The 67709-nt window shown below is 58.7% G+C and overlaps 2 protein-coding genes and 1 long non-coding RNA gene across 4 annotated transcripts; all 3 read right to left on the reverse strand.

Annotated features, from left to right (window-relative positions):
- Window positions 1-19096: 19096 nt before the first annotated feature.
- On the reverse strand, window positions 19097-29208 carry ISG20 (interferon stimulated exonuclease gene 20). The gene is made up of 4 exons (XM_045824995.1): window positions 28965-29208; window positions 28419-28670; window positions 20202-20402; window positions 19097-19326 (listed from the first exon to the last, which is right to left on the reverse strand). The coding sequence occupies exons 2-4, from the start codon at window positions 28632-28634 to the stop codon at window positions 19240-19242; spliced, it is 504 nt and encodes a 167-aa protein (XP_045680951.1). The 5' UTR covers window positions 28635-28670; window positions 28965-29208; the 3' UTR covers window positions 19097-19239.
- Window positions 29209-33615: 4407 nt separating this feature from the next.
- Window positions 33616-41557, reverse strand: AEN (apoptosis enhancing nuclease). 2 transcript variants are annotated; one of them, XM_045825069.1, is made up of 5 exons: window positions 41485-41534; window positions 39469-39633; window positions 38387-38990; window positions 36056-36256; window positions 33616-35514 (listed from the first exon to the last, which is right to left on the reverse strand). In XM_045825069.1, exons 3-5 carry the CDS (start codon window positions 38924-38926, stop codon window positions 35272-35274), a joined length of 984 nt encoding a protein of 327 aa, XP_045681025.1. In that variant the 5' UTR covers window positions 38927-38990; window positions 39469-39633; window positions 41485-41534; the 3' UTR covers window positions 33616-35271. The 2 variants fall into 2 exon arrangements, with proteins under 2 accessions (XP_045681025.1, XP_045681024.1); XM_045825068.1 differs by lacking the exon at window positions 39469-39633 and having other exon boundaries at window positions 41485-41557.
- Window positions 41558-47033: 5476 nt separating this feature from the next.
- On the reverse strand, window positions 47034-51065 carry LOC123809573. The gene is made up of 3 exons (XR_006784025.1): window positions 50927-51065; window positions 48027-48365; window positions 47034-47196 (listed from the first exon to the last, which is right to left on the reverse strand). It is a non-coding gene; the product is annotated as an uncharacterized LOC123809573 (long non-coding RNA).
- Between the last annotated feature and the right edge of the window lie 16644 nt (window positions 51066-67709).

Consider the following 67709-nt stretch of genomic DNA (forward strand, 5'->3'; position numbering starts at 1 on the left):
GGAGGCCGCAGATGCTTGGTTAGTGTACGGCCCCTCTCATCTCTCCCCTCTTTGGAAAGAACCACAGAGCAAGGCTTGATACTGGCGTTTCCAGCAGAGGTGGGTGGGGGGATGAGGCCAAGGTCGGAGGGGGGGGGGGTGGGCGCTGCTCAGTTCTGAGGAGCCCTGAGCTGCCCGTCCTTAAAACAGTGTCTGATTGCAGGTCGTGGCACAAAAGAGGCCGAGACGTCCCTCTGTCTGCTCTCCAGCAAGGCCTGTCCATGAGGAGACATCTCTGTGTGGCAGGATGGCCTGGCACGTGCTCTTGGCCTTGATCTTGTATGGCAGGGAGAAAAGCAGGTGGGGGTGGCGGAGCCTCTGTGAGAGGCCAGGATCCCTCAGGCTGGCGTGGCGCCCGGTGGACACAGACAGCTGAGATGTGACGTTACCTGGGGCTCCTTGGAGGGTGACCTGGTCCCCCCAGAGTCAGCTGAGGGGCCCTGAAGGACGGGAGGACTCGTGATCACTGGGCGGGCGAATACAGTGAAACTGATCCGAGGGGGGCGTCCCTGACAACTTTCTGTAGATGATTCACTTACATACACAAGAGAGGAAAAAGTAAATTTTATCTCGGCGTTTAGGCCGGATGGAGTAACAGAATGGGGCTGGAAGCTGGGGTGGTGGGATGGGGACTGGGCGTCGGCGGGGAGGGGAGTGGGGATCGGGCGAGGACGACGCGGTCGGCAGCCTGTTGAGTCTGAAGCAACGGAGGGAGAGGCGAGCGGAACAGGGGGCCCCTGTCCAGACGGGGACGTAGATATGCTCACGTCATCCCTAGAGATGACAGTGGGGGTTCTGTGAACACGCATGTGGGGTGTTCAGGGGAGAGACGTGAAAGTCGGAGAAGAGTGAAGACCGGTCCCTGTGGATGTTCAAGGTTAAAGGGACGACGGGGAGCCGTCAGCAAGGAGCGAGGAGCGTGCGGCCTCCTGGAGCCGAGGGAGGAGGAGGAGGTTTCAGCAAAGTCAGTAACATCCGATCCTGCGGAGCTCAGAGAGAAGGGACGCAAGTTGGAGTGCTCCCTGGGGGACTCTGGGGGAGGTTGGGCAGACTCTTGGCCCGGGGAACCCGTGACGGAAGGGGCCGGCCGGCAGGGGGCGCTGTGCTCCTGGGAGACGGCGGCGGGGAGGGCTGTGCCTCCGGCTTCCGCGTGGTGCTTCCCGGAGGTGCCGCCAGATTTCCGCACCTGCGCCGGCGACAGACATCTTGCCGGCAGTGTCAGAACAGAAATCCGTCAGGACGGAGTCCCCTGACGTAGAGCCCGCACGCTGGAGTCTGCATATCTACACATCTCTTGTGTGCATTGCATTGCGCACCTACCCTCTGGTCATTCAAGGGCGAGAGCACCAGGCCTCGGGAAGAGCCCCGCGTCCGGCGTCAAGGGATCTGATTTCCGACTCCGGCTCTGAGGCCGACCAACGGCGTGACCTTGGCCAGACCGTTCAACCAGAGCTCTTTATCTGTCCACCGGCGGAGTGACTTCACGCTCCTTATTGCTGCTCACACGGGTGTCTCCCCGCAAATGTGTCCCCTTGCTCACTCTGGTGGCTCCATACGTGCATTTGCTGAGTGGACGGGTGGAGGAATGGCTAGGCGGGCAGACGACAAATTCTGCGCCTCCGTTTGCCCATCTGGGAATCCAGGGATAGGACCCCAAGCTTCCTGAGGTTCCTTCCATCCACAGTTACGTTGGAGCACGCTGTCTGGGCCGCAAGCAGAGTTCTCCCAGAGTTGCTGAGAGCCGCACACCCGGGCCGGTTGGGTTTTGGCAGATTTGTTCGATTGACTCTCCTTGAGGGTAAAGGCTGGGTCATTTATTGTCTCAGTTCCATAGCCTTTTTCTTCCCCTATGATCAGTGATAAGATCTCAGAAGATGAATCCTGAGTGTTTGTTGAGTGAAAAATGAACCCCTTCCAACCATCGTCTGGTTCTCTAGAGACACATTTCAGCATACGTAGCAAGTGACTCTCATGACAGACAAACGTGCCAGCGGCTCAGAGAACATCCTCAGTGACAGGACAGGGTGTGTCCCTGTGGCCGGTGTTACGTGCGACATCAGCCCGTCAACACAGAAGCAGGACGCATCACGTCCAGACCCCAGCCGAGGTGTAAACGGGGGGGCTGACAACATGGGAAGTGCCCTGAGGTGAGCGGCCAGGATGGTATAAAGTCTGGAGATGACCTTGAACGAGGAGTGGTTGAAAAGGGCTGCCCTGACTGGTGTGGCTCAGTGGGTTCGGCATTGTCCCATGTACTGAAAGGTCACTGGTTCGATTCCCGGTTCGATTCCCAGGGCGTGTGCCTGGGTTATAGGCCAGGTCCCCAGTTGGGGGTGGGCAAGAGACAACAGATTGATGTTTCTCCTGCACATGGATGTTTCTCTCCCTCTCTTTCTCCGTCCCTTCTGCTCCCTTTAAAAATGAATAAATACAAGCTTTTTTTAAAAAATGGGGGAAAAAATGGTGCGATTCCTAGTCAGGGCATGTGCCTGGGTTGTGGGCCAAGTCCCCAGTAGGGGGCGCATGAGAGGCAACCGCACATTGATGTTTCCTTCCCTCTCTTTCTCCCATCTTTCCCCTCTCTCTAAAAATAAATAAAATCTTTAAAAAAAATAGGGAAAAAAAGAACTAGAGGCATTCACCAGAAGAAAAGGAGACATGAGTGAGTGCATGAAGGGTTGTTACAAAGAGTGTCGTCCGAGCGACCTCAGAGTCGGGTATGTGTTCTTCCCTGCGTGGGGTCCTGAGAACAGACCTGCCGCTGGCTGACGTACGTCACAGGGAGGCCTCCTCCTAAGAACTCTCAAAGATGTTTTTCAAGCAAGTTGTAAGAACACAGACTCGTGTGTCCCCTGAAGGAGAGAAGGAGTGATCCCTGCCGAGGACAAAGCACAGGCGGCCGCTGCAGGCCGGGGCCTCCCAGTGAGAAGACGCCTGGACCCCGAAGACTTGAGCACTGCAGCCGCGGGGACGCCCCTGGCTTTGTCCATTGAGAAACCGTCCGTTGGTCCTAGCTGTGGTCCTAGCTGTGGTCCCTCTCATTCCTGCCTGGTCTCCGCTAAACACATTTTTTAGTCAGTGGTTTTGGCCCACTAACCGAAATGACTACACAACGTCTCCTCTCTGTCTTAAAAGAGAGAGAGAGAAAGAAAAGAGAGGAAAAAGAAAAGAGAAAAGAAAAAAGAAAAGAAATCTTCCCCCCCCCAAATAAAGAGCTTAGCATAGATGTTAACCAAACTTACTGGAGTAATCATTTCATAATCTATAAGTGAAATCATTCTGCTGAACACCTTTAACTAACAGTGTTCCGTGTCAATTATGTCTCAATACAGCTAGGGGAAAATATAAAAAATAAAAAAATATATAGTCAGGAAGACTGTACCCAAATGGAGAAATTCCATGAGACCTAATTCAACGAACGAACAATCTAGCAAAGAAACAATTAGCCCTCCACGCCAAAAGGATCTGGCGGCCAAGGCCAGCGCCCCCAGCCCAGTCTGCTGGGCTGCCCAGGGAGCAGAGGTTTTGTCCGACCGTCTTCACGATCTCTTCGGGGAGGATGGATCTGCTCCACCCGAGGTTGGACCCGCCACGTTCAGACCTGGGGACGGGCAGGGGCAAAGCCCTCCGAAGCTCCAACCCCCTGAAGGTGGATGGAGAGGGAGAAAGTTGGTCTCCATGGCAACGAGGGGGCCGGCCCCCAACAACCTCTTTTTCACCTGGAGCCAAGTCTCGGAACAGCGACTCAGGGCCTGAGGTTTGCACGCCGCCGCCCGGGGCCTCCTATCTGGGGGCTGGTGATGTCAGTGGAGCCTCTGATGGGGCGGTTTTCTCGGAATTGTGCAGAGGAAGGCCCATAAAATACGAACTCACCTATCGGCGGCGAGGCCTAAAATAAAACCTGATTCACAACCACTTGACGTGTGAACACACCACCAGCAACCAGCAGTAGCCCCCCCGCCGCCCCCGGCGTCCCCCACCCACGGCTCGTGGGGGTTTCTTTTCCTAGTAGCCCAGACTGTCAGAGCCGGCACGGCTCTCCGGGATGGTCCGGCCCCCTCGTCTGACAGATGAGGTTTCGTTGGAAGCTTCGCTCCAAGCCGGCTTGGCTTCCAACAGGAAAGCGTTAACATTTTCCAGAGGCAGCCCTGGCCTCCCGGCTGAAGGCTCCTTGAACGTGAATGCCCGCGGCTTGTTTCAATTAGCGCTGGCGCTCTGGGCACGGAGACTGGAAAATGAGCGCGCGCACGAGGGGGAGGAAGTGACGTCACTAGAGACCCCAGGTAAAAAGCCCGGTGCCGTGACGACAGTGGCCAGCAGAGAGCCCTCCTCGCGTGTTCGGTCGGTGATGGAGGGAGAAACAGCGCTGCTGCTTCTGGAGCAGCTGGCTGTAGGTGGCAGCTACTGGTCGTCGGGGGCGGAGGGGGGGCGCTAAGGGAGGAGCACTTCCGTCACGTGGCTCAGGTAGAGGTGGGCCGCTTCTGATCCCACCAAGCTGGGTCCCAGACACAGGGGCGCCACCTACTGGCTGCGGAGACCAAGGGGCTCCCGGTTTGCAGCCACAGTGGACAAAGACACTGCACAAACTGTGGACAAATTCGGCTGCGTTCGCTGGGCCGCTTCCCCAGGGGTTCGAGCCGTTTGAAGGAGAGCCTTTTCTCCAGCCCTGTCCCCAACACTGTCCCCTCTCCACCAGCCTTGGCTCTTCCACTTGCTGCCTCTCGCACGGAAACCGGGCTCAACCACACGCAGTCCCGTGTCTCCTGGGGTCCTGGGCTCTCTGCGACGCCATGAAAGACCCTGCCTGCATGGACTTCTCTTCTGTGTGTGTGTGTGTGTGTGTGTGTGTGTGTGTGTGTGTGGTGTTTGGGGGGCAGGGAGGGTGGAGCCAGGGAGGTTGTGCTGACAATTGCAAGTCTGTTCTGAAGCCCAGAGGAAAAAATTAGTGCAGGCGAAGAGAAAGAAAATTTCAGGGTTTCCAAGAATACTTAAATAATTGCTCCTAGGCTGGCCCTCAGATGGGTGGTTGGTGTGAGTAATAGCTCTGGCACGAGTCCTTGACACCACACTTTGTCCTGGAGGCCAGGCCGGCTCTGTCATGTCTGCAGGGATGTCCCGCGGGAGTGCGGGGGTCTGGGGGCACAGCCCCGCAACGCCGGGCTGTCGGGCGCGGTGGCGAAGGCGGCACCTCCCTGTCGAGGGGCGTGTCCGCCGGCACACAGCTCTCTGGGGTGTGAATCCTCTCCTGCGCAAATGCCTGCCTGCCCTGTCGTATTACCCGCTGGAAGCCCAGTGCCTGTAAGCAGGCCGCACGTGTCCGTCTCACTTGGGGGCACTCTCATCTTGCATCCAAGGCGCCGGGCTGCCCCGGGTGCTGCGTGCTTGTAGGATCCTCGGTCGTCGACGCGGCCCGTTGTGTCTGCAGAGCGGTGGAGTGGGCTTTTCCCTTTGCCTGTTGTGGTCGGGCTGGGGCTGCATTTTTAGCCGCAGGTCGGCTGGGATATCAGCTCCCTGAGAGCAGCGAGGGTCTTTTCCGGGGTTCCCAGAGGTGCGAACGGAGGAGGAGCCCAAGGCTGGATGCTGGAGGCCCGGGTTCTGGTCCCGACGCTGCCACTAGGAGCTGTGTGTGCTCGGGCAAGTCCCCCATTCCCGTAGGCAGCACTCGGCTTTGTCTTCCCACGCCGCAGGTTGTGACCCGTCCGCCAGGGGTCGTGAAATCAACGCAGCAAGAGTATCTCCGAGGCACGCTTCTCCAGCGGCCCGACTGAGCGCTGCGGGGATCCAGGGCTCCGCCCCCTTTTCCTTGGGACTCTCCAAGCACAGCGTTTCCAGGGCAGGAGGGCTCTGGGGCCACAGTCCGAACCTGGCTGTTCCCAGGGGACCCTGCGTGCCTCCTCCATCCACTACTGTATCACCGTGCTCTCCCGAGAGTGGCCAGGGCGACTTCCTCTGGTGCTAGAAAGTGCTCGTGCGCGGTCACACACGCTCGGCCTCCCTCGGGCGCCCTCCTCGCTGCCTCTGCGCGGCTGTGAAGTTGGAGCGGAGGTTCTGCGCTGGCTCCCAGGTTGTACCTGCTGACAGCTGTACCACCTGGGGCCAGCAGATGTGCATTGGGGCTCAGCGTCCCTGCCTCGCTGTGCGGAACCCTCCTCATCGGCTGGCTGTCACTTTCCTGTCCTGGGGGGCGGGGGTGGGGGGCAGGGATCCCAGGGGCTTCTCTGGACGTGAATGTCACCGTCGTGATTCTCACTCAGCAGTGGCTTCCCACGAAGCCCCCTGGTCCTTCTGGCTGTGCACAGGGCAGTGGGTGGCCTGTCCCTGCAGACCCTCCTGCATCTTGATCATCTCTGTCTCTGTCTCTCTCTCTCTCTCTCACACACACACACACACACACTGCTCAGTTCTCTCTGCCCTTTGCTTCTGCCGCTTGTTGTGACAGGTGACCCCCAGCAGAGCCTTGGTTCAGAGGAGGGGCCCCTCATTTCCTCCGAGTGCATACTCCAGCCCACAACCAAGTCTCTGAGAACGATTTAAATCCAAATATGGAGGAAACAACAGCCATTTATCTTCCCCGGAGGTTTCGATCGCCACCTCCTCTAGGGTCATACGATGGGCCCCCCCCCACAAAGTACCCGAGCCGCATAAGGAAAAGAAGGCCCTGATGCTGAATGTGGGGTGTCATGGTCAGGACTCGGTGCCACGGCCATGCTTCAGGGGGGCTCTCTGGCCTAGTTGGAGGCCTCTGGCACGACATGTGGGGGGTACCACAAGGGGGAGCCCTGAGAACAGGCCCAGGGCTGTTTACTACCCCCCCCTCCACGGGGTTGGGGGGGGGAGCACAGGAACCAGCTGACATTCCTCCAAGGCTTTCGTGAAACCAGGACCTCGTGGTCTGCTGGTTCAGAGCGAGGGCTGATGAGGAGAAACCGTGTCTCTCAGCCGGAGAAAGTGACAAGCATGTGTATCGGTCTCCATATGAGTTTCCGGGGTTTTTTTTAAGCCTCCACAGGAGAAATCAAATTCTCAGGTGTTCCCTTCTTGTTGGTTTGGGCCCAAATGCACATGATCTCTGGGGTCCAGCTCCCAATCTTGAACATGAGCAAAATCAGCGCCCAGCAGGCGACGGGCCTGGCGCCCCTGCAGCAGAGAGCAAGCACGGTTATTCTGGATGCACGCTCCGAACGCCCAGGCGGCGAGGAGAGGACCTCCCACTGGAGAGCGGAGTTCCGCTCCAGCGCGCTCACAGTAGGGCGAACCACAGAACGTTCGAGGACACAGTCAGGATCCGACCATGAGAACAGAGCAGAGCACCAGCCGGAGAGAGAGGGCAAACAACACCTTCCTGGCTTTGAGGCCGGACCACACCCAGCCGTGAGGTCTGAGCGGAGACTCCAGACTTGAGACCTGGCCCAGGGTGAGGGGTGGGCGGGTGCCTCTGGAGGGCCGTGTTGTTGGCCAAGGAGCCTTCGGTTCATAGTCATAGACCCTTGATCGCCCCAGATTTGCTTCGAGCTCAGAAGCGGCCGGGCAGGTGGTGGGCTCGTCCATCCTCCCCCACACTCCCGTCTCCGAGAGCCCCGCCCCTCCCTCAGCCTTGGGGACGGCGCATCCCGGGGACACAGAAGTGGGGCCCCACCCTGATGCCCCATCCCGGTCTCTCAGCTCCTAACGGGGCTCTACCAGCGCCTGAACGTCTCTCCGTAAAAGTGTGTGCCAGCACGCATGTGCGGGGGGTGTGTGTGTGTGTGTGTGTGTGTGTGTCCTTCCGTTCACGCACCTGTGCATCGACACCAGACGCCGTTTACAGTAACTAGAGAAGCAACTGCCTACCCGGAAGGCACCGCAAGCCTTCTTCCTCTCTCTGCGCCCAGCCACAAAGCCTCAGGGCACGGCATCCCTTCCTGCGCCAGCCCAGAGCGGTGGGGGGTGGGGGAGGGGCCGCTGGAAGGAAGGGGAGACTCTCAGGAGGTAGTCCCCTCCTCCTGCAAATCTTAAGCAAGGGTGAGTTGGGTTCCACCAGCCTAAGTGCAGGGAAGCTCATATTCTTATCTTTCCCTAAATCCAATGGAATGAAACCCTGGGACCTCGCCTCACAGGATGGTGAGAAATTCTGGTCTCAGACCCTCTGCTGTGGTTTAGGAAAAGGACCGCCCCGGAGTGGGCTCCCCTGGACTGCTCACCGCCCAGGCCCTCGAGGCCCACGAGGGCGGCGGCCACTCCATCCTTCCCTGTCGGATGGGGGACTCAGGGTCACTTCTTGAAGGCGAGCTCCAGTCCCCTCACTTTGGAGCTCAAAAGAAAAAGTTGAACAGCCCCCTGCTGCGTGGAGCCCGCTCCCATTGAGAAAGCGCAGCTGGGCCCCAGGGCGGTGGGCGGCGTGTCCGGAGTGGCCCTGTGCGTGGCCGTCTCCTGGCTCCCGGGCCGACTGAGTCAGCTTCCTCACCTAGGCCCTGTGCGTGGCCGTCTCCTGGCTCCCGGGCCGACTGAGTCAGCTTCCTCACCTACTAGATGCGGGGAGGTGATGACGGGGACCCCTGGCTCCCCCAAACCTTGCCTTTTCCCTGCGCCCCTGGACAATGCCAGCCTTGGCAGGTCAGCGCTTCAGATGTCCCCCCGCCCCTGCTTGTTTTCCTCTTGGCCGGCCGGGATCCTGTTTATGGGTGAAATCCTTCCTGATCAGACAGACCCTCCCTCCCCTTGACCTTTGCTTGGCGGTAAACATATTTCTCTTTCACAAAACGTGTTTCCCCAGTCACTCACTGGCTGTAAAACTCTCCGGTGATTCTTTACAAAAACACAGCTTGCTCACACGTGCCCCCGGAGGCTGAGGGCTCCCAGACTGCCTCGCTCCTGTGCCTTCTTGATTCGCCGCTCCTTAACGGTCCGGCTCCGCCGCCCGAATCCTCTCTGCGTGGGCAGCTCGCCGCAGCTTCCGTGGACTCAAAGCCCTTTCTCCAGGAGCGCGCAGGGGCTGACCCTGAGCAGCGGAGGGGGAAAGGGGAGCCCAGAGGGAGAGAGAGGCAAACCCGAGGTCCGAGGCGTGGTTCACAGGAACCTCTGGTTCCTGGGGTCCCCGTCCAGGGGCCCCAGAGCCTTAGTCAGGCTCCCCTGGGGGCGCAGAGTTCAAGAGCTCTGCTGACCAGTTCCAGTTCTGCCGTAGGATAGCTCGTGACCACCGCCCGGTCCCGTCCCTGCTCTGAGTCTCAATTTCCCTTAAAAAAAAAAAGACTTTATTTACTTATATTTAGAGAAGGGAAGGGAGGGAGAAAGAGAGGGAGAGAAACATCAATGTGTGGTTGCCTCAGAAGCGCCCCCTACTGGGGACCTGGCCTGCAGCCCAGGCATGTGCCCTGACTGGGAATCGAACCAGCGACCCTTTGATTCACAGCCGGCACTTGGTCCAATGAGCCTCACTAGCCAGAGCCTCAGTTTCCCATCTTTAAAATAAGTAGATTTGGCTTAAAACCGTGGTTTTGAAGCTGTGTTTCCTGGATTCTGAGGGTTCTAGAGACGTTTTGCCAATGCCTGGCAGAGGTGGTGGAGGGTACGAGTAGGACGTCAGCCTCCCCCACCACTGGTCTGATCAGGGCAGCCTGGCGTGAATCCAGCTCATGCACGAGACCCCGCTTGAACGTGACACTGAAGCCCTGGCTGGCGTAGCTCAGTGGATTGAGCTCGGGCTGCGAACCGAAGTGTCACAGGTTCGATTCCCAGTCAGGGCACATGCCTGGGTTGCAGGCCATGGTCCCCAGCAACTGCACATTGATGTTTCTCTCTCTCTTTCTCCCTCCCTTCCCTCTCTAAAAATAAATAAATAAAATCTTTTTTTTTTTAAGTTAAAAAAAAGGCGCTGGAAAGGCACGCGACACCTGGTAGGGTGGTTAGCCTGCTCCTGGGGAGGGTGGGGGAGGGTGGGAGAGGGGAGCAGCGAGGGCCATGGGGAGAAATGGGATTTCTCCATGGTCAGCTTTCTACAGAATCTTGACTCCGAGCCACGTAAATGCATTCCCTTTTCAAGAAAATAAACTTTAGATTTAGAATATATGCCGAGTCGGGGGCAAAGGGTCAGGGGAAGGATGACTCGGCCGGATGGCGTCTCCGTTCCCTCGCAGGCCCGGGGGGCAGGCTGGTGGGGGAACTGAGGGATGCCCGCAAGTGCCGGTGTTGAAAGGCAGAGGGGGAAGGGCGGTGCTTCGGGTCCAGGGGCCTGAGGACAGGGAGACCGGCCCCGGGGCCCACCCACTGGGCAGGCCAGGGCCGTGTCCAGCTCTTCAGCACAAACGGTCGATGGAGGAGACCACCGGCCCCCAAGCCTCAGGCCTTTCCTCGCTCCCCTCCCTGGCCTGGGCTCCCTGTCTCCGGGGAGGAGGCCAGCGGCTGCCCTCTGCCGCCGGCCAGCCGTAGGGCCCCACGGGCGGGCCGGCAGGCCAGAGCCCCCTCCGTGCAGGGCTGTCTCCGGCTGACGCCAGCCCCAGACTGTGGCCTGAGCTGCGTCCAGCACGGAGCCCGCGGCACAGATGTTGCCATTCTCTGGCTCCAGACGAGCTTCTTGGAAAAAGTGCGGAGCCGGCCTCCCTCAATCCACCTTTGAGCGCAGAGAAGAGGGGCCCTTCTCTCCTGCGGCCGCGGGCACCTGGCCGCCGGTCTATGCGGCCCTTGTCTGTGCCGCTGGCTCCTGTCCTGGGACCCTGTAGGGAGGTGGGTGGGCCGCGGGGAAAGGCGGGGGGAGGCTCCAGCCGGCCCCCGTCTGAGGTCTCCACGCTCTCTCTGGCTTTGTCTGGCTGGCCCGCCGGCAGTAAGTGGGTCGAGGTGGGGGCACGGCAGCCGGACCAGGGCGGGCCCGAGTAGGGGAGATGCCCCCTGAACGCAGAGAAGGGGGCGGGGGAGGCGTTCAGCACGGGTGGGGCTGCTGTTAGGTGCGGAGCTTTGCGGGGAGGCTGTCGTGTGTTCAAATCCAGCCCCTCGAGGAGGAACTCTGTGGCTGTGAGCAAGCTGCAGAGCGGCCTGTCTGGGCCTCACCTTCATCATCTGTAAAATGGGGATGATGATAATAACACCCCTGAAGGTAAAATGAAAGTAATAAATAACCTGGTCAGGCAGTGCTGAAAAAAATATTGGCTGCCCTCTCCCTCCTGGATATAAGGTCAATGCCGGGCAAGGGTTTAAGATCCCAAACCCCAAGGGCCTGGGTTCCAATCCCAGCTCTGCTGTTTACTGTCTGTGTGAGCTTGGGCCAGTTACTTAACCTCTCTGTGCCTGAGAAAATGGGGGCAACGAGGACCGAGTCTGCAGGACTGAGGGGGCCGCACGAGTTTGGAGCAGCGCCTCCAGCACTCGGAGTGTTAGCTCTTAGCATCGTTACGTCCACCGCCGCCCCCCTGCCTCCAAAGTCCTCATGGACCCTGTTTTCACTCCTAAAACGTGTGTGCTGTGACCTCAGGGCCTCTTCCGCAGCCGGGCTGGGTCTGCTTCTGACCGGGGCTGGGAAGCCGGGCAGAGAGCTCATGTCAACCCCGTCCCCTCGCCCGACTCCAACCAGCATCTGTTTTTCATAAACCACCCAGTGGTTTGTCCGGGAAGGCGAGTGCGTGTCCTTAGGCAACTCACCCGTCCGGGCGTCCGGGCTGCTCACGGGGGTGGGCGGGTCTCTCCGGGCCCCCTTCCCACCCTACCTCTGGCCCTGACACACCTCAGGGCCACGTCACCCTCTAGGCAACACCGCCAGGGACGCCACTCCCCTGTCCCAGCGGCGGCCCACCTGCCCCTTGGTTCTCGGCTGTCCACTGCCGCCAGCAGCATGCCGAGCCTGGGGCCGCCTGGTGACTGCAGTCATCCAAGCCCACGCGGAGCCAGGGACCAGCTGCCCCTCAGCCCGGAGCTGCCGCCCCCTAGTCATGCCCTCATTGCCAGGCTGCAACCGCTCTTTGCCCTTAAAAGAAAGAGCATAAGCCCTGGCTGGCGTAGCTCAGTGGATTGAGCGCGGGCTGCAAACCAAAGCGTCACAAGTTTGATTCCCAGTCAGGGTACATGCCTGGGTTGCAAGCCATGACCCCCAGCAACCGCACATTGATGTTTCTCTCTCTCTCTAGCCCCCTCCCTTCCCTCTCTAAAAATAAATAAATAAAATATATATTAAAAAAAAAAAAGAAAGAGCGTGTGGTGCTTCCTTCTGGTGCTGCAGGCAGAAGGCAGGACTTCCAGAATATTCCGTTTCTGGACCCTGGCGAGAGGCTGGCAGGGCCCTGGACCCCTCCATTGCCTCTCTCACCGTCTGCCTCACTCACTCCCACGGGCCCGGCTGCCCTGCTCTCTCGTCTCCTCTCCTCCCGCAAACGGAGTCGGAGCTCTGCTCTCGGTGTCAGCTAACACTGGCTCCCGTGCGGGCGGGTCAGGACGGTTTTCTGTCTCTTCAAGCCAGCAGGGCAGGGAGTCACCGCTTCTGCATCACAACGAGCCCTGGGATGTGGTGGGCGTTCTCTGACGCCCCGTGAGAAAGTAGCGTGCAAACGTCGTGCTCAGTTCCTCGTCATCCGCGAGGCTTCGAGGACAACCACGAGAAGACAGGTCCACCCAGCCTTGGGTTTCTGTCCTGGGGTCACTAGTGAGGAGAGGGCCTGGCCCCCTGCAGGTGCTTGCTTCTTGAGTGACCGTAGTAGGAGCTTGCACCAGACCACCTGGCCGCAGGAGGTTCCGTCCCTCTGCCTTTAAGGGAGTGTTCGAGAACCACTGGGTCACGCATGAGGTCACTCGGTCACCCTGACACCGCGGTGACGTGGCGGGACAGGCATCTTTAAGGGGCAGAACCCCCGCTGAGCCCCTGCACCCCTCCCCGCCCCCCGTGTTGTTGTGGCTGGGGACGCTGAGGCTGAGGGTGTGAGCGCGGGCCTCCTGGGTGGGCCTCAAGGGAGGGCCGTGTCCGTGGAACGTGGGAGAGGGGTGGACCAGGGCCCACGGAAGGGGGCGGAGGGGGAGGCTTCCCAGAAGAAGCGGTGCAAGTGGAGATGAAAGAAGGAGGGACTTTCTGGGGGTGGGGGGTGTCTCGGTGGGCCGTGCCGGGGGCTGGTGTGAATTGTGCAGGGCGGCACCGGAGGAGGAGCTGGGGGCCCCTTCCTGAGGGGCCTGGCCTGCCTCCTGCAGGCGTTTGGATTGGGGGTGGGGGGCAGCCTTCCTGGTTGTAAGCGACAGAAACCCGCTTGGGCTGACTTCATCAGAAAAGGGATTTCTTTGAAGAGTAAATCGCAGACCAGGGAGACAAAAAAAAAAAAAAAAAAGACCCATGAGTTAGGCTTGGAAAAGTGCAGGGAACCGGGAAACTGCCTGGCATCTAGGTAGTGAGAACTTGCGATTCGTTAGCGTGCTCTCGCTGCTGGCATCAGTGAGCCATACATTTGTGGCCTTGACTCATTTCACATCAAGTTCGAAGCCCTTGGATACAGAGGCCAGTGGGCCCAGCGTGGGAAGGGCGGGCACTCCTGGCGGATGATCCCGCCAGTTCTTCACACGTTAGGGAAGGGGTAGATCTCAAAGAAACCCGGAAGTCTTCCTCCTGAGGAAGGACAGAAATCCTCGAGGAAGGGACATCGGAATGACGGCGCTGGGTAGAGTTTTGGGAGGTGCAGGGTCTGAAGTGCCCCCGGGGTGGTCCCGCGGCACAGGGTTCGAGTTTGAGGGAGGCTAGTGAGTCGTCACGTCCAGGGGTCGTTGAGGTCGTGGATGCAGATGTTATTGGATGCACACACACGTTTGCGTGTGTTACGTCTTTCTTCATTGTTGTTCCTTTGATCAGCTCATACACGCTCTCTTCGTCTCCTAGGATCTCCGTGGCCTCAAATACTGTTCATCAGAAGTTAAATTGGTACTCAGGTTGTACCCAAATATATGTTTCTTTATATCATTTTATTCCCTGCCACACCTAAAGTCTATGCAGTCTGTGCCAATGTTTCCTTTTTCTTTTTGGTAATCAAAGTGATAGGGGACCCTGGCTGGTGTGGCTCAGTGGATTGACGGCAGGCCTGCGAACCAAAGGGTCACCAGTTCGATTCCCAGTCAGGGCACATGCCTGGGTTGCGGGCCAGGTCCCCAGTAGGGGGCGTGAGAGAGGCAACCACACATTAATGTTTCTTTCCCTCTCTCTCTCCTCCCTTCCCCTGTCTCTAAAAATAAATAAATAGAGTCTTTTAAAAAAAGTGATAAAGGAATCACAGAAAATAGCATTTGTGCCACCAAATCAAGCCTATCAGCTTTGTTGAGAAATCCACACAAAAAATTTTACGCTGGTTGATGAGTGTCAGTCCCGTTTTGTTGCTCAGCAGCCCTTTTTCTGCTCTTGCTGGTCCCTTTCCGAAGTCCCCCTGGGGAACAGCCCCCAAATTCCTATCTCCTTACATCTGTACCTCCCACCCCTGAAACACGCGAATGTGAAATCCCCAGCTCCTGTGGGTGGGTGTTCCCTGTCCCAGGGAGGAGACCTCTTCAGCTGTGGTCGAGTTAAAGACCCCGAGAGAAGGGGCTAATCCTGGGTTATCTGGGTGTCCCCGAATGCCACCGAGTGTCCTTATGAACGAGAGGCCAAGGGAGACCCCAGAGCGCCCCCCGGGAAGGAGGAGGCTGCGTGCGGCTGGAGGCAGAGACCGCAGTGACGCGGGCACGGGCCGTGCGCTCAGCGCCCTCCGAGGGAACGCGGGGGACGCGGTGGGAGGCAGGGAACATTGGTTTCTGCTATTTGAAGCCGCTGAGGTGGTGGGCCCTACGCACCCCCGGGGCTGGGACAGGAGAATGAAGGCGGAAGGACACCCAGCCTCGAGCGAGGGAGCAGCGCAGCGCCCCCAGCGGCGTCCCCGGGGCTCCCCTCGCCCCCGGGCGCAGAGGCCAGCGGCGCTGCCGCCAGTCCCACGGCCCCTCGCTGGGGACCGGGGTGCTGGGGCCCGGCCAGTGCTGGCCTTGTCCTCCGCGTCTCGGCAAAGCTCCTCGAGACTCTCTCTTCCCCCGGCAGGAAAAGCATATGTTCTTTCCATATAGAGGAGAAATTGTTCCGCAAGTGAGTAAGCCTCTTGGCCGCGGAGCCTGGCCCAGCCCGAAACACTCCGGGCAGGAAGTGGGCAGCGCTCGTTACCACTCTGGGAACCGGCCTGCACTGGCTCCTGGCCCTGGGGCCAGCGGCCCGCCTTCGGGTGGGGTGGGGCGGGGGGCGGGGGGGAGCAGGGGCCGGCTTGGGCGGCGCAGGGCAGGGAGTCCTGGCCCTGAAGAGAAGCACGTTTCTCCGTGCGGGCTGGGCTGGCGGCTGAGGGGCTTGCGCAGAGCCTCCGGCCTTCCCCCCTCCCCGCCCCCACTCCGCGGGCGGCAGACTGGTCGGAGTCAGGGGCTGACTCGGGTGTGTTCTGCGGGGCTGGGCCGTTTGTATTTTTAGACGGTCATTTCCAGCCCCCTCCCGCTGCCCCCCCCAACCATGCTCCTTGATGCCTTCAGAGTTAGGGGGCAGCCATGGCCCCGTCCTCGTGCCTTAGTCCTTCTGCCACGGCCACGTGACCGTACAGGTCTTCCCAAAGCCAGTCCTGGGCTGGGGATGCTGCTCTTCCCTAGTCTCAGTGGAGCCCCGGTGTTCATCCTCCTCATCTTTGTCTGTTAAGAATCCACTGAGGCCTCGGCTGGTGTGTGGCTCAGTGGACTGAGCACCGGCCTGCAAACCAAGGGTCATGGGGTTCAATTCCCACTCAGGGCACATGCCTGGGTTGCAGGCCAGGTCCCCAGTAGGGGGCGTGTGAGAGGCAACCACACATTGGCGTTTCTCTCCCTCTCTTTCTCCCTCCCTTCCCCTCTCTCTTAAAAATCTTAATAAAAAAAAAAAAGAATCCACGGAGGGTGGGCCTTGGGGAAGTGGGCAGGAAGGGGTGGAGAGACAAGGACGTGGGGAGAGTTGTTGGTGTGGCCGAGGGAAAATGGGGGGCCGGCATGGGGGGGAGATGTGGAGTGAATTGGGGATATTTAACGTGTGGGGTAGAGATGAGAGTCGTGACAACGACCGGATGACGGGTGACAACGGGTCACCATGTCCACCAGGGCGTGGACGCGTCCTGGACGGGAGCGTCAGTGGGGCAAGCTCTGTGTGTGTACACCAGGGACCCCGACCCTCTGAGGACCGCTTTTGGGGCAGCGAGTTAACTCCCGGCCGTTGGACTCATGCAGGCCGAGGGTGATGCCGCGGCCCCGGCCGGAAGGGGCCAGGCGCCAGGTGGGAGGTGGACTGGAGCTTCGGTCTCACACTGGTGGCCCGTGGGTCAGACACAGCCCTGACAATGTCCCCACAGCCAGCATCTCTGCCGGCCACAGTCGGCTGGGGCTCGTGCTCACTCCCCGTCCTGACGGCCCCTCGGGCATCCACTGCCGTGAGCCCTGGAGCAGAGGCCTTGGCCACACTCACCTTTCTGGCCTCCCTAGATGCAGCCTGCAGGGAAGGAGAAGGCGGTGCCTTCCCACGCACGGGCCCAGACGAGACCACCCGGCAGGACCCTCGGTCAGACAGAGCTCCCACCCGGCTGGAGACCAACCCCTGCACATGCCTGCTCCCCCCGTCGTGCAGGACGACATGGCCACTCGCCTGGGAAGGGCAGCGGGGCGGGCGCACTGAGAACCGAGACACCCCGGCCCAGGAGGGGCGGCCCTCGGAAGGGTCCGCAGCTGGGGGTCCGAGGGAAGACAGGGTGGGGTGGAGGCACAGAGGGCTGGAGACTGGCCTCGGGGAGCACAGCGGGGCAGATGAAGGGTGTGGGGAGAGGAGACGGGAGGCCAGGCGGTGCTCAGAGGCCCGGCTCTGCCTTCTCCCTGGGTGTCTGGGGTGGGCCCTGCCCGGCCCTTTTCAGCACTGAGGGTGTCGGAACAGGCCACGAAGCGGCCACTCACAAACACCGCCTCCCCTTGCTCCCTTCTTCATGAAGGGTGCACCTCCTCGAAGGAACCCCACACGTGCAGGCGTTGACCTGGTTTCTGGGAGGGCCCCACTGGGTCGGGGCCTGGAGGGGCAGCCCAGGGGCAGCTGTGTGTTTATTATGGTCCGTGGTGGTGGGTGCCGATTCTGGGTCTCCACCGGGCACCCGGTGTCTGAGGCCTCTGTTCTCTCCCCGGCCCACTGGGTGGGTGGGAGCACTGAGCCCCTCGGTGGCTGTGCTGACCCTAAAGCTGATGCTCTCTCCAGGGCACTCCTGAACTTCTGTGTTTTCCATGTGAGTGCGGTTTTTTTTTTTAACACCACCGTGTGGGAGGCAGGGAGCCCATGCTGCCCACCGGGTCTGGGCGCCCTCCTGGGACTTGGGGTGCATGCCGGTAGAGGCAGGAAGTCAGGTTCGATTTCCTTTGGGAATCCTGGTTCATCTCTCCTTTCAAGGAAGCCTGAGGCCGTGCAAGGAAACTTTCTGGGAGTTGGAGAGCCTGGGGGTACCCTACGGGCCAGGCTGCAGTACTGCTGGGACCCCTCCTGAGCCTCTGCTCAGACGAAGGGCAGCTGAGAGGATCCCTGGAGGAGCAGCCGCCCCCATACCCAGTCTTACAGACACAACTCTCTGATCTCACACCAGTGCTCCTCACGCTGGTTCTGCTGCGCAAGCAGCCTGGCCGATACACAGTCCAAGAGCACCACCTGGTGGCCAGTCCCGGCCAGACAAGGCGGCCGCTCCTGGCAGCTTTGAGGGTTCAGAAAAAACGGTGCAACCGCAGAGGGCCCTGAGAGCTCAGGCTGCACCTCCGCACCCTCCCAGACGCCGGGGCCGGGGATGGGGGGGGGGCCCTCGAGGCTCCCAGAGGTTAGGGCGCAAACACTGTAAAGCAGAGGGAAAAGCACTCGGGCTCTGGGGTCTGACAGGCCTTGGTGTGAATCCCCGCATCCTCGATCTTACCCCCGAGCCCCTCACCTGCGCAGTGGGGCTGTTTCACACGGGGCTGTGACCCTCTCTCCGCCTGACAGGCAGCCCTTAAAGGGGGTGGGGGTGGGGCGAAGCTGGACCAGGGACAGGAGCCGGCCTGGTGGCCCTCGCCCTAGGTCGGTGGCGCCGAACTGTGGCTGCACATCCCCACCGCCCGACGCCGAGGCAGTGCCTCCGGAAGCCCGGACCTGGGCTGGCAGCATCGGCACCAACCGGGCACACGCTAGGAGTTCCGCGTCGGGGCTCCGGCCAGACCTGCCGAGTCAGACACGCTGGGGGTGAGCCCAGCACCCCCAGGCGATGCCGGTGCACGGCCAGGGGTGAGAACCCTGTGCTTTGAAAGAACCCATGGGGGTTCGGACGTCCTAAGAGAAAAACAGCGATTCTGTTGGTAGCGGACCTACAGCAGGACCCAGTCACAGGTTAAAATAACAGCTCGGTCCCTGGCTGGCGTAGCTCAGTGGATTGAGCGCCAGCTGCGAACCAAAGTGTTGCAGGTTCGATTCCCAGTCAGGGTACATGCCTGGGTTGCAGGCCATGGCCCCCAACAACCACACACTGATGTTTCTCTCTCTCTCTCTTTCTCCCTCCCTTCCCTCCCTCTCTAAAAATAAATAAAATCTTTTAAAAAAATAACAACTCGGTAGCTGATTCTAATGAACAGTCAGCGCCCTGGGTTGGGTGGTCCACCCCAACCCCCGCACACTGCATTTCCCTTCCTTCGGGGGCCCGGGCCTCCCAGCAGGGAGCAGCCGCTGTCCCTGGGGTCCCCTGGACCCTCAGGTGCTCCGGAGATAGACCACCAGTTACTGACATTCAGAGAGTGCTGGAGCTCTGACAGGTGCCATCCGTCTTGCCGGTGGGGCAGCGGAGGCCCGGAGGAGGTGGAGTAACTCTCCCTGCCCCACACAGCTACCCGATGGCAGAACCAGGGCTCCCACCGCATCCTCTGGGGACCCCAGGCTCTGTTGGCTCTGCCTTCAGTCTTTACACACACGAGGAAGGACTTGTGGAAGGTGGCCAGGGGTCGCCCCCCAACCTTGCCCCCCACACCCCGACCCAAGGACTCGTTGCAGGGTCCTGTTCACCGTTCCCTCAGCTTGGAGAGAAGACGGGAGGAGACAGGGAGAGGGCCGACGCTGGTGTAGAGAAAATAGAAAAGCATTTTATTGCTGCAGTTTCCAAAAGCAAGAGGGCTGCTGTCCTGACCAGACAGAGACCTCTGGCCCCCGCAGAAGCGGCTGCCTGGAGCTGAGCGGGCACCGCCAGCCAGCCAGCCGGGCAGCCCTCAGTGGCGCCGGAGTCGCCGGGACATTTGATAGAGCTCCATGGTGGCCCTGGCGTCTTCCACCGAGCTGTGTCCGGACAGGCTGTTCTGCAGACACACGAGGAGAGTGGGGACTTGGGGCGGGGGCGTGCTGGATGCAGAGCCCTCGGGTGATCGCCCTTCCCTGCTCACACCCCGACGTCCAGGGCCCCGGGGTGGGTCCATGGCTGGGTCTGCCCAGGGCTCGGACAGCTCAGGCTCAGCCGGTGGCTGCGGCAGGCCCAGCTTCCCCCGTTAGCCGCCGAGGCCCAGACGTGCTGGGCCCTCAAGGCCGACAGGGACGCCGTGCACTTGCCGTCAGACACAGAGGGGCCGGACTGCCCTGCAGGGCGCTCCTGGGCACCGAGGAATATGTTTAAAAGACGCTTCTAAACGGTCACTTGCTCAGCAAGCCGAGAAGGGGTTTGCTGTTTGATGAGTTGGTGGGCTGGCCTCTCTGTCCTTCATGCTGTGTCCCTCCAGACTAGCAGAGGGGCCCACACCCTGCTTCCTGCGTGATGCCGGCTCCCCAGCCCAGCAGGCTGGAGCTCGTCGGTCCCCTCCCGTCCCTGTCTCCTCCCCCCTCCGCTGACAGCCGTGGTTCAGACTCCGCCCAGGTCTGGTCTCCCCTCCAGCCACCCACCTGTTGTCCCTGCTCCCAGGACACCGGCCCTGCCCTCCAGGGGACACTCTCCAAAGTGTGTGCTCATTATCTGGTTAGGGGCCACCCTGCGTGACCCAAGGGCTCCTCACGGACAGGGTCCCCAGCGCCTCATTCAGGGCAGCCCAGAGTAGGTGCCTAATACACGTGTGCTGACCTCTCTCAAGTGCACAGCCCCTCGGGACTAGCAGGAGACAGAGCGTCTCTGGGGACGCTCTGTCTGCCCTGTTGCCACTGGTGGGGTTTGGAGTCTTGCAGGGACGGGCAGGGGGGCCCCCCTCACCTGGATGCTCCTGCCCAGGAGGCGCTCGCAGAGCACGCGGAGGGAGACGCGCTGGCAGTGCAGCACGCCAGCCTTGGCCCACAGCACCATGTCCTCGGCCGTGTCGTAGATGCTGTAGCCGCTCATGTTCTCCTGCAGGGCCGCGAAGTCGTGCTTCAGGTCGTGGCCCACCACCAGCTTGCCTCTCAGGAGCTGCAGGATCTGCAGGAAGACACATGCTTCACCACACGTCACCCCGGCCCTCCGACGGCAGGGGGTGGGGTCTGGGGCAGCTGGGTGCGGTCGTGACCCCGCGGGGAGCAGCCCTTCCTGGAGTCGCTGTGTGACCTTGAGCAAAGCACTGTGCCTCTCTGGGCTTCAGATGTACCGTCTACAAAATGAGAAGACTGAACCCAGGCCCTCTTCATGCTCAACTAGTTTAGGTCTGTGCTAAAGGCCCATACGATTCCTCCGGTGGTTTCAGTGGGGAAGAGCAATGTATGGAATTCTAAAAATAAATAAGTATTGGTGTCTGTTGTCAGTTCCTGGCCCAGGGCTCCTTGAACCCTTGCTGTTTCCTGGGTGACAGGTGTGCCTTTTGTTCCAGGGAGGCACCTGTGGGTGGGCCCCCGGACGGGGCTGGTCACCAGAAAGACAAAACCATCACTGGAAGCTGGGGACTTCCCACCCCTCCTCTCATCCTCTCGAGAGGTCTTTGGAACTACAGAACTGTACGGTGGTAAATGAGCGTGGCCTTAAACCACTAGGTTTGTGGTTTTGTTACAGCAGCTATAGAAAACTGATACGGCTCGCTATGAGGAAGGCCTGTCTTTTTTTTATAAGTAAAGTTTCTTTTTTTTTAAATTTTATTCTTATTTAGAGTGAGGGGAAGGGAAGGAGAAAGAGAGGGAAGGAACCATCAATGTGTGGTTGCCTCTCGCACACCCCCAAATGGGGGCCTGGCCTGCAACCCAGGCCTATGCCCTGACTGGGAATCGAACCAGTGACCCTCTGGTTCACAGGTCCGCGCTCAATCCATCGAGCCACACCAGCCAGGGTGGAAGGCCTGTCTTGAACTGAGTTTTGCAAATGGAAAACACGGGAGCGCCGAGGAGTGAAGTCACTTGCGCAAGTTTACCCTGACGATTTCAAAAAGGAGTTTGCAGATTCCGTGACACAGCGCTCACGGTAGCGGGAGCCCAGCCTCCCCCGCCGCCTCACCGGCGTGCTGGCCCGTGTGACTTCCCCGAGGGGCCAGGACCCCTGGGTCCCTGAGCTGCCCCGAAGCCGGGTGAGACCACACAGGGATAGAAGGACAGGCCCTAGCAGCCCCGGTGCCAGACGCCCGACGGGCGAGCAGAGCTCCCCGAGGAGTCCAGCCCTCGACCTGCAAGACGCCTCCACTGACCGGCTGTCCCCGCCTGCCAAGCCCTGCCCGGGTTGCTGGTACGTGAGTGAACTACATATTGACATTATTCGAGTCACTGGGTTTTGGGGTGATTTGCTAAGCACCGTCGGAAAAGCGAGACACTCACTCATTTGCGGCAGAAGCAACCTTCAAAGCCACCACCACGTCTGCGGAAAGAGCCGGCCCGCTCCGGGCCTCCGCCAGCCTCAAGGCCCAGCTGCGAGGAGCAACCCCGAGAGCACCCCCAGTCAGGCGCCCAAGCCTCCCCTCCTGCCTTTGTTCTCGCCCCTCTCCCACGGCGGGTGGCCCCACAGAGAGCCCGCCTCTGCCCCCACAGGCCTCTGCTCACGCTCGTTTTCCAAGGCTGCCGTGAGAGAGAAAGGGCTGCCGGAGACACACCTGGGGCAGCTCGTGGCTCTCTCAGGGGGCCCCCCTCCTGTGGAAGCTCTCGGACGGCCTGCACCCCTCTCTCCCAGGACCACACTCCGTGCCCCCAGAGGGACCATGCTGGGTGGTGAACCTTGTCCCGTTTTTCCTGCTCGTGGCCTCCTCCCCGGACTCCGTGCAGGGCCTTGGCTATGCTCTCCCTTGGAGGCCAGAGGGCCGTTACAGAGAGCTGAGGCTCGGAGTGTTGAGGTGACTTGTCCGTGGCCACCGCGCCGGGGATGGGGTGTGTCCACCCACCATGAACAGACCATGTGACCAGCCTTCCCCCCTGTTCCCGAGGTTTTCTCGGGGCCTCCTCGGGACAGAGCCCGTGCTAGGGCTTGGGACTCCCCCGGGGCATCTCCCTGAAATCTGCATTTGGGCTCTGGATCCCGGATTTCCAGCAGGCAGTGCTGGTGTGGGGTCCCCTTGCGTGGGGCCGGCACACGACCCCCAGAACCCTGCGTACGGAGACGGGGCGCGAGCCAGCACTCCGAGAGAGCACACAGGGTGGGCGTGGGGGAACAGGAAGCGCGCTCGCCTGTGGGTCACGGGCCATCTCCTGCTGACACGCTTTATGTTTGCAAACAACGCGGCCTCTTCGCCCTGCTGGGAGCTGGCTCAGGCCCAGCTCACACACGGGCCGCGCGGGAACCGTCTGTCACTCGGAGATAGCGGTCACGGTCCCAGATGTCAGAGGGCCGAGTCATCCCCAGTCACCATGGGGTAGGTTTCTGGGAAATGCATCCCTTCCCGAGCCTGGGGGCCCCTGGGGGTGGGGGTGGGGGCCGCATTTAGCAACACAGGACTCATCAGGAGACGAATATAAGGGGGCGGGGGGGGGCAGACGGGCAGAGGAAGGAAGGAAGAGGAAGTGGGGAAGGTAGAGAACAGTCTGTGCCGCAGAGAGACACCAGCGGCCCTTCAGGACGAGGATGCTGGGCATGCGCGGGGAGAGACGCCGGCGCTGGCTGTGTGGTCTCGGGGAAGTTAAAGGCTGTCTCTGGGCCTCGCTCCCCCAGGGGCAAGGCCAGGGCCTGGAGAGGGGAGGCTGGTGGCCAGTGAGCAGCCCTGGCTCCCTGAGGGGCGGGCTGGCGGCCCAGGGAGGCGGGGAAGCACCCGCCAGTGCGACCGGGGTGGTGGGACCTTCCCCGGGCCAGTGCCGTGAGGCAAGAGTCTCATTTCTCCCAAGAAACTGTACAGGCAGGGGGAGACGCTCACATTCCTGGAAAGAACTGCAGAAGGGAGAGGGGGAAGGGATGTCTCCTTTCTTCATCACCCTGGCACTGCGCCAGGTACTTTCCTCGCCACCGCGTCTTGAGGTCTCTCAACCAAAACATTCGTAGTTGCATTTCTCAGAGGGCGGGGCCGGGGATCAGAGAGGTGCAGAGGCCCGCCGGGGTTGCACAGCTGGAGAGTAGTAGAGGACTGACAGGCGTGTCCCTGGTAGTTCAGTGTTGTTATTGCCGCCAACCGAGAGCCCAGGGACCCGATGCGCATCACGAATCTCAGAGCCGAGAGCACCGCGGAGCCCACGCCGGCACTCCGTGAAGGCTTCTGGAAGGCTTTCGGCGACAGAGGGCCGAACGGAGGACAGAGCCTCAGAGCCCGTGTCCCCAGGTCCCCCGCGCGGCCGGGGAGTGACAGGCCCAGGTGTCTGCCCGTGTCCTCCTTCCCCCTGGTGTCACTCTAGCTCCAGGTACTTCCTACCTCCAAAAAAAGTCACCCGGGGCCCTTGTTGAAAATCCAGAGGGCGGAACTGAACGCCAGAATGGACCGCATCGGGATCCGCCGGCAGGGGGCGCTCGCAGGGCGCCGGGGTGTGGTCTGCGTCGCACGAGCGTGGCCGCCTCCGCACCGAAGCCAGTGGAGCGGCCACAGCCGCCACTGCCACCACGCATCCATCCCTCCCTGCGGTCATTCGTGTCCCTGTCTGTTTCTCCCTGGCTGCCAGTGGCTGTGAGGGACTCTCAAGAATGTTGTCTGTGCGGCCTGGGCCTGTGCGGTTCGGTTGGTTGGAGCATTGCCCCGCAGACTGAAAGGTCGCAGGTTCAGTTCCCCGTCGAGCGAGGAACATACCTGGGCTGTGGGTTGGGTCCCTGGGCCGGGGCGTGCGAGAGGCAGCCAGCTGCTGTCTCTCTCTCTCACATGGTCGTTTCTCTCTGTCTCCCTCCCTCCCTTCCCCCTCTCTGTAAAGTCAATATGCGTGTCCTCAGGGGAGGAGTTGAGACAGACAAAAATGTTGCCCTTAGGGGGCCCAGGTCCCTTATGGTCATCTTGGGGGGGGGTCCTGGCCCCTCTGTCCTGTCCACTGCCCCCAGCGTGTGCCTTGTACCCCGGGGGAAGCTGGATGTTGAAGTCATCCTCCCCCTGGCCGGGCCCCAGAGACACCTGCCCAGTGGGGGCCCCAGCAGGGCAGCCCCCCCACCCTTCGAGGCAGGCAGGGGCTGCCTCGCTGGTTACAGATGAAACAGCTTCCTGTGCTCTAGCTCCCTCGGCCTCCTGTCTGTGTGTCCCTCCCACACCCCCCGTTTCACAGCCGCCTGTTTCCTTGTCTGCAGCCTGAAAACGCAGTCAGTCCTCCCAGCCCCCGTCGTGGGGGCAGATGCTGCCCTCCAGACTGGGCTCACGTGAAAGAGCATTAACTCACAGAAGTGGGTTACAGGCTATTCAAAGTCACTCTTGGGGAAAAAAAAAAAAGGAGAAAAAACAAAACACAACAAAAGAAAAAGATCCTTAATCTGTCTGGTGAGAGCCTGCATCTGAGCACTAAGTGGCATCCCAGATTGCTGCTGTGTGTCCTCAGGCCAGTCACTGCCCCTCTCTGGTCCTCAGTCTCCGCAGGAGTTCCTTCTTGTGCTGACGGCCCGATGTGTGGAGAGGGACACCCTAAAGGACCCCTCTGGCCTGGGCCTGCCAGAACGGCAGGATTTCTAGGGGCAGGGATGCGGGATGAGTGGAGGTTTGGCTGGCCCACAGGTGGGTGGTGGCTGAGCTGAGAGAGGACGCAGGCCAGAGGAGGCAGGTAGGTAGGTGGGGCTGGGAGGCGCTGGAAGAGGGGCGGGGAGGCTGCGAGCGGAGCCGGGCCTGGGGAGGTGTCTTGGGCTGCAGGGTGGGAGGGATGGGGGGACCAGCAAGCAGAAAAGGCGGGCCGGCGTCTAAGACCGAGGTCTCGGGGGTAGTCAGGGAGGGGACTCAGATACGACTGCTGGGTCCCTGCCCTTTTCTGTCCACGGGCACGTCAGTGACTGTCACTGCCTCCAGCCTGCATGGGACAAGGTCACAGACCAGGAAGTGGCAGAGCAGGCAGCGTGAACCTCAGATACGACCCAACACACCCGCGTGGTGTTCAGGTCCCGGCCTGGCTCCCCGGGCAGCAAAGGGTCCGCTCTGGCCAAGAACCTCCGACTGAGAAACTGGGGCACCTCTGCGCCACACGGGGACCAGCGCCGAGTGTCCCCACACCCAGGCCGGGGCCAGGGGCGTCCGCGGAGTGGCCTGACTGCCCTGGCCCGGGGTACGAGAAGCGCTTCCTGCTGGCTCCTGTGCCCCTGCCCTGGGCTCTCTGCCCTTTCTGCCACTCCGCCAGGGACCAGGGACGGAGGCTGGGGAGCAGGGGGGAGGACAGGGTCCTGCCGCCCGGCTGCCTGCTCGGTGGGGGGCTGAGTGAGCAGAGCCCCTGGCAGCGTCCCTGGGACTCCCTCTTCCTGCTGCTCTGCTGTCTCCTTCCTTCGTCCGTCTGACGGCTCCTCCTTTCCAGTTCTCCGTCTGTTTCGGCCCTGCGGGTGTCGCAGGTCTCTCCAGCTGCCCCCTCGGGGCGCTGACCCTCCTCCCCGTGGTCCTCTCCTCCTCACCCCTGTCTCCCCTTCACAGCATCCCCCCCACCCCCCGCCGCTGCAGCTCTCACGCAGCTGGCTTTGATTCTGTTGTGTTCTTGCTCGAGAACCTTCAGTGGCTTTGTGGACTCACTCAGCCGCATGCACAGACCCCTCCCGCCCCTGGCACCTGCCCCCAGCCTCATGGGGTCTTTCCAGAACCACCGTGAGGTGCTGGGTCCCCTCCCCGGGGCTCCCTGGTTCCCTCTTAGCACCTGCAGCTCAGCGCCGGCCCAGAGAAATGGGACAGGAGCCACCCAAATCCTTTCAAACCACCTCATCGCCACCAGGTCAGAAAGGTCAAACGAAATAGGTCAAATGAGTTTTAACATGTTTTATTTAACCTAGTATATCCAGAAAGGTTAGCATTTCAACCTGTCATTGCTATAAAAATGATCGCGGTATTTTACGGTTTTTTACATTTTTTCTCTTTTTTTCTCCTCACCCGAGGACACTTTTTTATTGCTTTGAGGGAGGGAGAGGAAGGGAGAGACAGAAACACTGATGCGAGAGAGAGAGAGAAGCATCGATTGGTTGCCTCCCCCACACCCCTGGACCAGGGATGGAACCTGAACCCTAAATATATGCCCTGACTGGGAATTGAACCCACGACCTTTGGTTACAGGACGACGCTCCAACCCACTGAGCCACACTGGCCGGGGCTCATGCTTTTTTAAAGAGCTATATTAGTCTTTGAAACCCAAGGGGTGTTTTACAGCCACAGCAGTCTGCGGTTCCCACCAGGGCCTTCCAGGGGCTCCCCGCCTCAGCCCTGTGGGCACACGGCTCTGGAGCTTGGGGCCTGGGTTTTCAAACCGCCCTGGCTCTAACCCCCTTCTGTTTCCTGAACTGGTGCGAGTCACGTGGCGCTATGGGCGGGACTGTGCAAGCCCCCTCCCCTCCCCATGTTCACCTGTCGAAATCCCCTAGTTCCTCAAAATGTGATTTATTTGGAATAAGGGTTGCTGCCGATGTAATTAGGGGGAGCCCCGCGTCCACAGGGCCTGTGTTTTTATAAAGAAGGGGCAGTTTGGGCCCAGAGACGCACGCAGGGAGAACCCCACGTGAATGCCAAGGCCGAGACAGAGGGGACGCGTCGACAGGCCAGGGAGCGCCCGAGACCACCAGCAAACCTCCAGAAGCCGGGGGAGAGGCCGAGAAACACACTCTGTCCCCCCCGTCCCCCCCCCCCCGTCCTGAGAAGGAGCCATCCCCGCTGACGCCTCGATCTTGAACGTGCAGCCCCCAGAACCGAGAGACAACACAGTTCTGCTGTGAGGCCACCCGTCCTCGGGACCTGGTCCCAGCGGCCCCAGCCAACCTACACGCACGCACACACGTAGCGCAGGCCAGCCCCGGGCTCCTCGTCTGGAACGCGGGGGCCACGGGGCAGACAGACCCGGCGGCTAACGCGAGTCCTTACGGAGCGAGGCCCTCCCGCCTGGCCCCTTTCCCAAGCCTCACGCGAAGCCTGTGACGTCACTACACTCATCCCCGTTCTCCTCGACGGGGGCTGGACACTGGGCACCGAGAGAGAGCGGTGGACGGGCTCTCGCCCCAGGTAAGTGAGCGGGCAAGGAGCGAGCCCAGGAGGCCAGGCTGAGTTAGTGGCTCCGGAGACCCCTCCCGGCCGGCTGTTCGCTGAGGCCTGATGAGCCGGGAGACCGGGTGCTGTGCCTGCACCCAGGGGGGGGGGGGGGGGGGGCGGGGGGGTGGTCGACAGGCGCTCCTCCTGTGGTTTTCTCTCCGGAGCCTGGAGCCCCGCCCCCGCGCGCGCGCGCACGCGCACGCGCGTGAGGCAGCCCTCAGTGCCCTGTGTTGTGCTGCTAGGCTTTCCCACGCCCACGGCGCAGAAACCAATGAGGGCGCTTGCCTTTCTCGGCCTTCTCAGAAGTGACTAACCTGGGGGCCGTCTTCCCCGCGGTCGCGTTTGCTTTCTCTTTGGTAATTCAGAGAAACGGAAAGTTAAACCTGGAGAAGCTGTCACCACCGGCTGCAGGAGGGGGCGGGGGCCTCGCGGGAGCACCCGAGGGTGATGGACGGCCCGCCGTCTGTCCGCGGGTCTGGGGTCCGGCGCTCCCCTCGGCCCAGAGGGTTCTGGCTGGGTCTCCAGAACCAGGAGGACCCCTGCCAGGGGCCCGGCCAGGAGGGTCTCTGCCCAGCACCTGCCTCTCGCCCCCTCACGGGGCTCACCTGTGGCAGCCCGGTGTCGAGGAAAGAACAGGGCATCCAGCCCCAAATCAGGGGAATGTCGGGGGGACCAGCAGCCCGGAAGCAGCTGCTCCCCGGTGGGGAGTCCGTGGCTGTCCGGTGGCAGGGACCCTTCCCACTCAGGGATGCGATGGAGACACCCACCGGTTTCTCCGCACCCTGGAACTCCCCACGCAGGGGTGGCAGGGAGTCGTATGCTGCTGGGGACACAGGTCATGGATCTGGCCCTGGGGGGGGGCACCAGGGAAGGACACATGTGTGTCGGGGGGTGTGTCCACAGCCCCCCTCGGTCTGCCCGGCCCACGGCCCCTCACTCACCTCCCGCCTGGCCACGGCGAAGGGCGTGGCGTTCTCCATGTGCTGGGGCGTGACCCCGCTGACCCGGGTCCTGTAATCGGTGATCTCCCCCTCGGGCCGGATGAACTTGTCGTAGAGCACCGAGCCGCGGGAGTCCACCAGGCTGCAGCGGGCCAGGCCGCTCTCCCGGCGGGGCCCCAGCCCCACCATCTCGCAGTCCATGGCCACCGCCTCCATACCGCCCGCCGTGCCTCGCGGGGACGCTCAGGTGCGCTGGGGGGTGGGACGGGCGGCAGGAAGGGCATCACCCGAGGGCCCACGGAGGAGGCCCCGGGCGGCCTCCGCCACCACCCCGCCAGCCTGCGCCCTCTGCCCCCGCCTTATCACCCCACCACCTGGCAGGGAGGAAGCTGGCTTCTTGCCACCCTGCTGGCTTCAGAGTCCGGCCGTCCCGGGGCCTGTGGTTTGGCTTGGCAGCCTCAGCACCGGGACACCACCTGCCCTGGCCAGCCCCCCAGCCCCCCTCCCCACACCTGGCCCCCACCCTCCCCGGTCAGCCTCCCGTACCCTGGTCTCACGCCTGTGTCTCTGGTGCCGCTTCTCAGCCACTGCAGTTGCTCTTAGCAGTGACTCATCTGTGACTTCAAGCCGAGGAAACCTGAGCCCGCTTTAGTTTCGAGTTCCTTTTCAGAGTGAAGTCATGGGCTGGGCGGGAGGCCGGCACCTGGGCTGCCGGCTCCGCCTCCTGCCGGCTGATGGGGAATCTCCGGGGCCTGAGTCCCCGACAGACGGACGAAGAGGGCGGCTCCGTGGCTGGCTGGCTCGCCTTTGCCCCCGTGGTCCACCTCATCGCTCAGATGACGCTGCTGACGTGGACGGAGTGGATTTCGACATCTTTCTTTCCTTTCTCACTCCCCACCCACAGAGCAAACATGCCCGGGGCTGGAGCTCGGGGAAGGTTCCGCGGCTTCCCGGTCACTACCAGCCTCACACTCCCGGAGGTGTTGTTGTTTTTTTTTTTTTTAAATGGAACAGGGGCAGCTGGCTCTTGGGACACTGAGGCTCTTAGTTGGGAAGGGCAGAAGGTTGAGGTGAGAGGGGGGGTAGCCCCTCACCCCAGCCCAGGGAAGACCAGGAGGCAGGGACGGAGCCCTTCCAGCCTCCGTTGGTTCAGGGCGCCTCCCTCACCGGGCTCTGCGTCCAGCTGGGTGGACACTGTCTGGGGGCAAAGAGAAGCAGGCTCGGAGGGACCCCAGGCAGCCCAGCCATCTTTCCTCTGGGAAGCTGTCTCCCCGGCTGGGACGATGACCTCTTAGAACCGTGCCGGGCACGCAGGGAGACGCACCCCGCGTTTGCTGAATTCTCGAATGAGTTACCACTAGGGCAGAAACCAATGCTGCTTTGGCAGGCTGTGGCGGGTCTCAACCACGAGCCAAGGCCCCCATCTTCCCCCCCCCCAACCCCCAGATCCGTGCGGAATAAGCCCTGAGCCGTGGGACTTGTGGCTTGGGAAGGAATTTCCCCAAGTTCGTGCTGTTTTCTCCAAGAGACTTTGTAACAGACCTCCAGGATATAGCCGGGGACTGACATGCGCGCCTGGGCCCTGAGACACTGTTTCTGCCTGATGTTCAGTTCCTTCGAACGTGAGGCATCAGCGGTTATTATGTTGGGTTCCCATCCCGAGTGAGCGAATTTTACTCGAATTCGGCTTCTCTGGGGACTTCTTGGTTTTTGGCGGTGTAAAGGACTGTTACCCCCGATGTAGGGTAAGAGTCCCAAAATTCCCAAAATTCCTCTTACTTGACGTGCTTTGGATCAGTAACCCCCTGATGCCGCAGCTGGGGGTTTCGTTCCTGCCGTCCCCGCAGGCGCCCCCTGGTGACCGGCACACGTCCACCTCCAGCTGGGTCTCCCCTCTCCGCCGCCCCGGCTCCCACCCCTCCGGAGCCGGCCCCTTGCTGGGCTCTGAGTCTGCACCTCTAAGTCTCCCCGGCTTTTCTTCTTCGCCCAGCACCCTGCACCCACCTGGCCCTCACCGGCCCCAGGCGGCTCCCCAGTTTCTCACCCCCATCTCCCCGTCCTTCAAACCCTAACAGGTCACCTCCCCCAAAATCTGATCGTTGGCACCGTGTCACAGTGATGTCCCACCGTCAAAAAAAAAAAAAAAATCAGTGGATTGAGCTCGGGCTGTGAACCAAAGGGTCGCAGATTCGATTCCCAGCCAGGGTACATGCCTGGGTTGCAGGCCATGACCCTCAGCAACCACACATTGATGTTTCTCTCTCTCTCTCTCTCTCCCCCCTTCCCTCTCTAAAAATAAATAAATAAAATCTTAAAAAAAAAAAAAGAAAAACCGAACCTCTCTCCTCGTGCAGTGTCCGAGCCCATCTTTCTCCTCTGTCCCACGGGCCTTTCCACACTCCTCCTGGGCGTGTACCCGACCTGAGACCCCCGTCTCAGACATGAACCTGAATGGGAAGCCTCTCTGAGTTCCCATGGTGACTCCTCCCTGCCCTCGTCCGTAACTCACATTCCCCGAGTGCTGGGCCCCGGGGCTGGCCGGGACGGGTCGGGTCAGGTCTCTGCCTTCGGGCGGGAGAGAAGAGTCGGGGTGCTGCAGAGGGCGGCCCCGCCCCCACACTTCTCCCGGCCTTGCCTCTCACCTCCGTCCATCCATCTGTCCGTCCATCCCTCACCACACTGGCTTTTCCCGTTCCCCAGGGCCTGGGCGTCTGCTGTCCTGTCCGAAAACCCTACCATCAGGTTATCTGCCCGGGCTGCTCCCTCTCCCTCTGGCCGCCCACCGAGTCCTTCCCGGCCTCTGTTGAAACTGCACCTCTGACCGGCTTCCCAGGCCTCCTCTGCGGGAATCAGCCCCCTTCCGAAGGCTGTGTATTTTGCGTGTTCGTTTAGCCTCCCCTCCTGCTTGCTGCGTTTGCTGTGGGGCCCCCAGCACCGAGGACCCCGCCTGAGGCCTGTTGAGCTTCTGCAAGTGCATTGGGTGCCCCGGGGATGGACGCGGGCACTGGGGGTGATTCACGGGGTCCCGGGAAGGAGCCCTACCCCGGTTTCCCAGGTCGGATGGGTGTTGTCCGTGGCCAGACCAAGGCCACAAGCCTGGTGGGTTGAGGTGACGGCTGGTGCGTCGCTCAGGGCAAACCCCTCTGCCTTGCCAGACACGAGCCCGGGCACGGCTGGCCTACCCCCTGTGACAGCAGCAGACACGGGGGCCGCCACTGTGGCCTTCTCTGAACACCCAGCACCAGGTGTCAGGGGTGGGCCAGACGCCACCAGCCCGGAAAATAGCAAGTGTTGGCGAGGATGAGAAGTCGGACCGCTCGGGGACCGCTGGTGGGAATGTGAAATGGTGCTGTGACTGTGGAGAAACAGTGTCTCAAAAACCGGAACAGAATCACTGTGATGCAACCCTTCCACTGCTGGGTGTGCCGCAGTCCCCATCATCCTGGGGCACCCGTTCCGAGACCCCCAGGGGATGTCTGAACCCAGGCTGGTCCCCAGCCTTAATCCGCTTCTTCTCCTCCGGCAGCAGCTTCTTACCCACCGGCAGACACGGCTACTCCAGCCATTTTTATAGTTTTCCCCACACGCCTGCCCCCGGATCTGTGTGACCTGCAGTGAAGGGCCCAGTGTCCCCCGTTTCAGCGGTGCCCTGGCCGGGGGGGGCCCCCCCTGCGGACTCAAAGCTCCTCGCACACGCGCTGCCCTGAATCAGGACACACTCTCCGTTCGTGTGTCCCGCCCTCACAGTTGGTGTCCTTTGCACCATGACTGGCCCTCGTCACACGCTGTGGTCGGCGCTTTCACAGCTTGAGGTGCGACAGCAAAACTAGCACGATTTTTTTTTTCCTCCTTCACAATTTCACGGCGGGGGCGGGGAGAGTTCGTTTTTACCCTAGATCTTGGGAACCTCAGTATATCATGTTTTTCCCCTGTCCTCATGAGGTGGAGGACTTCCACCTTTTCACTTAGAGGAAGCACTTTATGGCTTGTCTCTGGTGTATCCGATTGGCTAGCACCGCCACTGCTGCACTTTGGGACTACCCAGTCAAGTAAGGGTTACTTGACACAGTTGACCTAGTAGCAGAGGTGTCTACAGGGCGGGGATGGTGGACAACAGGATGAGTCACTTCCCGGGTGGGATGGGGCGGGGCGGGACAGCGCAGGGGGTTTCATCATACTACTCAGCGCAGCCCAGGATGACTCAACTCAAAACTCGTGGACAGCTTCTGAAAACTCCCTATTTTTAGACTGCAGCTGGCTGGAAGGAAACCTCGGATGCGGGCGGAGGGACTGACCCCCAGAGAGATTCCTTTGCACACCCATGTCCTATGTCCCTAGCCGTGTTGGTCACAGTGACCCCAGAGGGGGAGGCCGCCCCAGTGCTCAGTGACAGCCAGGAGTGCCCAGGAGGGAGGTTCCCGTACTGACTGCGGCAGGGATTTACTCTGAGGACGCCGTGCCGAGGGAAACACGCTGGCCACCATGGAAAGGGGAGCCCTGTAGGGGCCGCCTCCTAAGAGACACCTCGTCAGACTCACAGGAACGGAGCATGGGATGGTGGTCGCCAGGGGCTGAAGGGCGGGAGGAATGGGCAGTCCTAGTTTAGAGTGAGTTTGTTTTGCAAGATAAAAGCAGCTCCGGAGACCACTGTGAATGTACTTAAATTAACGCTGCTGAACTCTACACTTAAAGATGGCTAAGATGATAAGTTTTATGTTGTGTGTTTTACAATTAAAAGAATTTTTTTAGAGATGAAAAAAAGTGCCTGGCCAGCCTAGCTCAGTGGATTGAGCGCGGGCTGCAAACCAAAGTGTCACAGGTTCAATTCCCAGCCAGGGCACATGCCTGGGTTGCAGGCCACGGCCCCCAGCAACCACACATTGATGTTTCTCTCTCTCTTTCTCCCTCCCTTCCCTCTGTAAAAATAAATAAATAAGTCTTTAAAAAAACTGACACATAGCTTTGGGGAGAAACCAGTTAACTAAACGTATGCTCTATAATAGGGCAGGCATGAAATGTTTCAAATGTGTGCACTACATAAATCCTGTAGCTCCAACATTTTCTTGTCACCCCCCAAAGCGTCATCTTGAACGCCGCCCACCCCCAGGGCCAGGACCCGGGTCCCTGCACCCCAGTCCCTGCAGGCCCCCCTCCCGCTCTAGCGTGAGGATTCACAGAAGAGGCCGCTTCCCCCTCGCTTCCCAATAGTGCTTTATTCAGAACACTTTCCCAACAAGGCGGATTTAGAACCCAGGCCATGTCTGGGACGCCCTGAACGGTTTCCTCTTCCTTCCACCCACAGATGAAAGAGCAGAGGTTGCTGCCAGCTGTGCTTGTGGCGTCGGCTGGACTCCCAAGGAACCCGGAACAGAGCGCTGGAGCCGGGCCAGCAGCGGGCAGTGACTCAGCCAGCTCCCCGCCCGCCCTGCAGTCAGGGACGCAGCGGGCGACCCCAGGTTCACAGCAGGTGTGGCCTCCGCGGTGCCTCTCCCTCCCTGGCCCTGCTGCTGGGCTCGGACTGCTGTGAGAAACCCCGTCACCGGCTGCACGCGGCGCAGGGACACAGGGCACACAGGGGCCGCGCGCCGTGGAGCGGCAAGAACCCCGAACCTCCGTGTGGCGTCCTCACCACGGGCCCGCGCCTCACCTGCTGGGACAGCCACGCAAGCACGGGTCTGTCTGGGCCAAAGTCCCTCAACCTGGGGCGTGTTCAGGTGTTACTCTGAAGAGGCTGGAACGAATCCTCCCAAGAAGAACAGCAGCTCACATGCACCAGGGCCTACTATGTGCCGGGCACCATGCTGGGTGCTAGCATTTCATCCTCCTAACAACCCCACGAGGCAGGTTGTATCACTGTCCCCACGCTATGGATGAGGGAAGCAGCTCAAGAGAGAAGTCACACAGGTGCCTGAGGCCTCAAAGCTATTACGCGACAAGGACAAGCAAATGCGGGGCTTAAAGGCCTGCATGACCTGAGCTTTTGGTTACCCCAGTACCCCCAATCTGCCCTGGGAAAAGAGGGGTAGGGGGTGGAATCCTGACAGATAACTTGAGAAGCCCGGAGAAAACCCAGCCAGCACAGCATCCGCCACAGTGCCCGGTTGCCAAGGGCGGGCACGCAGACTCCGCTCCCCGGTGGCCTTGCTCTTAATAAATACATGAGGTCCCGTGGGTGCAGCTGTGCACGGGCGTCCCGGATCTCAAGCCATTGTCCTGGTTTCTCAGGGTTTGGCTCCAGAGAGCCTAGTGTTGAGTGGGCAGGGGAGACGCCTGATCTGGTTCAAAACAAACATGCCGATCCCCACCCAAACCTTGTCCGCCCTCCCTGCGCCTGCAACAGCGGCCCTGCTCTCGGTGCCCAGCGAGCGAGGGGTGGCGCCCCAGGAGCCTGCAGGCCCCACGGGCCCATCGGAGCCCGCCACCAGCTCCTCTGGCGCTGCTGCAGCCAGAGCTCCGTTGGAGAGAAAGGGAACCCGTCTCCATAGTCACCTCAGCTGAAAGCTTCTGGGCATGTTTACTCTGAACCTGACAGCGACTCCTCGGGAGGAAGAGGGAGGGGGAGAAGCAGGAAGAGGCTGACACTGCCTCCCCCGCCCGGGCGGGGCAGTGACAGCCTGGGACGGCAGTGCACGCAGACCCTGCTGGCGCTGACCCTGCTCCCGCGGGGCCCCGGCAGCCAGTCCACCCGGCAGGTTCACAGTGTCTGTAAAGTGCCACGAGCAAGACCATGGGGTGGGGGGGCCGAGGACAGATGACCCCAACTCCTGGGACCTGGGGGAGCTGGCTGCGCCCGCCCTGCCCACATGAGTGCCCAGTGCTCTCCTGGCCCCGCTCCCCACAAGCCCCTGCTCCCTCACAGCCTCCGGCCCCGCGTCTCCCCCTCGCCCCCGCCGGGGCCGGGGCCGGGGCCCAGGTCCTCGGGCCAGTACTGGTCCTCCATGTACTGCTCCATGTCCGTGCTGCTGTCAGGCTCCCTGTCCTCGGGGCGGGCAGGGCGGCGGCCGGCCTCCTGCTGCTCCCACTGCGCCTCCACCAGCTGGTACAGCTCCATGGCCGTCACGGCATCTTCCACCGACGAGTGCCCGTGCCGGCCCACCTGCGGGCAGGAGCCCCGGTCACTGCCAAGCCCCAGGGAGAGGCCCGTCCCACCAGGCCCCGTGTACAGGCCAGGACCACGCACCGTCCGAGCGGGGTGTCCAGCTGGGGACGGTGAGGAGGGCAGGGGCCTTCGGGACAGAGAAGCGCTGGGAGCTCAGCCGTCGCACCAGCCCCCCGCGTCTCTGGCCCGTCCCCCCAGATACAAAGCGAGATAAAAGTCACGGCTCCTCCGAAGGCTCGAGGGGCAGACGGAGCGACGACGGTGAAGGACGCAGGAGTCACGAGCCGCCCTGCCCGGAGAAGGCCCCGTACGGACTGCAAACGCGGGCACGGAGCCCGGCCCCGGGCGGGGACAGACCCGGGCGAGGACAGCCGGGGGCAGGGCTTACCCCGGGAGGAGGAGCCTGCAGAGAGACGCCCAGGCTGCGTGCGCCCGCCCGGGGGAGACCCGGGACGGGTGGGCCGGAGGGGGGACGAGGAGCTGGAGGTGCAGCCGCACCTGGCACGGAGGCCGGGCCCTGGCGCTCCCCACCACGCACCTGGATCTTCTTGTGCAGCAGCTGCAGGGCCAGGTCCTTGAGAGACACCCGGGTCCGGGGGTGCAGGCCAGGCTGGCTGAGGAGGCCCGGGACGCAGGTGGTGTCCCGGGTCAGGCTCCGCGGGTGGACGTACTTGAGGGCCCTGAAGTCGTTGTGCAGGGCGTGGCCCACCACCACCTTGCCCTTCAGGAGCTTGAGGATCTGTGCGCGGAGAAAGGAGACCGGAAGGCCCCGCCGTCAGTCGGGTGGGCCGAGACCAGCGGGGGCACAGGTAGCTGCGGACGGAGGCAGCACGGAGAGGGGAGACCAGGACCTCCCGCCAACCGTGCTGCCCACGTTTGGGTCCAGACCCCTCTACGTACTACCTGAGACACCCAGGGGAGCCCGACGCCCTCTGAACCTACAAATGGGAATCCACCGACACCATCCCACGGGCGGTTGCTGGCGTGGAAGCCGGCCGTGGACGCGAGGGATCTCCTAGGAACTCACCGCGAGCTCCCCTTTCCTGCTCACAGGCCCGTCTCTTGGCCTGAAGACGTCCCCGCCCTCCCCGCCCGCCGACTCCTCCCTGAACTCCGGTCAGGCGAGTCTCAGCTCACACGCCAGGAGGCCACCCCGTGACCCCCCGTTGACACCAGGACCCCTGCTCTGTCCTGCAGGGGATTTCCTGCCCTAAGTACACATGTAGCTCCGGCTGCTCAACAGCCCTCAGGCCCACTGTGAGCTCACTGGAAACACGCAGGGACCGCGTCTGACGTGACTGGTGACACGCCACGAACACCCCGCACACGGGAGGGGACAAGTGCACGGAGCCGTGCCTGGCACCGGAGACACACCTTTCGTGGCACCGTGCACACCGTCCCCGTCTTCAGGACCCTGTCCCTCTGCCCCTCCGCACATAGGACGCTGCTGCCTTGCCCCGCGCCGGCCGTCTGCCTGAGGTGCGCCTCTGTTCCCTGCCTCCCCGCCCCACACCCGCCAGCCCCCAGGCTCCAGAGAGGCCCCAGGCCTCCGACCCCTCCGGCCCTCTTTGCAGGCGTGGCTCTCCTTCCCGCCAGCTGCGGGCCTCCCCCAGCCTGCCTCTGCCCCTCTGGTCAGCTCTCACAGCAGGGGGACAGGGCACTCAGACTCCAGTGACATGGACATGCCACCACTCTGGCCACACCCCTCTAGTCGTGTGAATAGGGGGGACGCAAGAGGCTATATACGAGTATTTACTAAATCTACCTAGACCCAGGAAAAACCCAGAAACATTAGTAAGTTCTGCTGCAACGCTGTTTCAAGAACGCAAGCGTTCCAACATGATCGCTATGTTAGAGCATGATTTGAGAATAACGCGTGATTTCGCCCTTGAGAAACGCCAAGTGAACGCAGAAAACCACACGCAGGGGAAATGAGCCACGCGGGAACGCACAAGATGCACACCCTTCAAGCACCTCCTAGGGAGCTCCGTCCGCCTGTGCGAGCGGCCACAGCCGCCCTCACCTGCTGTCCCCACTTTCCATCTGATTGCAGGCAACTTCTCAGACCAGTGCCCTGTAACGCACGCTGCAACCCTTCCGACGTCTGCCTCCACGAGGAAGACGCCAGGTCTTTCCCAGGTGAAGTGCCATCTCACGGCTGCATCCACACATTGCCTAACCCCTTGACAAGTGCAAAGCTGCGGGACCGTTGTTATTAGGTGGCCTGTTTTTACTTCGGGGGTGTCACTGCGACGCTCCTTGAGTGTTGTGTTCCTAACCCACTTCCCCCATGAGCTCCGAGGTTCTCACTGTGCAAGTCTGCACGGCACGGTGGTTTTTAGGCGTGCGCATGCCAGAGCCCCCGCAGGTCCGGGGACCTTAGGCATCAGACCTCGGAGGGGTCTGGGGACAAGGCCCAGGTTAATAAGGCTTGAGGTGTTTCCTATGCTCAAGCATATCTGGGGATTCCTCAACCACTAACTGATCTTTCTCAAAGCCCTGCAACACTAACATAGGGAAATATACCAAAATAGTAATACCTGAAGATGGTAGCCCCGTGGGCCTTACAGATTTTGCACAGACATTATACTTTCATAACAGAAAAGACAATGTAAAACGCAAGCCATTTCACACCCGGCAGCTGGCACAGCCTTCCCACAGGCGTGACCTAGTGCGACACCCCAGCAGTCCGTATACGCAGGCAGGTCAGGCAGTACGCATCCTTCTATGGAGAAGGGACCCACTGTCTGGAGGAGTCGAGTAACCGTCCCAGGGTCCCTCGCTTCCAGTGGCTAAGTGGTGACCCAAACCCAGGGCTGCCCCTCGCACCCTGTCACACCAGCCCACCCAGGTCCCCACCCGCCCTCACCTCTCGCTGGGCCACCTGGAAGGGGATGGCCGTGCGCATGTGCTGCCGCGTGATGCCGCTCCAGCGGGTGCGATAGTCCACGACGGGCATCTCCGGCCGGATGTACTTGTCGTAGAGGACGTCGCCGTGGTAACTCACCACGGAGCAGCGGGCCAGCTCACTCACCCGCCCTCGGGGTCCCGTGCCCACCATCTCGCAGTCGATAGCTACGCACTTGCTGGGCGAGGGCCCAGCACATTCCTGGGGGGTGGGCTTTCTGCCACACGGGGCACCTCCAGATTCATCCCTCAGATGCTGCCTCCCACAGCTGGCGGCCTCAGTGCCTGGCGGTGCCTCCGACGGCACAGGAGGCGGGGAGGATGTCGGCTCTGGGGGCGCCCTCCGCAGCCCCTGCTCCTGCAGCAAGGCCTTCCGGGCCATGAACCGCTGGTGCTGTCGGCTCTTCCGCTTGTGCTTCCTCCGGAGCACATCCTTGGCACTCGGGCCGGTCAGCAAAGGGCACAGGCACTGGGCAGACTCAGGGGCCTCCCCGGGAACCATCCCAGTCTGCTCAGCACACAGGGCCAGGGAGGCCTGGGAGGCAACCTTCCGATGGGGCAGCACCCTGGAGAGAGAACACGCGGGGCTGAGGGGCTGGGTGAGGATGTCCCAGGCCCGCCCTCTCCCCCCACACCCTCATGCAGTGAGAGCTCCCCTGCCCCCACTGCCCTGCAGCCTGCACTGCGTCTCGGGCCCCTGGACTGAGTCCAGGACCTGCTTGAATAATAATTACCCTCATACAGTCAACACCACAGGCAGACTGCCGCTCTGAGTCCTTTCCACGGAGTCACCCAATACTTTGTTTGGGTCCCCAACAACCCAAACAAAGTATTATTATCCTCATGTTGCGGGAAGAGAACTGGGGCATAGAGGCTCAGTACTTGCTCAGTTTACAAGAGGCAGAAGCCAGGCTGTGGGGCCCACGGAGCTGGGGGTGACTGTGAACCCAGGGAACTCCCGGTTTGGTGGAGAGAGAGAGAGAGGCGGTCGGAAACCCGCCCAGGACAGGGGTGCACTGCACTGAGGACAGGCACCCGACTCACTGGAGCAGGTGCCGCAACGGGCGGAAACGCCTGGTGAGGGGCGGCCTGGCGGGCGAGGGGACACTCTGACGGGTTCCAGGCAGGTCTGCCAAGGGCCCAGGGAGGGAAGGGCATCCAGACAGAGAAAGCGCTGACACAGAGTCCAGGGGGCAAAACACGTCGCCACTGTGGGAGGGGAAGGAGTTGGGGGCACGGGTGGGCAGTGAGAGAGAGCCGTTCCCGGAGGGTGGCCCAAGTCTGGGCGTCACCCCCAAATTCACCGGGACCACTCCTCTCCCTAGAGACGGTGAGGGGCGACGGGGGGCAGGGTCACTGCCTCACAGGAGGCATGACCCTGAGCAGCAGCAGCAGAGATGGAGAGCGGTGGGAGGAAGAGGGCGGTGAGGAACCCTCTGGGATGCCTGGGCCAGGGCAAGGCAGCGACCCGTCCTGACTCTTCCTCCCTGAGAAGCCTTCTGCTTTTTACAAGGACTCTTCACCACAGTCCACTTCCTCGTCCCGACGAGTCACACAGTGGAGCCCATGTGGAGCCTCACTCTGCTGGCCTCGGCCCAGCAACGGGCACAAGGAGGCCTAAGGAGCCTGAGACAGAGGCTGCTGGTGACGGACCTCCGACCTCCGTGGAGGAGGAGAGGGCTGAGGGCCCTGCAGGCCAGCCTGAGGCAGGGACTAGGGTCGCTGGCCGCCCTGACCCTGTGGACCGTGTTTCAGAGAAACCAGAAACAGCCTCCCTAAGAAAAGGCCTCAGTGGCTGTGTTTCAAGAGGTGAAAGCAGCCGTGGCCGGGTGGCTCAGCCAGTAGGAGCGCCGTCTGGTACTCAGAAAGTTGTGGGACGGGTGCCCGGCTTGGGCACCTATGGGAGGCAACCGGTCAATGCCTCTCTTTTGCAACAATGTTTCTCTTCCTCTCTTGCTAAAAGCAATGACAAAAAGGTCCTCAGATGACGACTTTAAAAAAAAAAGAGGTGAATGCAGCCCTGTTCGACCTGCCTGACCTGGCTGGCGAGCCAACACCCACAGTCAATGACCATGCATGTGCCTCCCGCATCCTGGGCCCCCAGGTGAGCTCAGAGAGGCCCGGGGGACGTTTTGCTCAAATAACACATCTGTTAGGATAAAGGCAGTCACAGATCTCTCTGCAGCCCCCTGGACCCTGGGCTTTGGGGATCTGCAGCCACCTGGCCCCAGGAGCAGAGTCCCCAGAGCAGTGTCCCCATACAGTCAGAATCGTCAGTGGCAGCAGGGCCACCCATCTGCTGGCTGATCAGGCAGGCAGTGGGCTCTGTGACTAAAGACTAACTTGCTCCGCACCGGGTCGCCGTCCCCTCCCCATAAAACGAGGGTCTGTTTATTATTAACCCAAGAGATGAACTAGGTTAGGGACGCGCCCCAAGCAGTTCCTTACCAGAAACCATTAAGATGTCTGTTGAAAACGCTTAAACGGATTAAAACGGTTCCCAGACGTACCCACGCACCTTCTAAACCGTCATTTTGGGGAAGGGGAGGGGGGAACTGAGAGTCTGTATTTTAAAGAGCGCACGACCCCACCCCCAAGCCAAGATATTAATAATCTCTCGAATTTGAGAAAACCTGGTTGGATAAGATCCCTTGTGCTACTAAAAAGTTCGCGGGACAGGGAGTTCCAGGATAGCCCCGCATGGCCCTTCCAACAGCCTGCGTCCTCCAAGGAGTGACGCGTGGGAGGCCTGACCGCACCCAGGGAAGGACTTGGGTGTTGGTCAATCACTGGCCGCGGCGGTCAGGCCCCCGCCAGGCCGAGTCCCCATCGCCCATCGCCGTCCCCTTAGGCCCGAGACCCCCGATCAGGGCCGGGACGCGGGACGAGAGGCGCCCTGGGCCCGGCCTACACACCCGCGGGCTCCGAGAACCGGTCAGTCAGGTCCCGGCGTCCCCCACCGCAAGCCGGAGGTGGACACACGTACGGGGCCCCGCGATCAGGGGAACGCCGCGCCGGCCCCCTCGACCCCACTGTCCCCAGAAGGGTCCCCACGATTACCTGGAGTCGGGACGTTTCACCCGCCGGCACGTGGCGTCCAGGCAGCCGGTAGTTCCCACATGCCCGGGCAAGCCCCGTTCCGGCCGCCCGCCTATTGGCTCGCTGAAAGGCGGCACCTACCTAAGACCTCTTCTGATTGGCTCTCTGGAAGAGCTTGGCTCTCTGCGGATTGGCGCGTGTCAGCAGAAGGGGTGGGATGCCTAAAGGGGCGTGGCTTGTGCCTCCAGCCAGGGGAGCCCGCGGGAAATTTTAAAGAACCCGGAGCAGAGTGTGGCCTCCTCTCGCCCGGGTTCCGCTCGCATCTGTGTCCCCCGGCTCCAGTGGATCCCGCTCCCTGGGTCGGGACGTGGGCTTCTATGAGCTTCGTGCCACCAAAGGTAGAATGACTTACAGAGGTCACACTCCTACCTCCTCTGTTGCCTTGGGCTTTCAGTGAAATACGGGATGGACACTTAGGAAAGATGTTTAAAATCAGGTTTGCTCTTTGGGAGTTTTGTTTTGTTTTGGTTTGGCTTTATCCTTTTGTAATACTGTGCTCATATGTATTAAGTTCCTACTATGGGCTGACCACTGGGATACACAGAATAGGTACCGTCTCTGGCTAGTTGCTCAGATCTGGCGCGCTAACAGAATGGTTAAGAAATAATCTAGTGCAACCCGAATGGCAATGAGAATAACGATCGGTTCACATTTATTGTGAGCACTCACTGTGTGCCAGGCAATACATGAACTACGTCCTCTTATTATTTATGGTTTACAAGCTAAGGAAACTGACACTTAAATAAATTAAGGAGAAATAGCTAGGGTCCAAACAAAGACCATTAAGGAAGCAACTGGCCCCTGGCTGGCGTAGCTCAGTGGATTGAGTGCGGGCTGGGAACCAAAGTGTCCCAGGTTCGATTCCCAGCCAGGGTACATTCCTGGGTTGCAGGCTAGAACCCCTAGCAACCGCACATTGATGTTTCTTTCCCTCTCTCTCTCTCTCTCTCTCTCTCTCTCTCCCCCCTTCCCTCTCTAAAAATAAATAAATAAAAAAATCTTAAGGGAAGCAACTGGCTCCTAGCTGCACTTTGCAAGCAGAAATGTCATTGCAAAGGTACCCAGAGGCCCAGGGGACATGTGTCAAGGAACCTGGTATTTCTGACCAGTGTACAGATGTGAGGGAAGCGGGACAAAGGATAAGTCCGTTAGAGAGGTAAATCTTTCCAGTCAGACTCCAAATCTTTGCTGGACCAGGTGTAGATGTGAAGGGGGGTGTTGATCTGGCCAACTTTTTAGGGCAGTGGTTTTGAGACTGTCCCCAGACCCGCAGGCAAGGCATCACCTGGGAATTGGTTGGACCTACTGACTCAGAAATTCAGGGTGGGGGGTGGGGGTGGGGGTGGGGACAACAATCTGTTTGACCTAGCTGATTGACAGCTCCCTAATGCACGCTGAACTTTAAGAATCCTTGTGGAGAGGGTATGAAGCTGACAAAACTCTGGGAGCCAGAGGTAAATAATTCACTGATTTTATTCAAACAGATTTCCTCTCTATTCACACCCTCAATGCAAACTGACTTTGGACCTACCTGGGTACAGCCTGTTCCTAAGACACTTATGGTACCTTTAGACTTTCCCTCGACTTCAGAGCATTTCCAGGGCTCTTAGACCCAGGCTAAGTCTCACAGGACATGACTGATATTTTTAATGGAAAAAAAATTGGAAGGCTTTGATCCAGGGGAATTTCCTTTTCCACCCATACTTGTTCCATTCTAGACTAGTATTTGCCACGTAAAATTAAGCCTTAAATCTGTGACTCAATCTCGGCTGAACATTGGAATCTCCTGAGAAGCTTTAAGGGATACTGATGCTTGAGTTACAACCGAAGATTCTGATTTAACTGGTCTGTGGCGCGGCCTGAATATGGCGATTGTTGAAGCTCAGTCAGTGATCCAGTTTGCCACCAAGGTCAGAAATCGCCGCTAAAGCGCCATTACCTAAAAGGTCCACCAGAGGGCGCTGCTTCCTTGCTTTTCCAGGGAAGCAGAGGCGAGGGTGGAAACCCTTACTGCAGGCTGTGCAAAGCGGGTCTAGGAAGTTAATGTAAGGAGACCCAGGTGCCCTGGCCCCTGGCTTACCAACCCTTTTGTGTTCTGAGACTGTCCATTTTGCTGAGTGTCATAGAGATAAACAACACAACCTCTCTAAGCCTTGATTTCTGCATTTTTTAAATTGGGAGAAGAAAGGGACTTGGCCTATTTTCATTCTTTCTCTTTTTTTTCCAATACACATGGAGTCTCATGAAATAGACAAGATGCTGACCTGGGGAGGGAAAGGGTAAACTTTCAAATGGGATAAAACACCTCCATTATAGGGGAAGAGTAATAGATGATGGTTTTCATTCATGACTGCGTCACGGAAGGGGTCAGGGGAGAGAAAAAACCATAAAAGAGGAGACAGAGACTGCTAGTAGGGACTTACCTATGACAGTATGTTTATGACTCTTCTATTCCTTAGTTATCGTAAGTAGCATGCTAGACCGTGATCAGTTCCATTTAACAGGTGAGGAGTCTGAGGCTGAGATGTGAAGTGAGCCACACAGCTAGTCAGGGGCAGAACCAGAACCGGAACTGGGGTGTGTGTGTCTGACTTCAAAGCCAAGGACTCCCGTGCACCCCCCCCCCCATAGCCCCTCAGGAAGTAGGTGCCCAGCTTCCTGCTCCCTATCAAGAGGGGCTCTCTCATCCAGTTCCCCCATCAGGAGTGCGCCCCAAGTCCCTTCCCAGGTATTTCACTGAGACCGGATCCCTCCCCCTTTTGTCTCCGCAGTAGCACTGGGTGCTGAGGGCGGTGTGGGAGAGACTTCCCTTTTCTCCTCTCCGCTCCCACCCCGCCCCCCCAGGCCAGTCTTCTCCAGGGAAGGGCAGACACCCACTGAGTCACACCATTTTGCAGCCTTCCCAAGTGTGAATGAGATTTCTAATAGGACCAGCTGCCCCCTGTCTTCAGGCAGGGTTGGGAAATGTAAGAGGCAGGACACGGGGAAGAGAGCCAGTTTGAAAGAGCCGTAGGAGCCGCCATAGTGGTAACAATAGCAGCAGCCTCCAAGTGGAAGTGAAGGGATTTGATTCAGAGAGGTTAAGTGCCCGGCGGAAAGTCACACAGCTCGCAAGTGGTACAGGGGACTGAGCTCAGCTAATGATTGGATTTTTAGGTTTCCTAAAGGAATACAATTCCCGACACAATTTAGGTTTATAGGATGCTTCTGTGTTATTATTTTTGTTCTTTCACCTCTTTTAACATTTTTATTTTATTGATTGATTGATTGATTGATGCTTTAGTGTTCTGAAGGAAAGACTGTCCCATGTCCCAGCCTTCTCTGCTTCTGGGTGCTGCTGACCGACCCTTCCCTTCTCTGGCCTGAGGGGCCCCGGGGTGCCTTGTGCCCGGCGGCGTGACAGGCGGAGGGAAGTTCACCTGGAAAGGAGTAGAGAGGGCATTTGAGTTTGTTGCGTGAAAAATTTATCCCCATCGAGGGTCTTATTATTGGGACTTGGTGACCGCCTTGGGGCAAGGTGACCCCGACCTGGAGGTGCAGAGAAAGGCTGGGAAATGGTGTTTATGATCCCGGCTTCCACTACAGTGGGGAGCCTGGTTGAGGGACTAGGTTTCTCCACCTGTTTTTTTCTCCGGGTGACACCTCGGGACCCTGCAGCATGAGGCAGATCCTGGAGCCAAGGAGGTGTCCCGTGTACGGAAGTCCATGGTCAGCCCCGGGTGGAGGGGGGGGCACCAGATGAGCTCCCGGTCAGGTGTGTCCACCACGCTGCTGCCAAAGCACCTAGCATTGCTGACAGGGCGGTCAAGAGCCTACGGCCCCTTATGCCCACCCACACCGTGGCTCTCTCCTGCCAAACACAACCAGACCATCAGACAGTGAGACCCTGGGCACGGGGCCCAAGGGGACCTGGTACTGCGGGAGCCCGACCCCACGTGGTTGTTTGGAGATGAGTAACTGAGCGGGGGTCTCTCCCTGTCCTCCCGCTGGTGGTGGGGGAGCAGCCCCGGCCTCTGAGGACAGAGACCCTGCCTCAGCCCTCGCCCCTACCCCACCCAAGGCTCCCCACTCACACCACTGCCCGTCCTGGTTTCTGCAAGACTCCACCTGGGGCGTGCTGCCCGGGGGTGTCCAGGGGGGTCTCCAGAGGTGTTTTCTAGGGGACAGAGAAGGACCCGAAAAGAGCACTGGGAGGGAAGGAGGGAGGGAGGGAGAACCAGCAAGGCCACGCGGCGCGCCCCGCCCCGCCCCCGCCGCAAGGGCCCGCACCGTGCGGCAGACTGGGACTTGTTGCTGGACCTGGGAGACAACAACAAAATCACTAGTCTTCCAGACGGGGCGGGCCGCGGGGACCTGGGGCGTCAGCCGGCCCACCCACCGCCACGTCCGCCTTCTCCCGCCGCCCTCCCCCACCCCCGAGTCCCCTCCAGCCTCTCCTCAGAGCTTGGCGGAGGCAGTTGTGATTTCTCATTTCCCCGAGTCTGACATACGTCCTTTGATAAGGAAATCTCATTTTTGGAGGGAGGCGGGTGGGTGGCTCACTGTTCTACCTTTCTTCGTTAATCATAAAGAGCCTACTGTCCTGCAGAAGGGAGCAAAGGGGGAGCTCCAGGTAATGGTGGCCCCTCTCTACCTGGTCCCCCACCCTCCCCACCCACAAGTCGGGGTCCAGGGTGCAAACCCTCCCGGTGCTCATGGAGCCACAGCTCTGAGTGGAGGCAGTTGGAGTGTTGGGCCAGTGGAACGGGAAGGAAAGGGGGAAATGGCTGTGGGCAGGGGGCAGGATCCTGTCCCGGTGTCCCAGCGCCCCCAGGCCCCACTCGGGGCAGAGGCACGGCCCCTGGCCCGGGCCAGCCTCTAATTGCACAGCCAGGGCACATCCGTCGCTTAATTAGCAAAAGCCACAGTATCCCGGTGGCTCAGGGAGCAAGGGCCTAATTGTGTTTCTGCAGCAGCTGAAAGGCAATTACCCTCCCCTATGGGTGCTGCTTCCCATTTCTCTCTCCTCTTTCTAATGGAAAACTCTTCCTCCGTGGCCCAGCCCTCCACCCTCTGTGGGTTCTCTCCACCCAGAGTGGGGAAGGGCTTGCCCGCAGACTTCGAAGGGGTCAGGGAGACAGCAGCAGCCCCTTCCAGCGGTCAGCCCTAGACGGCTGGGCCCAGAAAGCCAGGGCGGTCTCTGGAGGAGGTAGGGGAGGCGCATTCTCTCTCCACTCCCGGGTGGGGTGCTCGCTCTTCAACCGCAAGCCGCCCAGAGCTGAGGGAGAGAGAGAACCGAGCGAACCCACCCCAGCGAACCGAGGGAGAGAGAGGGGAACTCACTGTCCGTTATTTCTTTGAAAACAAAAAGAGTAAGAACCTGTGCGTCTTTGGCACCGTTAAGGGAGATGAGTCCACCCCCCGCCCCGCCACCTCGGAGTATGGTTTCCGAGACTGGAGTGCCAGTATCAGAGCACCAGGCCAGCTAAGGTGCAGGGTGTTAACCAGAGGAGTTAGGACCCCGGGTGTTCCTGGGAGAACAGGCCTTTCTCAGGGAGCTCTCGGTTCAACTTGCAGATGGTGATAGGGAAGCGGCGGGTGTCACAAAGAGAGTTTGCAGGGAACCCTGCTCGAAGCTCCCCGTGACAGCAGGGACTCCTCGCTCGTTCTTCTGTGCGGTGCCCAGCACAGAGCCTGTCAAAGGGTGGCGTGGAGAGAGAGAAGAGGACCGTGAGGTGTGAGCGCAAGAAACCCACTCCCATTGGCTTTTTTCCTCGCGGGACCCATGAAGGTGGACTGGAGCCTGACAGTGGCCCTGTTTTCTCTGTTTCTTTAACTCGGGGTTCTGTCCAGGTTGGGGGAGATGCAGGTGGGGCAAGGGGCTGCTCCAGTCTCCGAGAAGTGTACCTTGGAAAAAATGATCTTGAGCCCACCAACTCCTTCTCTCCCCGCCCCTCTAGTTTCTTTCCTCTGAATTTAGAGCCATCCCCTTAGCAACGCTGGTTTCCATGGTTTCCTCCCTGACGGGGATCCCCAGCCCCTCCTCTCTTTTTCTTCCTGACAGTAATGGGTGATGGGGATCCTCGGTGTGGCTACTACTCCACATAACCATGGCAACAATTAACTGAGCCTTCATTTCTCTTTTGTGCAGAGAGCTAGGGAATGGAGACCATTTGGAAGGGAGAGGTGGGGGGAGGGCCCCAGGCTAGAGCTGCCCTTGTCACAGAGAGGAAGTTCAGAGACGTCAGATGCCAGCCAGTAAGTTTCAGTCCAAACATGTGTGGAGCCCCTACGTTAAGTGTGAGCCAGCCCCAGGGAGTGCGAAAGGAGTACAGCACACACCCCCTAAGGTCGAAGGGCTCATCGTCCAGCACTGGGCTCTCGGTCCCACTGAAACCCTGGCACAGACAGGGCCGTTACCGGAGGTGACTCTTGACAGCACCTCAGGGTCGAGCATCTGCCCACTCCCAGGATCCCCTCCAGCCGAGAACCGAGAACAGGCTGACCAAGCGGTCTGTACTCACATTAAGGCTTCTCCAGGGCTGGTGTCAGGGAGCTTCTGTCTTGGAAGAAAGGGGACGTTGAAGCACCGCCCTCCTTTTGGAGAAGTGAGGACGCATGCCAGTCTCTCTGAACAGGACTCTCTCTGGTGCAGGGGGAGAGCACGCCTGAGCTGCCCACCGCCAGGGCCAGGGCCATGAGGGAGCGGGAAGACTTCCACTTCCGGAGCCACGGGCACCTGCCCATCACAAGCCTTCCCGGGGAGGGAGGGGTCTGCTCTTACACCGAATGAGAAGGGTCATCGTCTCCGTTCATCCGGCTCTCCCACTTGTCACAGAAAATGCAGGTCAAACGACGGGTGGCTGTGAGGAATTAAAGCAGAAAAACAAACAAAACTACCCAGGGCACCAAAGTTTGCCAGAGAGAATTCAAAAGCCGAAGTATCTGTCTGTCATAGAGAACACAGCTCTTCCTTCTCCCAGCTTTCCATCTTCACCCCCAAAACTTTCAGCCAGATCCCCAAGGGTGGAGACCAGTTCTGCACTTCTTGAGCAAAGTACAAAGATCCCGGATCCTTAGTGTGCTGATTCCAGTCACTTGCACTAACTGGGAAAGATAATCATGATATATTAAAAAAACAAAACAAAACATCCACAGAACAATGTATTTACTGCTCAGGTGTGTTCAAGTAAAATGCAAGTAACAAGGTTGCAAAATTTACTCTTGCCAACCAAATGGAATCCAGACTAACTAAAGCAAATCCCAGATCCTGGGTCCCAGAACGCAGAGTTCCATCCTTTGCTGCTGGGTGGAACTAAGGCAGATTCAATCATTCTGGTCACCCTGCTCATCAGCTAGTCAGAAAAGGATAAATGGCATCCTCTGATTGGTTGACAAGGGAATACACACCAACCAATGAGAGAATGTGTCTCCCTTTCTGGCCAATAAGATCTCAGTTCTCTTCTTGAAAGGAAAGTAGCCGCTTTGTCTATAAACAAAATGGGCAGAAAGGGACTGATAATTAAAAAAAACACACCACTGTTGCTATGGGACATTATTGATGTGATCAGTGATGGAGAATTCATAAAGGAAGGCACTTCTTTGGGAAGAAAAATACAAAAAGCACACCAGCTGTCTGGGTTGGACTAAAAAGAAGTTTCTATAGTAACATGAGAGGGGGGAAAAGGCATTTTAATGTAAATCACCCCAAAATGATATCTAGCCAATCATCCATGGAGGGCTTTTTTGGCCTTTAACTTTGATTGAAATGATAATTATTAACATTTTTTCCAGTATTCACAATAGGTGAAAGAAAGGGTGAAAAAGAGAAAAAGAAAGAAATATGTTTCGGATCCAGGGTATGGCCGATAAGCCAGTTAACTGCTGGAAGCAGAGATTCCCTCCATTCCTATGTGGTCAAGGGAGAGCCCAGCTTAAAGCAAGGTTTTGTTTTGGGAGGAGAAATTTCATGGCTTTATACAAGTGTTCCAGAGGAAGAGCACACAGAACATGGGTGGTCCTGTTAACCTGTTAGCAATTCTCCTTCAGATCCTTCGGAGAAGGGCACAGCTGCCTTTGGAAAACTATGGGTCACATGGTTTCCCGCCCTGATACTGCAAATGAACCCAGGTAGGCAAGGCTGACAGGTAAAAGGTGGAGTCAGTGTGTGTCAATCAAGGCGAAAGGAAAAGATCAGAGGATCAGAAGCCCGAAGTGGTGTGTTTGCTCATTAGGAAGGCGGTGCTGGTGAGCAAAAGACAGCCCCTCCCCCACCACGAGGAACGGCGGCCCAGTCCAGGAAGAAGCTTCTCTCCACCGGAGACACACCTTTTGGACAATTTACTGGTCTCCCTCCTGTTCATCCATGAAGAGCAAGTGTGTTTTTCTCATTCAAAGGGGGAAAGGGGATGGAGATCAATCCCTCTATCTAAAGTAAGGATGACCAAAAAAAAAGAAAGAAAGAAATAAAGAAAAAAGAAAAAGAAAGAAAAAAGGAAAGAAGGCCGAAATGTACATCCCAGAGAAACGGCAGGACAGGCTTTGGTGACCTCCCTGAAGCAAACAGGAGAGAGGGTGGGGACGATTGTGGTGGTAGTGGCTTCACGGAGCATATCTTGAGTTAAAAGGAAAAATTCACCCCTGCAGATATTTTAAAGAATCAAGGTGCTCGTGGATAATTAAGGACCAAAGCCCCTCCATTCACTGTAACCAAGGCAACAGGAAGCTGAGGCTGGTTGCCTGGTAACCACACTGTAGTGCGCGGGTCCTGTTCGCTCTCCTCCTCCCCCACCTCCGTTAGCCCTTTTGTGATAACGTCTCCCCCTCCTCCGTGGCTCTTTTCCTCCCCAGCCAGGCAGTCATTCTGCCCCTCATACAAAGGGCAATCGGACTCCTTTGGCTAAAAATGCAGACCTTGATGTTCATTTTGGACAGATTTCATCTACGTCCAGATAAAACATGCTTCTAGTTTTGGCTCTCCCTCCCTCCATCCCATGCTTTGCCCTTCCTTCATCCGCGATGGCGCGTGGAGATTGTGGGGAGAGGGAGAGGAGGAGGAAGGGGGGGGCGAGGGGAGGGAGGACACGGCTTGGACCTTGGACGCGTGGCGCTCTTTCACCGCGCACAGGGCCTGCGCGTCCAGGCAGATCCACTGTGCCGCTTGCGCCCCGCGCTCTCCACTTACAGGCGCGCGCCTCTTTTCCGCACGAAGTTATTTCAACGGGTCTTAGCGAAAGGGAGTTAGAATGCCCTCTTAGAATCCGATCCCTAAACCCCTGGAGGAATAGGGAAATGAGTTCCCCCTTCCTCGGCGAGACCTGTCTCACCTCCTGGCCTCCTTTGCGTGGGGTCTGAGGGACCACAAACGCGGACAGCGTGGGGCTAAACCGCGGATTCGCGCGCGCGCAAAAAGAAAAAAACCCACCCTGGTTGCTCTCGGGCCGTGGCGCTGTCCAGCCCTTGGTGCTGAAGCTGGAGGCTCAGATTCGCCGCGGAGGGGTTCTGGGCATCATCGGCAGCCAATTCTGACCCCCGAGGTACGGACCCCTGGGGCAGACGATTTGTCTACCTGGGGAAAGAGGAGCGACCAGAGCGTGTTTGCAACAGATGCGTTTGCTTGCTTGTTTGTTTGTTTGTTTACAGCAGACTGGACTCTCTGGGGCGCAATCCCCCGCGCTTCTCCTTTCCCCTCCCCGGGCTAGTGCAATTATTTGCCGCAATCGCAGAGGGTAGGAAGAGCCCTCGGCACTGGGATGATTACCCAGTTGCCTCCAGGCGCATTCCATACTTCTCCTTCTGCCCTGGGTTCTCTGGGCGTCAGCATGCGGAGTCCGGCACTCCTGGCGCTCAGATCCTGGGGCGGGTCGTGGCCCACAAGGCAGGGAGGGGAGGGTTGGAGCAGCCAACCCGGCCGCTTCTCTGTAAGCAACAGGTCCGCCGCCTCTGGGATCGAGTGGGATCGAGGGGCGAGCAGCGCGGGAAGCGAGGCCGTGGTGGGCTCGGTCCGGACTGGGTCCCGGCTGAGTCCGGGGAGCGCGCGCTCCCACTCCCGGAGGCTGTGGCGCTGCCCATCCGCGAAGGGGCGCCCAACCGGGCCAGACGAACGGGTTTTGGCCTGGCGGCGCAGTCGGGCGAAAGGACTAACGCCTCCCACCACGCGAGCTGGCCGAACACCCCGGAGAAGCGCTGAGCTGCTGGGCCGCAGAGCCCCCTCCCTCTTCCCGGGCGCCCTCGCCGCCTTCTCCCTTCTTAGAGACTTTGGCGGCGGGCACCGCACCTCTGGCGGATGCCCAGCCCGGCTGCCCCCGGGCTCAGGCTCCCGAAACCCAGCTCCGGTCGGCTCTGTCCCCAACCCCGAGCCGTTGGCCCCGACGGGGGAGCGTTGGACGGGACAGCGTGGTCGGGACATTTTACCTGGCCCGAGTCGCCACCGCCCGGCAGGAAGACGGCTGCTCCCCACCTCTTCCTGGAAGAAAACCCTTCGCCGTCCCGCCGGCGGCTCGTCGCGTCTCCCGAAAGAGCCGCAGAGCAGGGGGCGCGGACCGGGTGGGGGAGGTTGGAGTTTGAAAAGGATATTCTGCGAAGCACCCCTTGCATACTTGCCTCTCTGGAGCAATCCGTTCGGCCCCGAGCGGCGGCAGCGCTGCCCGGGAGGCAGTCGGGGCCAGACCCCGGGGTGGCGCTCCGTGCAGGCACAGTCCCCGGCTGCGGGGGCCCGCGGAGAGCAGCTGCTTTAAAGCCGAGGCCAACCCGCAGGTGGCCAGTCAGGGCCCGGAACGTCCCTGACGTCATCCAGCAGGCGAGCGCAGAAGGAAGGGAGGGGGTCGCCGCGCTTCACAGTAAAAGTCCCCTGTGGCCATGGCAACAACTCTGGGAGATCCTCGGGCTGGCAGCGAGCCGCCTTTTCTCTCCGGCCGCGTGGCTGGGCTCCGGGAACTCGAGCTCCCCTGGGGCAGAAACTGGAGTAAGTTCAGCAATAGTGCTGAAGCCAGCCTTAGGGTCAGCGGGGCTCCTACCGGGTGCACCTCTCTGCCCTTGTGCCTGTTCCCGTGCCCGGGTTGAGCAGGGCAGGAGAGACTCCCAAAGCGTGGGCTCGTAGGAACCCTCATGTCCGCAGGGACAGTCTCTCCAGTTCCCCTTCCCTGCCCATCGCGGGGCAGGAGAGAGAAAACTTAAATGATTGTACCTTCCTCCATATACAAAAATTTCCTCGAAGTGGATCAAAGACCTAAATGTAAGAGCTGAAACTACAAACCTCTTTGAAAGAGAACACAGGTGTAAGTCTTGGTGAACTTGGGTTAGGCAAAGATTTCTAAAATATAACACGCAGAGCACAAGCAACCAAAGAAGAACAGATCCACTGGACTTAATCAAAATGAAAAGCGTTTGTGGTTTAAAAAAGACACCACCAAGAAAATGAAAACAAACAAAAAAACCCAGAATGGGGGAAGATATTTTCAAATCATGTATATGATAAGGGCCTAGGGTCCTTAAAGAACTATATTACAACTCAGTAGTAAAAGAACCATATTTAAGAATGGGCGGAGGATTTGAATACGCAGTTCTCCAAAGAAGGCATTCAAATAGCCAGCAGGATGGCTACAACTTTAAAAATGGTCAATAACAAGTGTGAACAAGGATAAGTGTGAAACTGGAGCCCTCGAACGTTGCTAGTAGGAGTGCAAAATGGTGCAGCTGCTTTGGAAAACAGTCGGGCAGTTCCTCAAAATGTTAACTAGGGTTGCCACGGGACCCAACAATTCCACGCTTACATGTACATCCAATCCAACAGAGAAACATGAGTTCACACAAAGAACTTGCACAGAGGTGTTCATAGCAGCGTTAGTCATAACACAAAAAGTGCAAACAACCAGATGTCCATCAACTGGTAAATGAGTAAACAAAGGTGGTATATCCATGTAATGGCTTATGACTCAGCCATAAAAGGGACTAAAGTATTGAAACATGCTACAACATGGATGGACCTTGAAAACTCTGTGCTAAGTGAAAGAAGCCATCTGCAAAAGGCCACATATTGTACGATCCTATTTTTTAAAAGATGTTATTTATTTATTTTTTTAGAGAGGGAAAGGAAGAGAAAAAGAGAAGGAGAGAAACATTAATGTGTGGTTGCCTCTCACACACCCCCTACTGGGGACCTGGCCTGCCACCCAGGCATGTGCCCTAGACCGGGAATCGAACCGGCGACCCTTGGATCAGCAGGCCGGCACTCAAGCCACTGAGCCACCAGGGCTGTATGATTGCATTTTTTATGAAATTACTCCCAGAACAGGAAAATCCATCGAGACGAAGAGCAGGTTAGTGGCTGCCCGGGACCAGGGGGCAGGGGAAAGGAGGCAGGACTGCCCAGTGAGCACAGGGTTTCTTTTCAGGGGGAAGCGCATGTTCTGGCAGAGGCTCCGGTGACGACTGCACGACCTTGCGGAGACGCCAAACATCGCCTGCGCCAGGTCGTTTGATGACAGCAATCGATGTTTGACTCTGGGGAGCCCCTCGGCTTCGGCGTCTCGATTCCCTCTACTCAGTGGGGGACGGTGACCCTTCTTTTTCTGCCCGAGGGGGTTTCCGCGAGCATCGCATCCCCTCACTCACGAGAGAGCGCTTTTGAAAAGCATAAATTCTGCCTACGGCAGATTCTATTGTTGTCCCATAAAATGAAATGGCGAAAAACGTGATGAGCTAAGGAGAGCTCCACCTGAGATTTGCAACCAGAGCCCTGACTAATTTGGCTTTAGGCTGTAGATAAAGAGGAGGTGCTCAATCTCCCCTTCACGTGTCCCCAGGGTGTTCTGAGCATGCAGATAAAGGCCGCGGGGGGGGGCGCGGGGGGGAGAGGAGGTCCTGGGCCTGTCCCCACACAGCAGTCACTCCCTTGGCAGTCCACCGGGCTCTCCATCAGCGGAGCCTTCTAGTGGAAAACCGCAGAGGTGGCCGCCAAAGGCAGCCTGTCGCAGCGATCCATCAGTTGGTCACGAAGGTGAATCATTGGAGAGAGATCACAGGTGAGTTCTTGGCGTTCCTGGGACAGGAAGGCCTGCCAGACTCACCCCGGATTGGCTCATCCCGCCCTGCCCTTGGGGAGGAAGTGGATGAGTTAATTAGTATGCGCAGTAGACACAGCCCTTGGCGGCGGACTGCCTAGGGTCCTCCCGGTTGTTTCTGAAATGATCTCAGCCCTCTGCTGGAGTGGGAGAAACCCGTTGCCCGGGGGCAGATCTCGGTAAAAATTGTTGTTTTCCTATCACGGGGTAGAAATCTCGTTAAGTGCTCCAAGGACTGTGGTTTTATGCAATTGTGTTCCACAGCCCCTGGCGGCCTTGGCTAGGATTTCATCCTAAAATAACATTTCCTCTTGGTAAGAAATGTCTCGTGGCTCCAGGCGCTGGGGCTCAAGAGCCTTCACCAGCTTTGGACTCGAGGAGACGCAGGGGTGAACGGGAGGTTTGCGATGTATGTCGAATCCACACAGGTACCGTCTGTTAGATTGTGTGTTGCAGAGCAGTGTTAGGTTCACGGGAGACTCGGTCGGAGACTTCCCCTGTCCCCCGCCTCACTCGCACGGCCTCTTCCATGGCAGAGTGTCACCGTGGTTACAGTCGGTGAGCCCACACCCGCACATTCCGGTCACCCAAGATCCGTAGTTGACACGAGGGCTCTCTTTTGGTGTCGGGCGCTCTGTGGGTTCTGACAAATGTATAATGACATGAATCTACTGTTATAATATCATAAAGAATAATTTCCCCGTAGTCCTGGCTGGCGTAGCTCAGTGGATTGAGCGCGGGCTGCAAAACCAAAAGCATCGCAGGTTCGATTCCCAGTCAGGGCACATGCCTGGGTTGCAGGCCACAGCCCCCAGCAACCGCACATTGATGTTTCTCTCTCTCTCTCTCTCTCTCTCTCTCTCTCTGTTTCTCCCTCCCTTCCCTTTCTAAAAATAAATAAATAAAATCTTAAAAAAAAAGAATAATTTCCCCGTGCCCCCACCAATTCTCGGTGCCCTGCCTCATCACCCCTCCCCCCGCACAACACCGAATTAGGGGCAACCACTAATTTCTCTACTGCCTCCGGTTTTGCTTCTTCTAAATATTCCACAGTTGGAATCCTACTGTAAGGATGGAGACCTTTTGGATCAGCGTCTTTTGCTCGGTCACACGCTGGACAATCTTCCGTTGCCTGGATGGACCTCGACTTATCTATCCATTCACGTGCCAAAGGACATCGCGGTCCCTTCCGCGTTTGGGAAACCGCGACCAAACAGGCTGTCGGCAGCTGTGTGTGGGTGTTTGTGCGGGGGTAAGTTTTCAGCTCATCTGGGTAAACACCAAGTTCTCCAGTTTCATGTATATCTTTACTTAAAATATGCTGGAAAATACTAAACTCTCTATTAGCGCACAAATGTGTCCTCCTGAGAGCTCACAGTGGCAGAACGTTCCGTTGGAAGGGTCGCACTATTTATCAGCCCCGGGCCGATGGATGTGTAGGCGGCAGAGTGTGTCCCGTTCTTGAACAGTGTGTAGAGTGAGTGACACTAGGCCTCTGTCTGCTTCCTGGACCCCCGGGAGCACTCTCTTCCCCAACGTCACACCTGTCCCCCTGCCCCTCCCAAGGCTCCTCCCATTGTCCCTTGTTCTGTGGCTTCCGATTTCACGAGAAGGAAAAGGCCTCGGCAGGGCCTGCCGGCTGTTTCTGGTCTTGGTCCTGTTCCAAGACGAGACATCGCAAGTCCAGCCTGGCCTCTGGAATGGAGGAGGCAGGAAAGGACATGAAAGGGGAAACAGCAAATGTACGATTTCATAAATTGCCCTGCCCTGGTATCTGTTATAACGATTTTACTTTAGAGACGAACACCACTGCCCTGGCTGGTTTGGCTCAGTGGGTTGGGTAGCATCCTGCCAACCAAAAGGTCACCGGTTCGATTCCTGGTCAGGGAACATGCCCCGGTTGCAGGTTTTGCTCCCAGTGAGACCACCTATCAGAGGCAAGTGACTGATATTTCTTTCTCACATTGATGATTCTCTCCCTCTTGTTCTCCCTTCCTCTCTGTCAAAAAAAAAAGAAAGAAAGAAAAGAAAGACTAACACCACTTTTTTGTTCCCTTGCTCACTTTGTGTGGGCACCTCCAACGCACACGCACAGACTCCATCTAAAAAAGGCAGCTGGAGCGCGGGGAGCCCACGCCAGCTAGGCCGATCTCGCACCTTCCAGTGGAGCCGAGACTCACATTCAATAGCTGCTAACTAGGCTCTGGCCCCGGCCTCTCCGGAGTTTGCCTTTCCTGTCGGATCATCAAGGTTGCCTGGCAACCACCAGCAGGTCGGCCTCTCACAGGGTTTCCTTAAAGAAAATGGCAAAGCTCCGTTCCCGTCCCTGGCCAAGCCAGGCCTAATTAGTGTGAACCGGGAATCAATCAGAGGGGGCTGGGGGGGCAGGGGGTGCGGGATGGTGGGCACTCTGAGGCCCGCGTGCAAATCGCCATCATTTCTTAATTTTACCCCCGAACCGCCTCCAGGATGCAGCCCAGGGCAGGGCGCAGCAGGGACCGAAGTTTGTGGGCGCTGTCTGAGCTAGCGTTGAAGGGACAGGGGGTCCTTCCTCTGGAGGGGGCTCCGTGGGAGGACGAGGCATGGCCATCTTTATAAACCTGGGGGCCGGGAGCGCAGGGAAGGGTTGGGGCTGGTTCTGGCAGGCAGCGGGGGGGGAGGCACATGTGGGCCCATCAGGAGGCAGCGGTTTTGCAACCTCACAGGTTCCTGGAGGAAGATCGTGTCCCGGGGACGCAGGCTGGGGAAGGGCTGCCCAGGTGGGCGCCGATGCCTTTCCTGTGTCCGTCCACAATGGACACCTCACCTTAGACGGGTCTGCGCTCCCGAGTGGGCACAGCAGCTCAGGTGCGGGCGCTGAGTCTGCCCCACCCCCAGCCTGGGTCCTGAGAACCAGTGTCCCCCCACCCCACCCCCACCCCGGGCTCCACTGGCAAGTGTTGGGCAGGCTGTTCCCAAGGGCTCCTGAACCCACAGGTAGGGTCGGGGCCACACCCGGTGTGGCTGGACTCTTGCTGGGGGCACTGGGTGCAGGGTGGGCGTTGGGGTGGTCTGTGGCGTGGACCCTAGAAAGGACTGACCCAGTCTGACAGAGAACCGGGGTCGGGTCAAGGGTCAGGCAGGACCTGTGCAGTTGGAGGAGGGACGGGGAAAGTCGTGGAGTGCAGGAGAGGAGGTGGAGAGACAGAAGCCAGTGTCAAGGGACCTTGAGGTCCGGTTTGGACGCTGGGCGTGGCAGGCTGAGAGGAGGGCAGGTGAGCAGGGGACACGGGCTCCTGAGGGACCAGCTGTGACACAGGGACTGGCGCGGTGCCAGGTGGTTTCCGCCGAATCATCTGTGACCATCACGACAACTGGTAAATCAGGAGATCTTGTCCCGCCTTCGTAGGGGAGGAAACCGAGGCCCAGAGAGGCCCAGAGTGACTCAGGAAACAGCAGCGCCACGATTCAAACGCAGATGTGCCCTCTCCAAATTCCAGCTCTTGGCACCCTGCTGCTGGCCCTCCACCCCGCCCCAGGCAGGGATCCGGGTGCGCCTGTGCACACACAGCCGGGGGCCCTCGGGTGTGGGCTGCGGTGTTAAACCCGAGAGCTTAGCATCACTCGGGTATGCATTTTTTAAACTTTTTATTTTTAGAGAGAGGAGTTGGGAAGGAGAAAGAGGGGGAGAGAAACATCAATGTGTGGTTGCCCCTCAGTATCCCCTACTGGGTTGCCCTCGCCACCCAGGCATGTGCCTGGACTGGGAATCGAACCGGTGACCCTTTCATTTGTTCACAGGCCGGCACTCAATCCACTGAGCCGCACCAGCCAGGGCTCAGGTGTGCATTTTTTAAAGTAGATTTTTCTTTTTAAATTTATAACTAGAGGGGTCATACAGAGAGAGGACGCGTGTAAAGGACGTTTAACCGTGCAGCTGGGGGATGTCGCACGCTGGCACACAGCTGCATGAGCAGCGCCCAGGTGGGGTGCAGAACATTCACGGCAGCCTCGGAGGCGTTTGTCTTAACACAAATCAGGGCTCTCGTGGAGCAGCTAAACATACGTGTTCATGGGTCACGTGCCACTAGACAGAGCCTCACTAGGTTTACGAACCTAGGTACTGTGTTTTCCCCCCAAATGCTATGGTTTCCAGAGCCCAGAAGAAGCGGGGGCGGTGGGGTGGTGGAGGGAAGGCGATCGCCCTGCTGATAAGCTCCAGAAGCCCAGCGTTTGAAATGATTGATGGTTCCTGGGGCCGCTGATGCAGGGAGAGGGCAGCCTTGTTTAAACTCTCCCAGTTCCAGCCCCCCGACTGGCCCTGCTCTGTTATCTCAGCGAGCTCAAAATCAACCGTGTTTAAAGTACCAGGAGCCGGAGAGAGGGCCCCACCCAGCACAGGTCAGGGCCAGACACCGGTCTCTTCCCAAAGTCAGAGGTGTTTCTGCAGTGTGCCCTGGGAACACAGAGGTTTGCCTTGGTACTTGGGGGTCGGGGGGGCGGTGTGGTTGGTTCTTGCTGGCCAGTATGCGGACCCCTGCAGCCCACCGGCCTGGAGGAGGTGGGCAAGGAGGCCTGGGAGGCCCCGTCCAGAGGATGAAAGTGCCAGATGGCCAGGCAGGTGTTCCAGCGGACTTAACAACCTTATCAGATGCCCGAGGGGCCCAGCCCCCAGCCGATAGCAATGTTTTGCGAGAGTGGCGGGCGGGGTGGGGCGGGGGGGAAAAGTGTCCCCACTCCTGTCTGCCCTCCTCCCATCTCTCCAACCTGCTCCGAGTTGGCCAGACGGCCATTCCGAGGTTCTTAGCTGCTGACTGTCACTTTGTCCTACGAAAGATCCCCATGTTTTTCTTCCTAACCGACTTTCCTCCCTCCGTCCCATACTCCAGTCGAATGTAAGACAGGGTCTCATCTTGTTCTTGCGCCCCCTCCCTGTGCCCGTCTCTCCCCCACACCCCCTGCCCCGTGCCTAGCCCATCAACCAGTGAGTGGGAGATGCTCACATAGGGGTTCATCGAGCTGAACAGAGCTTAGCACAGTGCAGCGGGTCCGGGCTGTGGGCTGAAGGAAGGAGGCATTGTTTGTCCTCACTGAGATGCTCTGGCCACGGACGACACCGTTCTGAGGAAACAGGGCTGGGATAAGCAGCTTGAACACTCAGCATTTTTCTCCATGTACCATTTTTTTCCTGTTACTCATGTTTTATTTGAAGTACTTTAAAAGAAGTATTTGTTTATTTATTTTAGAGAAACAGGAAGGGAGGGAGAGAAACGTTGATCGGTAGCCTCTTGTACACCCCCCGGCCGGGGACGTGTCCAGCAACCCAGGCATGTGCCCTGACTGGGAATCGAACCGGCGACACTCAACCCACTGAGCCACAGCAGCCAGGGCTATTTTTTTTTTTTTATATAACTGGAAGTTTTTACCTTTTGACTCCCTTCCCCCTCTTGCCCCCTCCACCCTTCCCTGCCTCTGGCAACCACCAGTCTGTCCTCTGTATCTATGAGTTGGTTTCTTTTCTTTCTGTTTTTATTCCACACGTAAGTGAGCTCACACAGTGTTTGTCTTTCTCTGCCTGACTTATTTCACTTGGCGTAATGCCCTCAAGGTCCACCCAGGGCAGCATTTTGCTCTTTTTGATGGTTGAATAACAGTCCATTGGACGTGTGCACTACATCTTCCTTGTCCATCCCTCACCACCCCCACTTCTGCTGGCCCCCCCTCCCACCCCCAAGGCCGTGCAGCAGCCCTAGTTACACATCACACGTTTTCGAAGACCTTCCCTCATGAAGGAACACCCGGGCTAGCTGTCACCCGCTGGGGGCACCCGCCGGGCACCTGTGCTTCCCGAACCAGCACTTTCTGCGCCCCATTCTCTGTGTCACCGTGTGAGCTCTCGCCACGGGACTCTCGGTCGGTGGAAGGGCGGACAATGTGGGAACAGGGAAGGAAGGGGTGCCCTGTCCCTCCGCCACAGCTTGTCCCCTGTCTCCTTCCAGGCCGTCTGGTGGGCTGTGGCCTACAGGTCGACGGGAGGGTGACCCTAGCTTAGCACGCCCATGAGCCTCCTGCCCTCAGAGCAAGTCCCGGGCAGGGGGCAGTGGCTGGGAGGAGGCTCGTGCCCTGCGGGTGGGCGGGCCACCCCAGCGCCTCCAGCCGCCCCAGCCGCCCCAGTGCAGGGCAGGGTGGGTGCGGGCCCAGGAAGGACTGTTTGTTCAGCCGTCGTGACAGAGGGCGATGGCTGGCGCTGGAGGGGAGGACCGGCTGTTCCAGCGCCCCAGCCGGTCCCGGCCCCCCTCACCTGAGCGCCTCCCTGGCTTTATCGAATCTCCGAGTCTCACAATTACCCCTAATTTCATTGCTTTCATGGGAAGAAGAGCGCTTTTCCCTGCGGCGAAGGGTTTTTATGTTCCCTGGGCTGTACCCCCTCAGCACCCCCCCCAGCCTCTTCCTCTTCTCTGCAGCTGTTCTCCTTTGTCCCGCCCCTGGGGGTGGAGGGTCAAACGGGGTGGCCACGAGGCACCCTGGGGACCTCCGCCTGAAGGGACAGGGCTCAGCTGTGGCCACGGGAAAGCCGGGGCTGGTGTGTTCCCCATGGCTCCATCCTCTCCTTCCTCCTGCCCCGCGTCTGGACGGAGAAGGGCTCCAGACATCGGGTTTGACTTTAACTCATGCATTCATTCATTCATTAATTCATTTAACAAGTACGGGTTAAGCCTCTAATATATGCAAAGCATTAGACAATCATAAATGACGTGTTGCCCTGGCTGGTGTGGCTCAGTGGATTGAGCTCGGGCCTGCAAACCAAGGTGTCGCCGGTTCGATTCCCAGTCAAGGCACGTGCCTGGGTTGCGGGCCAGGTCCTCAGTGGGGGTTACACGAGAGGCAACCACACACTGATGTTTCTGTCCCTCTCTTTCTCCCTCCCTTCCCCTCTCTCTAAAAATAATTTTTAAAGAATATATTTTAAAAAAACGATTTATTTCATGCAGACTTTATCCTGCTGAGTGCCCAGGTGAGATGTGACCAGGGGTACAATTTTCAGACGCGGCTGCTGCCTAGAAGTTTCAAATCTGCTGGGGCCTGGCGGACGCTGATGGAGCACCTAGCCATACCTGGCACTGTTGGAAGTAATACCTCACTCCGGTTTTAGAGATAAGAAAAGTGGGCCTCAGAACCATCATCCCCCTGTGTTGTCAACACCATTCTTACCCTCACGCCAAACCGCACTCCGGTGCCGCCAGTGGGTGCTGTCTTGCTTTGCGTCTCATACCTTTGCCTGTGCGGTCCCCATCGCCAGGGCCACGGTCCCCGCCTGTCCTTTGGCATTTTCTGTGCCATCTCGTCCTGGAGTCCTTGGGTCAGTGCCCACCCACCCACCTTGCACTCACCACATCCCATCGAAATGAGCTGTGTGTATCTCTCCAACTAGAATCTGGAAAGCTTCTCTGAACAGAACAGATAGGTGAGGGCAAAAATGAGACTGGAACCGTTTGCTGCTGTGTTTCAGAGCAGATTGATTCCAAGTCTTCTGGGTGGGCCAGTGAGAAAAAAAGGCCCGCCCTGGCTGGTGTGGCTCAGTGGATTGAGCACAGGCTGCAAACCAAAGGGTCGCCGGTTTGATTCCCAGTCAGGGAACATGCCTGGGTTGCAAGCCAGGTCCCCAGTAGGGAGTGCGTGAGAAGCAACCACACATGATGTTTCTCTTCCTCTCTTTCTCCTTCCCTTCCCCTCTCTCTAAAAATAAATAAATTTTTAAACAAGACCCTCCTTCCCCAGCTTATGCTGCCTGCCCTGTGCTGGGGTCCCAGCGCCTGGCCCAGCCAGCGGGGTGTCTAGATTCGGGCGGATTCATTCTCCCCGGGCACGCCAACCCAGGCGCAGCAAGGGGCGGCCTCTTTCAAGCCAGATCAGTCTATTCTGAAGCCCAGACTGCTCTTGTCTGCTCTGTGAAGGAGGGCAATTCTCCCTAAACATTTTCAAGCCAGAGAAAGCTGTATGTGTGTGTATGTGTGTGTGTGTGTGTGTGTGAGAGAGAGAGAGCGCCTTGGCAAAAAATAGGTAAAACAGTAAAAGCCCCAAACAGCTGCTGCCACATGGTCACCTTGACTCGACCGAATCTAGAAGTTATTCTTTTCCTCCCCAAACTGAGCAGAACCAAACGCATCCTGTTGCCTGAGCACGAAGCCATAGATGCCAGAGGCAGTGGCAAGGTGGTCCGAGAAAGACCGAAGGCGCAGGGTCACCCACCACAAAGAGAAAGCACACTCCAGGGGCACGGAGCATTTGGCCGACCGCGTGGAGGGACGGCGGGTAAGAATTTGGGTTTGAAATCTGAAGACCTGCACCCAGAAACCGAGCCTTTCCTGCAAATAGCAATCACTGGTTATCATGAAGGAGTGAACCCTGCAAAGCAAATCTAGGGTGGGCGGGCAGGTGGGACCAAGCCTCAGTTTCCGCGTCTGTAGAGTGGGGGTGATCGCCCCTGGCCCCCGGGCTCACCCGGGGCACGCAGTGAGATGACGCAGGTGCAGTCATTGGCATGGGGTCTGTCTGACAGTACATCCGTGCCCAAAGGTTGATCGCAGTTGTTTTTATTAAAAGATTGTGATGACGATGATGATGGGATGGCATAATACTCAGGACAAGAAACGTCTGGCACAGTACAGAGGCGAAAAGAGCTCTACCAGCCTCTTCTCCAGACACGGAAGAGGAGCCAGAACCTTCCCTGCTGCTTCCCCCCAGCGCCCCCTCCTGTGGCTAATGCAGGCGGCGGCGGGCAGAGCTGTTAAAAGCCCCGGCAGAAGAGCCGCAGGAGGAGGGCGGCGGCGCGCAGAGAGAAAGCTCTCAAGTCCTTCAGGTCCCTGCCTCTCACTCCATCATCCCACTCAGGTGGGGACCCTGTGTACACAGAGGCTCCTGAGAGGGACCAAGGAGGCGGGGAGGCGGGGGTGCAGGAGCAGCTCGGGACTCAGCGTCCCTCCCTCCCGGGGCGGGAGGGCAGCGGGTGGCGTGGCGGGGAGCTGGAAACGGGGACATGGGAGAGGCAGGCTGCAGAGGAGCGGGAAGAGAAGGCGGCATCTGGTGTGCTCGAAGATCACCGCCCCGAGGCTCTGCCCGGGGCATACGGAAGGCTGTTATCAGCATCCAGCAGGTGCTTAGGAAGGCCTGGGTGCCTGGTGCTGTGTTAGCCCTCGGGGATCAACAGTTGCAGTACAGAAACGGAAACGAGCCCTACCTTCATGGAGGTGACTTCAAAGGTAGCCCAATCCAAACATTCTATGACTTTTTTTTAAAGAATGTTTTATTTATATACTTTCAGAGAGAGGAGAAAGAGAGGGAGGGAAATATGGACCAGTGGCCTGTCAGGAACCCCCTGCTGCGGACCTGGCCCTCAACCCAGGCATGTGCCCTGACTGGGAATAGAACCAACAACCCCTTGGTTGGCAGGCCGGTGCTCAGTCCACTGAGCCGCACCAGCCAGGGCCCCCATGCTATGACTTTTTGAGCAAACGTGTTCACAGTTACTTAGGCCAAATACCTTGGGACTTCTTTGCCTGTTCTCTTCCTTTCTCTCACACTGCTCATCCAATCCATTGGCAAGTCCTGTTGACTCCACGTCCAGTGTGTCCACTGACCACTTCTCACCACCCCCTCTATCACCATACTCCAGGCCTGGACTATCCAGTAGGCTCCTGGCTGGCCTTTCAAAAGCCCCCTCTCCCTGCGGCAGCCAGAGCGAACCTCCTAGAACATGAGTCTGTGTATGCTCTTCCTCCGCTCATCGCCTGCCCTCAGCCCCTCAGCTCCTGCTTTCCTTCTGAACCGAAGGCATGAACCGGATCAGATCAGACAGCGCTGAGTGCTCTGAAGCAGCAGCGTGAGGGCAGTGGCACGAGAACCGGCGGGAAAGCGCCCGCTGGTGAGGTGACACTTGCGCTGGGACCTGCGTGCTCAGGAGGAGGCGGACGGGAAAATTTGGGGGGCAAGCTGTGCAGAAGCAGGACAAAGCAGAGGTTCCCGGGGAAGAACCACGTTGGAAGAGACTGAGATGAGCAGGAGTAGCTAACAAGTTTAGTAATCCATGCAGGTAAAAGCCTTTGTTCCAGGAACTGAAGGTGTGACCCACCCTGACTCCAGGAGACCGTAGGCAGTCCCACCTTTGTGCCTCAGGAGGACTGTAAACAGTTCCAGATGACATCTGAGTCACTGAGTCACTCCAGGGCGAGGTGACCACCGCCCAGGACACAGCTAAAGAAAGACCATCGCCCAGGGCCAGAATGCCGCAGTGGTTTTTTTTTTTTTAACCCAATGAACTCCTCCCTGAATTCCCAAACCCCTCCCCACACCTTGTCTGTCCCCTGCTGTAAAAACCTTGGCCGGGAAAGAAAAGACAGGATGGTCTGTTAGGGTGCCAACCCCCCATCTTCTCAGGTCGCCGGCCATCTGAATAAAGCGCCCATAAAAGATTCAATCACTGTCATTGCTTATTGGGTTTGGTAGTGACAGGCAGCCCGAATGCCAGTGTCTTTTCCGGTTTCATATTTTGGTGACTCCGCCGGGACAGACTGTGGGACTGTCCGCAGAGCCTGCGTATTATGTGGGGAGTCCCATTTGCTGCCTGGGCTGAGAGGCCCCAGGGGTTTGGAGTTGGAGAACCCCAAGCAGCTGCCAAGTGATTTCACCTGAGGCCTCTCCCCTGAACTCCTGGCACTTCTCACCGTTTATCACATTTCACTGAATCGTTGCGCTTTCTGGGTCAGGCTAAAGTCCCAGGGCACAACTTATGTCGTCCGGGAAAGGCACCTTTCTGGGTGATACAGAGCTTGGCCTGAAAAAAGGACATCCAGTTTGGTTTGGGTGCCTCTGTTTGGAGCTCCGTGTGGTACAAGGGGGGAGAAAAGCCTCCATTCTGGGGAACAGCCCTTTGGGGCCAGTTCTGACTAATTCATCAACTTATAAGCATGTATCTAGTGTGTATGTGGTTTTATTGTGTTACTGTTCAGCTTGTATATTGTATGATTTAGACTCAGGAGAGCGCTGGTCACTGAGTGGGTCTTTCAATTGCTGTGTTATACTGTAACTAGAGTTGTTTTGTCAAAAATCAGGGAGGTGGGATAAAATGCCTTACCTAGAAGATTTTTTGAGTTTACGTGATAAAGGGGCAAAATGAAAAGGAAATAAGTTAATGGCTCAGAGGAAAGGGGATTTTCCTGTGAAAGACAGAAGCTCAGGTCTGGGAGAGGGACCGGGAAGATCTGGGTATTATGACCGGGGCAAGCGGGTCAGAGTTCCTGCAGCCCCGGGGGGATCCACTCAGATGAGGGAAATGGGGAAAGTGCCTGAGCTGGCGTCGGCATCTGGATTCGGTCAAGGAACCAGATTCAGTGGAGGAAGAGCCCCCAGTAGGGCAATATCCTTTTCGGAGACTCCCGGTGGCAGTAGGGCCAGAGGGCCAGCCTGCTGGATACTATTGGGCACATACTCTGTTTTCTGCATCAGATCTGTTAACCTGGAAAAGCTCAAACCCTTCTTACAGAGACGGTCCTGCTAACATGACTGATTGGGCTGTGTCAGTGTGTGCCAGTCATCATCCCAACTGGGCAGACGGACAAGCCTTATTGACTTGTTTGCTCACGGGGGATGAGCGGAGGCTGGTGTTGGATAAGGCAAATGAAGAGGCTCGGAGGTTGCACCAAGAAAATCCAGATGGGGCTCTGGGCCTTCCCAGGGCAATACCTGTAACCAAGCCCAATCAGGACCCTAATGGGGATGGCCTTCCTCTCTTAGAGCATTGTAAGAGGTGCCTCCTTGAGGGAGCGGGGAAAGGCATCCCTGAGCAGAAAAGTCTGAGTACGGTGGAGGCGGTGCAGCAAAGGGGTCCACAAAGGACCCCTCCCAACACCAGGAAACAGTTCAGGAGGTTCCTGGGGATGGCAGGCGACTGCCGAATTTGAATTCCAAACTTTGGGCTCATTGCTAATCCACTGTGTGAGGCTCTGAAGGGACCGGAACATAGCCCTTTCGGGTGGACAAAGGACTTCAGTAAGACTTTTGAGTCCCTGAAAGTGCACCTGGCTTCTGCACCAGCCTTGGGGCTTCCACACCTGCTGAAGCCCTTTCAATGATATGTGTGTGAGAGACAGGGCGTTGCCCTAGGGTTCCTCACCCAGATGCTTCGTGACATTTGCAGCCCATTGCATAATTGTCAAGGATATTAAATCACGCTGTCTTGGGGTGGCCAGCCTGCTTGAGAGTGGCAGCCACCTGTGAGCTCTTGGAGGAAACTGAAAAAGTTTGCCTTGGGACAACCTATGCCAGTTATGTGTCGCAGCAAATGTTGAGCCTGCTGGAGCAAAAGGGAAATATGTGGCTCACTGCTGGGAGAAGGGGCAGGTACCAAGCTTTCTTCTTGGCAATCCCAGTATCTCCCTCAAAACTGTAAGTAAAGTAATTCCTGCCTTTCTTCTCCCAGACCCTGACTCGGCTGCACTAATACATGGCTGTGCTGAAATAACTGATGAAGTGTATTCCAGCAGAATTGATTGACAGGACCATCCTCTAGAAGAAGCAGACTGGACTCTCTGTACAGATGGAAGTGGTTATACGGACAAAGGAAGCAGAGAAGCTGGGTATGCAGTTGTGACTCTTTGAAGGAGGAGTGGAGGCCAAGGCCTTGCCGCCAGGAACCTCTGCTCAGAAGGCTGAACTGGCTGCATTGACAAGGGTGCTGGAATTGTCGCAGGAAAGAAGAGTGAATGTGTACCCGGACTCAAGGTACGCGTTCCTAATTTTGCATGCACGTGGTTCAGTCTGGAAGGAAAGAGGACTATTAACCTCCAATAAAAAGGAGATGAAGCATGCAGCAGAAATTCTGAAATTATTAGAGGCTATTCAGGTACCTTTATAGGTTTTACCTTTATAGGTCGCAGTTATGCACTGCCCAGGGCGTCAGAGAGAGAGAGAGAGAGAGAGAGAGAGAGAACTGAAGCAGCTAGAGGAAACAACCTGGCTGAATGGGCAGCAGAAAGGGCTGCTCAAGGAATGTTTATGCTGCCTTTGCTATCTGCTCTCGACTCGTCACCATTTGACCCTGAATATTCGACTGCAGACTTAAAGCTAAGGGTTGGGGTTCTGATGAAGAACATTCAGTAGAGCCAGTCATGA

This window comes from Phyllostomus hastatus, unplaced genomic scaffold (genome assembly GCF_019186645.2).
Source record: "Phyllostomus hastatus isolate PE091 unplaced genomic scaffold, TTU_PhHast_1.1 phas_scaffold_555, whole genome shotgun sequence".
Taxonomy (NCBI): Eukaryota; Metazoa; Chordata; class Mammalia; order Chiroptera; family Phyllostomidae; genus Phyllostomus; species Phyllostomus hastatus.

Coding starts and splice junctions, on each gene's coding strand:
- ISG20 (XM_045824995.1), bottom strand. CDS start 28,634: ATGGAGGCGGTGGCCATGGACTGCGAGATGGTGGGGCTGGGGCCCCGC. Junction 20,403..28,418: donor TCGCCGTGGCCAGGCGGGAG/GTGAGTGAGGGG, acceptor GTCTTCCTGCAG/ATCCTGCAGCTCCTGAGAGG. Junction 19,327..20,201: donor TCCTGGGCAGGAGCATCCAG/GTGAGGGGGGCC, acceptor GTGTGTCTGCAG/AACAGCCTGTCCGGACACAG.
- AEN (XM_045825068.1), bottom strand. CDS start 38,926: ATGGTTCCCGGGGAGGCCCCTGAGTCTGCCCAGTGCCTGTGCCCTTTG. Junction 36,257..38,386: donor TCCAGGTGGCCCAGCGAGAG/GTGAGGGCGGGT, acceptor CTCCGCGCACAG/ATCCTCAAGCTCCTGAAGGG. Junction 35,515..36,055: donor TGCTGCACAAGAAGATCCAG/GTGCGTGGTGGG, acceptor TCCTGCCCGCAG/GTGGGCCGGCACGGGCACTC.